The 71,202-nt window shown below is 45.0% G+C and overlaps 2 protein-coding genes across 2 annotated transcripts; one reads left to right on the plus strand and one right to left on the minus strand.

Moving 5' to 3' along the window:
• Positions 1-19,968: 19,968 nt before the first annotated feature.
• Positions 19,969-28,705, minus strand: C4H10orf143 (chromosome 4 C10orf143 homolog). Its single transcript, XM_031045305.2, has 4 exons — positions 28,604-28,705; positions 23,544-23,684; positions 23,359-23,424; positions 19,969-22,119 (listed from the first exon to the last, which is right to left on the minus strand). Exons 1-4 carry the CDS (start codon positions 28,688-28,690, stop codon positions 22,090-22,092), a joined length of 324 nt encoding a protein of 107 aa, XP_030901165.2. The 5' UTR covers positions 28,691-28,705; the 3' UTR covers positions 19,969-22,089.
• Positions 28,706-36,793: 8,088 nt separating this feature from the next.
• GLRX3 (glutaredoxin 3) lies at positions 36,794-58,188 on the plus strand. Its single transcript, XM_034062577.1, has 11 exons — positions 36,794-36,909; positions 42,033-42,141; positions 44,002-44,076; positions 45,078-45,279; positions 49,525-49,697; positions 49,783-49,844; positions 52,962-53,019; positions 54,709-54,761; positions 56,075-56,114; positions 56,199-56,291; positions 57,913-58,188. Exons 1-11 carry the CDS (start codon positions 36,839-36,841, stop codon positions 57,961-57,963), a joined length of 987 nt encoding a protein of 328 aa, XP_033918468.1. The 5' UTR covers positions 36,794-36,838; the 3' UTR covers positions 57,964-58,188.
• The last annotated feature ends 13,014 nt before the right edge of the window (positions 58,189-71,202 follow it).

A 71,202-nucleotide genomic window follows, 5' to 3' on the forward strand; every position in this document is an offset into this window, starting at 1 on the left:
GGCTGTAATTTCCTGGGCCTTATGGGTGAGGATGCTTAGTCTTGGGAAGGGAGATGGTGCCACTGGAGCTTGGCCTCACATTTGATGTGCAGCATTGCCTGCAAGCTGCTCTAAATCAGAGTATCCCAGGTTGAAGGGACCTCAAGGACCATCTGATCCAGGCAAAGCATGACCTAGGGTAGGTTTCCCAGCACCCTGTCCAGTCAAATCTTAAGTGTCCAGCTTCTGGTCTTTAGTGTTTAAGTCATGAAGCATCAACCCAATAGCATCTTGCACCCTACAAAGGGTTTTTGGCATCAGCTTGAGCTGTACCCTGCCCTGCTGCAGGGGCAGGAGCTGGGTAGGGACTTTACCAGAGGGCTTCCTTCATCATTCCTCTTGCTCTCTTGGGTATCAGCTGCAGGTAGATCTGGTGTGGCCTTTACTGGCAGACATTCTGTGACCTGAGAAAGATGTATCTACCCCAATCTGCTCATTCTGTGCTCCATACCAAACTGGGGCTTCCAGGACAGCGAAGGGCACCATCAGCTGGTTAGTGATGGGTGCTTTCAGAGTAAGCAAAAAGCCCACATCAAAATAATCATCAATTCATAAAGTTCAGTAGATTTCAACTTCAAAAGTGGAGATTTTTGGGCTTAAACAAGTTTTCTATGTGGAAATTCTGCAGCTTGAAGTGGTGGGAGCCAGGGTGTGTGGATGGGGGGGTGCTCTAGGGTGTGATGCAGCATCCCTCCTGCTGTGGTAGGGCATCTGTGGTTGTGTTCACTGGCTTGTGGCAGACTGATGATGGCACCTGTATGCTGTGTTGCTTCTAGGGAATGCCAGAGCCCTCCTTGCTTGGTGATGGGTATGGCCAGCTCTGAGATTGCTATGGGCATGGGGCAGGCAGTGCCTGTGGGATCTGCCACCCCTCTGGAGCACCTGGCTGCCCATGGTGCTCCTGTAAACATCCATCAATGTTACTCACATACTGCAGGTTTTTAACTGATCATGCTACCTCCTTGTACATGATGCTTTTTTCCAGGGTTTTACAATAATAATGACTTCTAATGAAGCTGATTATGTCTCCCATAAGGAATATTAATAGATGAATGCATTGTTCTTAAGGTACATCTCTTCGAGTGAGCTGTAATGAGCACAGTGCAGTGCTCCAAAGAGCATGGGGTGTGTGGTGCTGTATGCACACCATATGCCTCAGGTTCAGGCTGGCTTCATGCAACAAGATTCATGCCCCATCCCTGGCAGTGCTCAAGGCCAGGTTGGACACAGGGGCTTGGAGCAGCTGCTCCAGTGGAAGGGGTCCCTGCCCGTGGCAGGGGTTGGAGCTGGAGGAGCTTTAAGGTCCCTTCCAACACAAACCAGGCTGGGATCCTATAGGATGGAGAAGGAGCAAAGAATCTGAGGCAGCAGAGCCAGCTGCAGGTTTAGGTCACAGAACAAACCTTTGCTGTGCTTGTGCTCAGTACTGAAGTTCTTTCACAAGCAGTGTTGATGTGCTTTAGTATTGCAAGGTGCAAACTAAGGCATCAAATAAGGTGACAGGAAACAAACAGTGGTTATTTCTACTTACTCTATAGGTCAAGGAAAGCATATGGATTACATTCCTCCTCAGTTTTCTCTCCCCAGGTGTATCCCCAAACACTCTTCTTTCAGCTTGGAAAGCATATAATCTGTGCAATGGCCTGTGCATGTTCAGACTCTAAATCCTTGCGAAGTTAGACTAATTTTCCTGCTCCAATGTAGTGAGTGTTAAAGTATTCTATCTAAGCAGGCCTGTGAAATGCAAATCACTACTTCCGTAGTAGTTTGCTTATTACAGACTCATTAAAATGTGTAACCCAAAAACTCTCTACTCTCATTATGGAGCTCTGTGCTGTATCACTCTGTACTAGAAAGCAGCTGCGTGTTGGCTCTTTGATATCGGAAACCCTATTGTCATTAACCTCATTATGACAATACTTCTTTATGGTATTTGCAATGCATCCCTTTCAAGAAGGATGCTAGGAGGATGATAATATTTTTGTTTTGCATAATACAAAGTGAAGGGGAAAATGGGCAGCAGGAGATGAGGAGACTTGGATTATTTATTAGCATCCTCAGGAACAGCGGTGGTTCTGTAGGTTTAGGCACTGGTGAATGCTTGTGTGTTTGACAGAGATCTCTTGGCACATGGAAATAGTGGCTCACATAGGTTTTACCCTTAAAATCTTCTGTTATTGTGGATAAGTAATCTGCTATGTGTAGGAGATACAAGGTGCTTGCAGCGTTAGGTTTGAAGCTTATGGATTATTCTTCCCTGCACTGGTCCTTGCTTGTCATACTCTCCATAGAACCATAGAATAGTTAGGGTTGGAAAGAACCTTAAGATCATCCAGTTCCAACCCCCTTGCCATGGGCAGGGACACCTCACACTAAACCATGGGAAGGTTCTTTCCTGAATAGTCCATTTGTTACCAAGCTGAGTTCTTTGTAGAATGACAATGATTGGTAAATGGTAATAGCTCAGAAATTATGGTTAAAATGTAAAATTAGGACTGTCATTGTCCCCCTTCATGCACAACTTAACAGTTGCTACCTTTTCTATCAGCCAGTCCCTCTGATGTGCAATAACCAGCTATAGCTTCATGACCTGGTAGGTTGGCATAGGCAGGCTTGCCTGGGACTCCATTGGCACCTGCCATCCATCTCCCTCCATGGCTCTTCTGACCAAGAGTAGGAATTGCCCTTCCCACTGGCTGAGCTCAGCTCCTGTCCTGCTCCCGGTGTGGGACCTTCCTGGATGTGTTTGACATGAGCGGACTCTGTCAGTTGAATCATCCCTGTCTGTACCAGCTGTTCCTTCAGAAAGCTTGGGAGAGCATAAAAACCATGCAATGGTTTGGGTTGGAAGGGACATTGAAGACCATCCAATTCCAACCCCTTCTACAGGCATGGGCACCTTCCACTAGATCAGGTTGCTCTGAGCCCTGTCTAACCTGGAAGCTGGTTATTGAGCCAAGCTGTCATTAGGAGGGTGCTGTGTGGTTGGAACTGGATGATCTTAAGGTCCTTTCCAACCCAAACTATTCTATGGTTCTATGATCACCTTTAAAGTAGCCTCAACTCATGAATGAGAACTAAATAAATGGCTTTTCCCTGCTCTGGGCAGCAGCTCATTGGGCACAATAACACTCCTGCTGGGTTCAGAACATGAACTCCTCCCCTAAGCCACCCCCCAACCCTGTTTTCCCTTGTAAAAATGATATCATTACATGCTACTTCAGGAAATTGCTTTAAAGTTGCCTCTATTATGATTGTCCCCATGGCTTCTTGTAAAGCCTACAAAGTTCCAGCTGGTCACAGAGGGTTTAGTTTCTAGAAGCAGTGCATGCTATTAGATTGCCTGATAAACTGTGTTCTTTTGTGATTGAGAGCCCTGCTTGTCCTGCAGACAATGAGTGTCCTCTTTGGTATTTGCCCCAGAGATCCACCAGCCAAATGGGAGCACATTCAGATAAGGGGGAAGAAGAATGGGTTGGATTGGAAAGGAACTTAAAGATCATTTAGTTCCAAACCCTTGGATTTGTTGCCCTTCCTATTGCCCAGGGCTGAGCACTGCAGCCACCCACTGGTGTGATCCCAAGGAAGGTCCTGGCTCCAGATCCTGCTCCAGTCATTTTGTTACTTGTCATATTTAACTTCTGATATGCACTGATTGGAAGCAGAACAGAGGAGGCAACTCTATGAATACTACTGCTACCACTGCCCTTCTGCCCACCTCTATATGCCCCACTGCCATCCCTGGCAGTGTTCAAGGCCAGGTTGGATGGGGCTTGGAGCAACCTGCCCATGGCAGGGACCTGGAACTGGATGAGCTTTAAGGTCCCTCCCAACCCAAACCATTCCTTATTTTGCTGGATTCCTCAATACCTGCTGAGCTCTGATATGTCCAGCTTTTACGTAGCTGTGGATTATTGATACCTATTTCATAAATGAGCCTCACCAGATACCCAAAAGCATCCCTCTGCTAAGCATTCTCATGCAAGAACCACTTATTTGCCTAAGCAATGGTGTTTGTCTCCATGCCCTGGCTTCCACAAATGCAGCTCCTGCTCACGGGGAAGGGAGGGATGGCTCCTGCCTGGGATAGCACTGGATGTGTCTTTTCATTTCCAACATGAAGGTTAAATCCTCCCATTTCAAGTCTCTTTCTTCTTCCTTTCCTTTCCTTTTTAGCAAAATCTGCTTAAATTTTGAAATAGGTTCTTGAACAACTCCAAAGTCCGTCCCTGGTGAATTCCTCCACCATTAAGGCTGCTCTTTACTGATGTTTCCTGTTCATTTTGGTGGAATGAAATGGCAGTCTGTCTCTTACATGATGGGTAAAAGCAGCAGTAAACTGAAACTGAAACAGAAGTACAATCCACAAGGGAAGCACTACTACAGGTTTAATGTATTCCCATCAGAAATCACAAAAGTCTTTCAGGGTCTTATGTGTTTATCATTAAACCTCTACAGCACTTGGCTGGCTGAGGGCACCTGTGTATTCCACATTTTGCTGTTGCATTTGTGATGTTTTATAAGCAGGTGCTGAAGCTGCAAGAACCTCTTTGCTTTTACAGGCTCAGAGCTTGGAAGTGATGTGATGCTGGAGTGATGCTGGGATGCTCTTACATACTTGCAGAGGTTTAGGTACCAGTCTCTCACTGCAGGTCATGATGCTGGTGGTGGGTGTCTGTGCTGTCTGAGGATGGAAGCAACACTCAATCAGTGCACAGTACAAGCAGTTATTTCCTCATGCACACTTCATTACACAAACCAGTTATTTATTTCAATTCATGTATTGCACAGAATCTCCTTTGCAGTGAATGAGCTCTTAGCATGGAAGTAGTGATTCAGGCCAGCTCTGGGTGTAGCGTGTGTAAGCGCATCAGCAGTACATGCTCCCTGAGAATGCTTTCTGCCTCCCCTTTGAAATGCAATTAGAAGTGGTTATGTTTGTGCATCCGCTGGGAGCCCAAGTTTCCAAATTGCTGAGGAGTTTTCCCTGATTTGATTTTTCTCTATTTCAGCCCTAGAGAATGTTTAAAATAGCCAAACGCTTCACTTTGAACTAGAAGGCAGGAGAAAAGTGGACTGTGTGGAAGTAATGAGTTGGTAATTTAGGCTCAGTATTAAAAGGGGATTAAGAAACATGAAAATAAGAGGAAATGGGGATTGTATGATGGGCACGGACACTTGATCGGATGAGCTTTGGGGATGGAGAGTTGGTTCTTCCAGTAGGTAACAGGCAGGAGTTGGTGTAAGGGTTTCAAGTCAAGTCCCCTCATCCTGGGTACCTTTACTCCAGTTTATCTGTTGTCTCACACTAGAAATGTGTCACGGAGTCTGCAATGGAAATACTTCTGTAATTGCCCGTATTATATGGATCATTGCCCTTCAACAGTGGAACTGCTGAAGCAACTGTCCATTTATCTGGAAAATTACCACATGGCAAGAGCACATTAGGCTGCTTTACTCTGTCTCCTCCAGCAAGTGCCTGGGTGTTATTAGCTGCTAGACACCAAGTCTTTGCATTTGGTTCCTGGCTGTGCCTTTGGTGATTAGATACAGAAGGAAAAGGAGGTAAGATCACCCATTTCCCATCATGGTATCTTGGTCTGGATACCCATCATCAGGGAGAGACAGCAAATACTGAGTTTATCATCAAAGTGAAACATCAACTTGAAGATGTACATATCAGAGTTGTGTAGCTCAATGAAATAGAAGAGATGAGCAGCACAGGAGCCAGCACTCCTGGAGTGTGGTGCCTAAAATACAGCATTCATCTGGGTACTGGGACATGCTTGTCTATGTGCTGCAGCCTGGGGTACTCCCAGTGTCTTGGCACATCAAATTCAGCTATGGTCTGGATTGACTGGTGCCTTTGAGGTGATTAAGACCCCAAATCCTCTCTAGTTCTGTCACAAGAGGTTTGATCCCATCCCGGGCTCCATGGGTGAAATTCTTGTGCTGGAAATGAACGCAGCTCTGTGCTTTTGGTGGCATTAAAGTCCATGTTTCAGCATAGCTTTGCTCTGAATGTGTGTGGACAGCCCTGCTCCCCATGGTGTGGTGGATGCTCTTGTGTCTCCTGCAGCAGAAGGAGGACAAGGTCCATTTTTGGGGACAGATATGCAGAGCCTGCACTAGGGAATGCTGGTGAGACATCAAGGTACATACACTCATAGCACAGATAGCACAAAGTCATCCGAATGGGGTGTTTTCTTGCAGGTACCTCCCAGGCAGGATGGGTACAAGGCTACAGGTGGGATGGGAACAGGGCCCACCCTGCTTTGGCTTATGGGGCACATGCAGGAAGGTCCCCATGACCCAGTGGGATGCCCAAGCACAAGGACAGGACAAGCAGCTCCATGTGAACATGTTCCGGTGATGGGATGAGCACATCTGCAACCTAATTTAAAACATTGAGCCTGGGTGGTTTGCATTATGTGCTTCATTTCTATAGTAAATGTCACCATCATGGCTGTTTATCTTTGATTATGAAGTTGTCATGAGACCTCTCATAGGAAACAGATGACCACAGCATCATTACTGCATGGATTTGGGGCTATTTATTGAGTTGGGAGGTGGAAGCAAACCCCCTTATTGCTTGTTCAGAGAAATGTAATTATTGGAATGTATTTAAACAGCTTCAGGTAAAGAGGGGGAATGAAACCAAACTTCAGTGGCAGCTTCCTAAAACCACTGTAAAACTACTAAGAGTATGCTCTGTAGTAAGGGATTCCATTTCCTTCCCACGTGTATCTGTAGTTCTGAGCGATCACTATGTAAGTTAATGTTTTCTAGGCAAAAATAGAACGAAATTAGATGCTTTTAAACTTCAGTTATCTTGTAAATCTATATGAAGGCTTAAAGAGAGACAAGTGAATAACTAGCTGCAAGGTGACCAATGCCACGTGCTGTGGGTGCTGTGGTTCCTAGGACAGCATCCTTCTGCTTTCTCTGCTTCTGTCACTAATGTTGCTTAAAAGTAAAAGGTTTCCTAATATCAACTATCTTAAAAATGCAGTTGTATTGAGCCTCCCTCTGGCACTGACAATGGCGTGAGCTTTACACCACTGTATATTAATAATCCACTTAAAGATGCATTCCTCTCCTATTATGAGACCCTTGCACAGTCCTGAAGCAGTTATTGTCGGGGCTATCAGCTACATTATCCCTTTCCCTTAGCCCATAACTTGGAGCCCAGCAGCACAGCACCCTGTAATAAACCCCCCTAATCTCCTGGGCTGTCCTTCTCCTATCAATATGTGTATCTTTCCCCATATCACTTGCTGGTGGGGGAGGAACACAGAGGTGCTGGATCAGGTGCTTTCATTTCTTCCTTCTAGAGACTTTGTCTATTAACTTTTTCCTCCCCAAGTGAAATGTTACCTGAATACATACATGTATATTTTATTTCTTAATCCCATATTTAAGCTTTGTGCTGTTTCCAGCAGAAATTCACCTTTAAAAAGAAATCAATGTCTATATTTTTAACTCTGAATGGCTTTTAAATATAGTATATAGTTTTCAATGGGCTCTTTCAGAGCTTGTATAGGAAGTTTGGAGACTTCTTGGAGACTTAATTGTTGTAATTAGCTATAATTCAATGTACCTTCTAAGCACATCCCTTATTCCCCTCATATCCCACAATTAAACTTATCCTGGTGATGTCCCAGCACCAGGTAGGGAGTCACTTCCAAGCAGAGCCATTACCTGCATCCCCCTTTGCATCGCACAGCTCTTTGCATCACACTTGACTGTGACTTTCTGATGCTCCTACAAATCATTATATCCCTTATTTCCTTAATATTAATATAATCCTTGGTACTCTCTGAAGTCTTTCTCTCTGCACTGTGTTGTCCCATTTCTCTCCATTGAATCCCACCTTGGAGGCAGAACACGGAGAGGTGCAATAGCAGCAGAGGATGACCCCAGGGCTGCTCCAAGTCTCCACAGGGGGGAGTTGGTCTTCGCACAGTCAGAGCTCAGGTGCTGAGTTAGTGGAAGAAAGAGGGTTGTGATAAAGGATTTGTGTGGAATTTTGTGCAGAATTTGGAAGGAAAACACCTACTCACAGGGATAAACCTATAGGTGGATGTATATGGAGGTGTGTAAGGTGGGCGCAATGAAGCATTTGGCTTCATTCAGTTCCCATTTGGCTGAAAACAGGGGCACAGTTTGCTCCAGAGCTGGACCAAATAAATGGGGATGGGTTTTCTTTGGGTGCATCAGTAATGGCAACAGCATAGAGGAAAAACTGGTGGTTTCAGATTTGCATCAGAATGGGTGAGCCTGTGACACTGAAGGTGTCCTGGCCATGACCTGCAGCATCAGAAGGATCATCATCTGGCCAAGGACCACAGAAGCCAGCAGGGACACTTAAACCTGTCCTGCCTCACTCTGTCTTGATGCTTGATGGCTGCTTACACCAAGAGTGGTACTGCTGAGGGAGCTGTGAAAACAGAGCGCTTTTAAACACACCCGTACTACAGAGTCCCTGGAAAACTGGGATTTATACATAACATGCAATGTCTAAATATTTGCATTTTATTCTGTAGCCCTATGGAAAATGGTGGGAACGGGATCAAGCCACAGCCAGTCTTTGTTTTGTAAGCGAGAGGAGTTTCTAACAGGCTTCATTTTCACTACATAAGCCATGCTGTGATCTTCCTTGTGCATCTCTTTCCCCTTCATCTGCCTGCGTGAGTGACAGCTACTTTACACCAGCATTATCTGTCAATATTATTTAACTGGAATACCTTCCAGAACAAGTTTTTGTTGGTATTAGAAATAAAAATGCAGTGATAATTGAATCCCTTTATATTCCCCATGTAATGCAAGGAGTAAGACATATTCACACCTAAGGGGAAAACACATCTGGATTTCCTCTTTGCCCCAAGACCGTGTGCTCTCCCTTGCACTGTAACGGCTTTGATTCACTATACCTCAGAGGGAGATGAAATTTGCAGTGCATGCATATCATCTAAGGAAAACAATAGCATACATACATTCTTTTGCTATAGGAATCGCATTAAATAAATATATAGCAAGCTGCAGTGTCACAACAAGTAGATGTACAATTACGAAGACAAAATCCCCCAAGGAAATCAACACAAGGCTTATTAATAACCAGGCCTGCAGAAGACAACTGTCAGACAATTGGTCAACAAGGTACATGGTATCTGTTAGATACTGACTAACCCATTATGATCTTTATGAAGTGTCCTTTTGGGGGTCTAGATCTTCAAATATGAGTTGGAAGACCCTTTTCTTTTATTAGTTGCTAAGCTCTTTATACTTTTACCATATTGCGGCAGGTTAGAAGTCTGAGCTTTATTGTCTTATGTTATTGAAAATCCAGATTCCCGCAGCCTTCTCCCTCAGGTCAAGATTTGTCTGAGAATACATTCTCATTTCTCCATGTACAAAGGCTGTCTGGAGAGAGGCAGAAAAAGATTATGACTGTAATATACTTAAATCCAATTTATTTGCCTGACTAGAAACTTCCACACTTCACAATTGCTTCCTACAGAAGATTTTGTATTTAATTCCTTCATCGCAGCGAGAAGCAGGAATCATCTTAGTCCTCCAACAGGTATAGGCTCGACTCGCACCTGAGCCAGATGAAGCATGGTGGGAGAGACAAATGGCCATGTTCCTTTTGCATGTTATTTCTGCTTAAAAATGATGAAATTGGGAGCAGTCTTTGAGTATCCTTCATAGAGCTGGTGTTACAGGTCACTGCAGGTACATGGATGGCTATGGGCCTCACCTATAAGCACTGCATGATGTAGGCATTGTTTTGCATGGTCACTTCATGCTCCTATCAGCCCTTCGTTAGGGAGGACTGGTTAAGCTGCTGCTGAGCACTAACCATGCAATCATTGTGTCACTGCTGCTATATTTAAGCCTTCATTTGAGAAGGCTTGAAAACAATGTGAGGATCTCGTGTCAGGTTTCCTGCACTCTTTCCCTAAGCAGTGGTGGCACTGAATGCTTTCTGCCCTGCTTGCAGGATGGGACAAGGGGAACGTGGGCAATCAGTAGTGATTTCAGTAATCCGGGTCCACAGCAATGGGGTGGGGGGGCAGGAATAATAGAGGATGGGAAGTCTCTTTGCAAAATGCATTGCTCACCTTTGCATTGCAGTTGGAGGACTGCAGCAGAGAGCCTCAGCTTTCCATAGCAGTGCCTGGGATGCTTGTGGTAGATGGATAAACTGTCACAAAGAGATAAGTGAAGCTGTAGTGGGGAAAGCTGAAGTATTAATTGTAGCATTGATTCCTGCTTGCCTGGGGTTGTGCAGTAGTGGCTGCAGCTCATTGCTTGGGCAGGGTGATGCTGGGGTCCCTGCTGAGGGGGATGCCAGAAAGGAGGTTTTATTCACAGTTGCCATAACCATATTTTGGAGCAGTGCATGAAAATGGGGCACAACACACTTTGGTGTGAGGGTCGGATTCACTCTGGGGTTGACACTGCTGACTGGGGCTAGGCTGGAGGGATGAAGAAGCTCCCCATTATAAGGAGCATTTGGTTCCTTATTCCTGCGCTCCTAAACTCATGCTGCTTGCACACTTCTAGCACATGGATGTGATTTGTGCTTTCCAGGAGCTTGGAACCTTCAGCCCACAAGCTGGAACGGTTTCATTCTCTAGCACTGCCTTTATATAGGTACCATGCACAGCCCCAGTGCTGGGTTTTCATTTTCCTTCCAACCTTCAGAACAAATCCCCCTTTTCAAACCTTCACCCTGTGGAGCTCCAAAATTGGAACAATTAATGCTGGAAAAGCCTCCTGAAGCCACCTAAAGCATCCGTCCTGCTGGGGCAGGATTGCTGGAGCAGGCAGGGATAGTGATGGGGAGGGAAGGGGCTGAATCCTATCCTGAAGCTGGGTTAGAAGCTGAAGCTACTTGACACTGCTGTTTGAGGGGAGGTTGCATTGCTGCTCTGCTGCCTTTGTGTTTGGTGGCACCTCTGGAAGCACCTGTAATCACAAGCGTGTCCTGACTTCAATTCCTGTTTCAACACCTTTTCTTCCTTAGTTTTGCCTTTTCAGGAAGGCTGATTCTGTAGCAACGAGGGGTAATGTAAAAGACTTCCATACTGTAAGGCTTACAATAGTGTTTATCACCTACTTCAGAGGCATTAAGCGGCTGTAAAAGCATATGAAGTATCTTTGGTGGATTCCTTGCCTGTTAAGCAATGTGTTCTTCCTACGCTTCTAATCACTATCAGGGTAAATAGGAGGGATTTTACTGGCTTCCTGCACAGCATTCAGACATCTGGTGCTGCGAGGTCTGGATGGTGTCCTAGGGAGAGAAGATACATCAGGGACAATTAGGGTTTGAAGGGAATGTGCCCAACCGGCCCTGTGACTGCAGCTCCAGCCCTTGTCCCACACATCCAACTGCCCTCACTTGGCTTTTCTTCTTGTCCTTCTCTCCCTGATGCATCTTTTAAGCGCCGAGTCCATTTATCATATCCTTAATGCAAACCATTGGTGCCCAGGTGCCTGGCTTAGCTGGGGACCGTGGCTGGTGGAGCAGCATGTTTGAGTGGGAAGAGGGGATTTTCCTGCCCATTTTTACCATCCTCAGGAGCTTTTCCCCTTATTTATGTGCAAACATTTCCAAAACAGGGGCTTTTTATCCTCAAAAATTAACTTTTGTGAATCCTAACTTCATGCTGTGTCACTTCAGGATGCTTCAGACTCTCCTGAAGGAGCATAAACTCTCTTCTGTGCATATGGGCTGGGTGAGTCCTTGCTGCTCCATCCTCCTTCAATGTGCTTCCAGGTACAAATTGCTGCAGTTTTGGGGCTTCTTCAGAGCCTCTCCACTCCTGGAAAACCTGGGGACCACCCCATGAAAAAAGGGGAAAACCATTCCCATTGGGATGCATTCTCATTGCTGACCCAGGTGGGTCATTGATGATATTCTCTTATTTAACTGCTTGAGATATCAGAAATGTGTGGATTGATTTAACTCACTGAGCCAAGTAACAGCTTTGAAACATGCCTTAAATCATACAGTGAGAAACCTTGATTTAAGTCATTGACTTCTTGACTTTGCTTTGCATTTGTACTCTTTCAGCTTCCTAAGTAAAGGTCTGTCCCCTTTTGGGGATGTTCTGGACCTAAAACCCTCTTTGTACCAAATTGGGTGATAATGGTTTGCCACTTTTGACTACCTAGTACCTGCTGATGTACTTGTGAACATACTGCTATTCCTATCTTATATAAAGGTGTTACTATAGTCCTGTTTTTGTGGCCTGTTACATAGTTCATTGCACTGTCTTGAGCAGCAGAGGTAACTGGAAGGCAACAAGGGGACAGAGTAGTGGTTTTTGTTGTAGGTAATGGGTTTTGTTAGACATGTGCCTGAGAAAAGACACTGAAATACATTTGGCAGCAGGACACGAGGCTGAACTCGTCCCAGTTAGTTCTGGGGAGCCTTTGGGAAGGCTCACCCATACCCAGCAATGGATGCTCACATAAGGGATGGGGTATTGGCAACTGCTTCTCACTCTTTGCTTAGCAGGATTCTCTCACATCCATCCATTCTTGAGCAGAGAAAAGGGCTGTTATTTAAAACTCTGATTTTCCTCAATTTCAGGGAACTATCAAAGCTAAAGAGGAGCTTTTCACACTCCCCAGCAGCTGAAATCAGGAGTAATTAATGCTGAAGCTTTCCAGCAGAGGGGAGATGAGCGTGTGTATTGAACACATGTAACCACTGGTGTTTGCTCTGCTGAGTGCCTGTGATGAGCAGTGAGCTGCTGAGACTGTCAAGATGAGCAGGGATGCGGATGCCAGCCCTGGGCATGGTCGCCCCTGGATCTGCACAGTGTTACCCTTTGGCTTTGAGCACTGGGGTTTCCTTGGCCTGTCACTATGCTTTTGTTTCTTGGTTTGAGAGGTTAATGATGGAGTCACAGCCTGGTTTGTGTTGGAAGGGACCTTAAAGCTCCTCCAGCTCCAACCCCTGCCATGGGCAGGGACCCCTTCCACTGGAGCAGCTGCTCCAAGCCCCTGTGTCCAACCTGGCCTTGAACACTGCCAGGGATGGGGCAGCCACAGCTTCTCTGGACACCCTGTGCCTCAGCACCCTCATAAAAGAAAGGGTCCCCAGGGTGGCTGCAGGGATGTGACCTGGAGCAGTCATTCCTCTGGGATGCTTCTCTTGGTGGCTTGGGTCCTTATGGTCAAAGCTGTTAAATTAAGGGGTCCAGAGGACCTTGGCCTCCTGCATGGGATGAGGGGAGCCCTTTGACTGGTGCCCACTCCCATAACAGCACCCTGCTCCTCTGTGCAGTGTTTAGGTCCCCAAAAGAGGGCAGAACAGGAAACTGAGTAATGGTGAGGGGGGAAGCATAGGGGTCCCTTTGTAGCCCCCAGAGGTTGTTCATTTATCCACCAACGTGCTTTACTGCTGTGGTTTTCCACTGAGACACCTGCACTGCTGAGAAGGTTCCTCTGCTATGTTGGGATGGGTTTGGGTGGGCATCATAGTTTTGGGGGGCAATGATGAAAAGGCTGAATCAGCTCACCTGGTACCCAGCTTTGGCTCTGCCCTGCTGGGGTGGGGGGATCCTGGGTGGGCCAGGGGGCCCTTGCATGGAGCTGTGTGATGGGGATGTGGACATTGCATATTCACACTGGTCAGAGGGCAGCTGAGTTATTGGCATGGCTGATGATGATGATCAATAACTCACTGGTGTTAGAGCTCACCCAGATCTAACTGGTGCTGCTGGGCCTCCTCCATGGGGTCCTGTGCTCCTGGTCCCACAGCAGAAGTGTGGCTCCAACCCAAGGTTCCTGCCCAGCCCTTCCTTAGATGTTAAAGGAAGTTTTAAAGGGAGCACTCGCTGGTTTTATGAAGGGCTGATCAATACTTTGAGCCTATCTCGGTTGCAGCTGACAGCACTGGCAAAGGTTGCACTTTACACTTTCTCTCTATATAAAACAGAACATAATGTCTTCTTTGAACCCCTCAGAATTGCAAATCACCCTCTCCTGGCAGTGAGATGCAGGGAGATACTCATAGGCAGCTTTGCCAGCATCAGGCAGGGCTGAGGTCCAGCAATGAGACTTGGACCAAGGTTCCTTCGCTGAGCCTCCAGCTTCCCCTTATTGAAGTGAATGGGGGACCGTCCTCCTCCTGCACCCTGAGCCATGGGCAGTGCTCGTTAAACCAGGAGAGCCCAGGGAGCAGGAGAGCAGTGCGCCAGGAGCGGTGCTTGAGCTCCTTCCTGTGGTGGCAATGATGCGTTACTGTTGTGTTCCACCATTCCCAGCCTGTATCCGCCTGGCGATCCGCTCCCCATCTCCTGCAGCCAGGCCATGGCAAGGGCAACAGCCTGGGAATGCTCTGTGGCTTGTCAGTAGGTGGGCAGAGGGGTGGTGTGGTTTGCTGGTACCCAGCAGTGAGGATATGGGGGTTAATGGGAGTTGAGTTGCGTGGTTGTGCCGACCATGTGGTGAAGCTCTTGGCCGGATGTATGGCTACTCATAGTATATTCTTTATTTAATGCTCCTTTTTCACTCCATTTACCCATGTTATCCTAAGCAGGGATGCTCAGACACTTTGTATTGTGTGTGAAAGTGGAGCAAGGGAAGGCAAAGTGGCACAGGTTCATGTGTCTGGTGCTTGGCACCAGCAATGATGAGGATGCCTGGGGACACCCCTACCCATCCCATTGTCCCCATCCCCACCAAAGCAGGCAATGGGCAGACCCGCAGGTCTCACTACATGGGAAGCAGCAGTAATCTGCAGGTTGCACATGGAGGTCTTCAAACAAACGGGATCCAGCCCCTGATGTTCTTTTGATGTCTTTTTTGTATGCAAATAAGGTTTAATTTCTGAACTTTGAACAGTTTGCAGCTCAGTTTATTAGAGTGTTGTATTATTAAGTTGTATACTCCTGGGGTGGGAGCGAGGCATTTGGAGACCTCAGTGAGCATTACTGGGATTGTTAAGCAAAGTCAAGGAATGCAGACAGCTGGTATTCCCCACCAAAGCAGACAGGGAAAACAAAGGCATATTTGTAATCATACTCAGTAGTCTTTTTATGTGAAGTAATTACCAAAATAATCTAAAGACATGGATTGGATTATTAATGGAAATGATAGCCTGCACGCTACCGTAATGTACATCTCTACCTTTCATAAAGCAGACGGGAAAGTGTGCAATGTAATGAATAGCCCTGGGGTTGTGCAGTGCCAGGATTCATACTTTGAAATCTGTTGTCTCAGCTGATGAGCTCTAAGGGGAGTATTAGCAGACCTACTGCTGCTTGGGCTGGGGATGGCAATTCTGAACTCTGCTCCTTCTAGTCAATGCATTGATTTGGCTCTTTTTGCACTGAGGAGACCAAGTATGAGTTATTAATGAATTCCTCTTGATATGAGCATTTATATGCATATAGCTGGGGTAAGATTCAAAATAAGGTAGGAAACATCCAGGGCTAATTTGCCTGTATTAACATAGGAATGGGAAGCTGAGTAGAGCGAGTGGGAAATGCTGTAGCTTTCCCCAGTGGTCACTGGGACATCTGTGCTCTGGGCTGTGGGTTGTGTTCTCTGTTATGCTGCTGTTACCCCAGTCTTACAAAGACCAAACAGCCTGAATGAACTGAATATGAACTCACATATAGGCATACACCAGGTATGAATTGGCCTCTGAACCCTGCAGGGCTGTGCATGGCACTGAGCAGGCTCCAGCGCTTTGGGAATGGGAGCACCACAGCCAGACAGTGGGAATAAACCACCACCTATCCATTGCATTAATGAATGTCTTGGAGTGCAGCACCAGTTCTATGCCCATGTGAGGGCTGGAGTTTCAGCTGCTGTGGAAGTTCTGCTTCTCCAAGTGATGGTGAGGCTCAATCCTGTCATCGACTTCCTCATACAACCACCACCGACTTCAAAGGAAATCCTGCTGGCAACACAGCTACGGAATGGTGTCAGTGGTTTATCTGTTCCCAAGATTAGATCATTAGTGAAGATAGAATATTAATATTGCATTTACATAAAGCTAAGGGTAACCTGAGAGTGTTCTGTTATTTTGTAAATGACCCGGAGTTTGTAACTGATTCATAATCATGAAGGAGGAGATGAGTCCCTTCAAATAAGGAAACACAATTTATAGGCCCAGTTGCCTTATCATAGACTAGTTAGGGTTGGGAAGGACCTTAAGATCATCCAGTTCCAACCCCCCTGCCATGGGCAGGGACACCTCACACTAAACCATGGCACCCAAGGCTCTGTCCAACCTGGCCTTGAACACTGCCAGGGATGGAGCATCCACAACCTCCCTGGGCAACCCATTCCAGTGCCTCAGCACCCTCACAGTAAAGAATTTCTTCCTTATATCCAATCTAAACCTCTGCTGTTTAAGTTTGAACCCATTACCCCTTGTCCTATCACTACAGTCCCTAATGAATAGTCCCTCCCCAGCATCCCTATAGCCCCCTTCAGACACTGGAAGCTGCTCTGAGGTCTCCACGCAGCCTTCTCTTCTCCAGGCTGAACAGCCCCAACTTCCTCAGCCTGTCTTCATTGGTTATTCATGCTGCTGTTGAATCCTCTGCTCTTCAAACCCAGGGAAGCCTCAGAGCTTGCTTCACCTGCCCGTGCTGCTGTGTGATACAGCCTGAGCTCTGGGCCTGTGTTAGTCCAAATCACATCAAGACGTGCTGAGCTCCATGCAGATCGTCTTGCTTGGGCCTGGGTATTCCCAAATCCAATGGGACTTCTGCTGTTGGGCTTTCCCTTCAGGCTTAGACACCTGAATTACTGAAGAGTTAGTGATGGTACAAATGGACATTTGCAGTTTTCAGTATAAAACTACAGGAAATAGTGATTCTTTTCCATTCTAGCACATGTGTAACTGTTACCATAGAATCATGGAATGGTTTGGGTTGGAAAGGACCTTAAGATCACCCAGGTCCAACCCCCTGCCATGGGGAGGGATGTCTCACACTAAACCATTCTGCCCAAGGCTCTGTTACCTGCTTTTAACATTATCACCAGCAGATCTGTCAGATGGATGGAACACTGGCAATTAAAAGCAGATGGAGAATCAGGAATGTGATTTACTGACTAAATCACCCAACCTTTAACAAAACAGCACCTCTTTACTGCATAACTCAATCCAGTTATTGCCCTTTCCTTACACCCCCTTTTGAAAATAGCTCTTCTGAATTCTCCTTCCAGCCTTGTGCTCCAAGAGAACACATTAAAAGCTTTAAAGGCTTTGTAGACTCTTTCCTTTGCAAGTTACTGGATCATAGACTCGGAAGTCTTCCACTTCTCATGTGTTTTCCCGAGGTTTTGAGGTCAGACAACTTTCTTTTAGTTAAAGCCTTCTTATTACATTGATAGAAAATAGCTTTGCTAAAGACCTGAATCCAGCATCCTTGAGGAACCAGGGATAGGTTCCTGACTCTTCTTCCTCTAGGTGTGAAGATGAGGGTGGTGGGTGCAAAGGCTGATGCTCAGGTGGTGTCCACAAGCTGAGGAAACCTTTTGGATGAGGTGGGAAGCACATGGAAGGTTTTAGCTGGGCTCTGTCAGCCCAAATGTGGTGTAACAGCCATGTTACACTAAACTGTGTCCTCTTTCTCCCAGGATGCTGCCCTGGGACACTAGTGAGAAAGGGAGGGATGGTGGTGACACTTCATCATTAATTCAGGCCTAACTCAGAACTGTGTGTGTTTAACCAAGCATTTGGGTGCTGGGTGAGAAGATCCCCATGTTCTGGCTTCAGTAGCTTGAGCCCAGAACCCCCCCATGTGCTGGATGCACCCCCAGAGAGTGAGCAGCAGCTCAGGGAGGGATCCTGCCCCTCTGCTGTGCTCTGGGGAGACCTGAGAGCAGCTCCGGTGCCTAAAGGGGCTGCAGGGAACCTGGAGAGGGGCTTGGGACAAGGGGTTGGAGCTGGATGAGCTTTAAGGTCCCTTCCAACACAAACCACTCTGGGGTTCTATGATTATCCACAGTGTAAAGCTTTAGTTCAGTCTGTGCGTGGATGTTTCATGTAATTAAAGAGGTGTTAGAGTTGCTCAAGGAGCTGAGGAGGCTCCACAATGCAGACCTCAACAAGTGGAAAGGGGAGAGAAGCCCCAAGTGAACTACCTGCAACCGTTTTAATGTCCTGAGACAGACCATGTCACTGTAATTGCTCTCAGTATTTAACCATCCTGTCTCCTTGGAACCGTTTCTGGCCATCACTAGGTGGCAACATAGCCGGTGGAGAGAGATCCCATGCAGAGCACAGCGCAGGGAAACCTCAGGCTGCTTTCACTGTGCTGGCTCCATAGATTAGCCAAGACCTTTTTGTCTCTGTAAGTCCAGATCCCATCTGCAGCCGTCCTGCAGCTTCACAGGCCTCTCACTGTGCAATTACAGGAGGACTTTAGGCTGATCATGCATTAAAACCTCCCCTCTAGATAGAAATTCAGTGATCAGAGGCATTTTAAGTGTTAGGTTGAAGTTTGAACAGTCCTGCTGCTCATTACAAAATGTTGCTACACGTGCTGCTGGACTTCACCTTTTCATTGTTAGGATGTCTTTCATCATTTAAACATTAAATCCAAGCATTTCACTTCCATCTTCTCTTTCTTGACTGACATATGTTACGGAAGTCTTAATTACAGCCTGAGGAGAATGAATATCACAAGTCATTGCAGTGGAGAGTGTCAATGGGATGTGGAGAATCCAAACCAACAAATAAATGGCACTTTTGTCCTCCAGATATGTCAAAACGTGAATGCAAATCCTGCAGTCTTGTATTTTCCTGATCCCCACTATGCTCTAATCTTATCAAATCTATATTCCCATATTCAGACTGGATCTGCTAAAGCAGCTTGTTCTAAACCAGTTGCATTGGATTTTTGGAGTGCATTTCCCTACTAAATCCAATTTCACAATCTTTTCTTGGTGACAATATTAGCCCTTCCTTAGGATAGAAAGTATCCTTTGAGTATTTTAAGTACTGTGTTTTACATCCCCATGTCTGTCAACGCTGTTGTGCTGTACAGCATCCCTCTTTACACACTATTCTTTATAGGAAGCATGGTCTTGTTTTGCAGTGTGCTCCTTCTTCACCCTTCCAAGGCAGAGGAACCACTTCCCAGTACCCATCTCCATTCCCAGTCCCTGCCTGTGTATCCACACAGTTGGCTTTTGATATTGCTGTTTGTCTGCGAATGGAGGTGCCTCAAGGTTCATAAATCTGTATGCAGTAGTATGGGTTCTCTAACAGCAATTCATTTTAATTATGTGAGACATAAAAAGACCACCTACAGATGAGACAATACAGCTGTAAGATTCTCAAGGTTACTATGGGGAATACTTCATAACTGAAGTATGTTTTCCCAAAGGAATTGCACTACCATTTGATTTAATTTTTAATTTTTACATTTTAATCAAAAATAGATCAAATGGTGGTGTTATCTCCTGGGAAACATACTTCAGATATGAAGCAGTCCATGTTCCTTTTAAATATGTAAAGCTGCCATTTATGTATAACTCATGAATGACACCCTGTGTTGCAAGCAAATATCACGCCGTGATTTCTATATTGTTTCTGTAACAACACTGTAATCATACACAAATATCAGCACACCTCATTCTACAGAGCAAATGGCATTAAAGAGTGAGGACATCAGAAGCCAATGCAATAAATGTCTAGTGCTAACTAAGCCACCATGTATTGGACATGTGCATGGGGGTGTTGGTGTCCCAGGGGCTGCTCAGCGCTATAGCCTAAGAGCTCAGCTCAGTCTCCCCTTGGCCTGTCCCTGTTGGCAGGGGGCTGCAACTGGATGAGCTTTAAGGCCTTTTTCAACCCAAATCATTCTATGATTCCATGATTTACGTACCTCAGTGTCTGTAATCCAGTCCTGAATGGAGTAACAAAACCAGCCAGTTCCACACTGTAGCCAAAGTGGTGTTTAATGCTTCTGCTTTTATAAGTAACAATTTACAAAATACAAAGTTAAAAATAGAAGAATATATCCTATTAACCTGAATTAAAGGCAGACCATATGGCTATTTTACTATATACACATAAATAAAATCACTCAGGTAATTTTGTGTACAAATCACAGTATTAGGAAATATAAAGTGTCTTATCAATAAAACAATAGATATCCAAGGCAAAGAAAAGTCATACAAAAATAACTTTGTGGTTCTAGTGCAGACTTGACACAAATCTGCTTTAAAGAAACTCTTCCCCTGTCCCCATGGCATTCACCTGTGTATATTGCTTATGATTCTGACTGACACATCCTGAAGCTAATTACACAGTATGTCTATTGTAAAACATACACTACCATAAGCCTACAATGTATTTAACTATTAAGCTACAATTTGTTTTTGTCCTGGCTGATTTATGGCTGCATTCCTCACCCCACTGGAAAGTACGGAGTGAGGAATCCCATCTCAGCTGAAAGATTCACTTCAAAGTTCATCCAGATGCGTATGAATTCTCATTTGGAAAGAAAATCAGGATAAACACAGTATTTCTAAATAGCCAAATGTGTTCCCAGTTCACTGGAGAGGCCAGTTCATACTTTGGGAGCAAGAGCAGCTAATTCACCTGTGGCTACTTCACACAGACTCTACCTGAAATGTTCACCTACCTGGAATACTTCATTTACCAGCAACAGCATTCCCAGAAATCTAACTACACACCTGTTGCAGTTTTTGTTAGGGCTTCCCAGTTTTCCTTAGGACTTAACACTCCTCCTGCAACAGGGAGGAATGTAGAACACTAATAAAAACGTACTTCTCAGTTGTAGCTCCCAAAGGGTCTTCTGGGTTTTTTGATAGCATCAGCCAACTCAAGAGAAACAGAAAGGAGGGAGCTGCTGTTTTTGACTGTATAGGAAGAGCATCCTTACACTGTGTAAATGAAGCATGAATATAGCCACACACTTGAATTCTAGTCATAAAGGAACTGCTGCTTAACTATTGAAGGTGGTCCTGCTAAGCATTGGTAAGTTTAATGTTCTCTTGATAACAAACATCCATCATAGCAACAGATCGTAGCAAAGAACAAGAATGCTGTTGGCAAATACTGATGTTTTCATCATTCCTGAGATATTTGATGTTTGAGAGTTGGCTGTGAGGCAAGAAAGGATGCCCATAATACTACTTGATAGAAAATACTGGCTTTGTACCAAGTCTTTCCTTCAATGGTTGCTCTGCTTCTTGGACACTTCCCTGGGCTTGAAATTATCTGTGAGAAGCCAACACAAGGATGTTGAATGACAAGTTCAAGGCCTTCTGAACAGATCTGTTCTAATATCACAGTAACTGGAATGACAAGGTTGGCCAGTGTCAGTTGTATATTAACAGCTTTGTGAGGACTTCACAGAGCTCATCTACTACTCATCCTATAGAAGGTAGTCCAAATAATACTCCTTTTCCTATTAGATACTTAACTGCCACATTCACAAACTCTGCTTGTTATAAACAAGCTACAAGTGCAGTGTATAAGATACCTGAAGTGAGTGTGCAATTTGGATCTAAACTGAAGTTTCAGTAGGACTTTTACTGGCTTTCACAGCTGCAAAGCAGAACAGCCATCTAAAGATGAAGGCATTTCTACCTGCAGTACAGGGCTGAGCTATGTAATGTATACGTGCCTGTATGCATGTAAATGCAAGGACTGTTTTCCAAGTGTATCAGGAAAAGTGTGCATAGGAGACAGGAAAATCTTGGATCATGACCCCTGACCCAGGAGAGAACTGCTCCAAAGGCCAGATCAACCCAACTGATCTAAAACTTTAAATCAATCTTATTTTCTTATTTGAAAAAGATAGTGACTACCTTAAAAGCAGAAGCATTGCTCAAGTGTAAAAACAATGATACCCATAACTGTGCACTGAAAGAGTAACACACAGTGAAGTGCTGTATGCTGAATGCCATACATGTGTCCACACAAGTCCATGCTTCCAGTGAGGGTACAGACATCCAGCTGCACAGGTTCCCAGGTCTAGCTTCAGAACTCCAACTGAAAAGCAGCACTGCTGATCTTCTGTCTTGCCACTTCTAGAAGCTCAGGATATGATTGAAGTGCCCCTGAAATGACAAAGTTTCATGTCACTAAAAGTTATCAAAACCTCCTCAGTGTATGAAGGAACTGACACTTCCACTAACAACATCACAAATGTTCTCCTTTTGTCCCTGGAGGACCAGTGGACAACTGGAAAGCCTGGATAATAAAGGGACTGTGTAGTGTAATCTGTGTCAGGAGCCACACGACTGGTGTTACTTGGAATGAAGATATTTATACTCAGTCAGGTTCTTTTTCCCAATAAAGTGGTCACTGATACAGAAGAATTTTACAAACTCTGTAATGCTGTCACTGCAGTTCTGGAATACAACAAAACTGATGTCCTAATGGTTCTAGTGCTGCTGCTGCACCATTACATCAGAGTGCACAGTGCCAAGGGGTGATGAGTTCGAACTAGAACAGGGGCAGTTCAGGTTAGATATAAGGAAGAAGTTCTTTGCTGTGAGGGTAGTGAGGCTCTGGCACAGGGTGCCCAAAGAAGTGGTAAATGCTCCATCCCTGGCAGTGTTCAAGGCTAGGTCTGGTGTGAGGCATCCCTGCCCACGGCAAGGGGTTAGATGAGCTTAAGGTTCTTTCCAACCCAAACTATTCTATAGTTCTATAACTGCAACTACAGCCTAGAGAAATCAAATAACCAATACAGGCTTTGAAGAGTTTTCTCTGGATGCCAGGAGGAGCCTGTGTGCAGGAGCTCAGGAGCCAGCACTGTGCAGCTGCCCAAATCCATGGGCTGTTCCTCAGAAAGACAGGTTGTACCAAGCTCTGACTGCAACTGGTTCTTTTGCTCCCTCATTTAGAACTAGCTCTGGTATGTCTACAGGGTATTATTTTTAGGCTGTGTCTATTTGTTGGAAAGGAAGTATCCAATTAGAGTTAAAAAACAGGAGATAGAATGGGATTGCTGACTACTTTATTGTGATCTAGTAACTCAAGGAAGATATAAAAAGGGGGGAGAGGAAGTTGGATGTTAGTGTTTGCTTCAGTTACTTCCTAAACTCTGCTTTTTGAAGTGAATCTGAAATATGTCTTCATACTCTCCATATTTTCCAACTGCTGCTGGAAACATATTAGTCTGTGCTCTGCTGGTGTAGCTCTGAAGTGCTAAATCAATCTGCCTTCTTTTATTTACATGCTTTATTCCTGAGCAGTGTAATTGTGGGTTTTATTAACTTTGTGTTTTATGGCTCTAATACTTAAGAACAAGTCTATCTTTTATGTCACAGAAAGAAGGTTAATATACTTACAGACTCTCCAGCAATACATCTTGGGCAAGGCTGAGCAGTACCTCTGCTTCCATGGTTTTCAAAAACCTCATGAACAAAGACACATGCATAACAAGAAGAGGGCAATTACTTACAGTTGTAGTATAGAATGTATTTTAAACATGTTCTTCTATGAAAATAAGATGTTGTGGATGGTGTAAACATACCATTGAATTCTGCTTTGCCTTTGTAGCCCAAGGACCACAGTCAGAGGAGATTTTCTGTTTGGAATCCATCTCCATGGCATAACCAAGCAGACGAGCCTCAACCTCATTGGGGATGGTTTCTAGCCACTTGCATGCTCGCTTCTGAAAGAGTCACAAGCAATATGGACATGTCTTTGCAAGGAATAAGCCACTGAACCCAGGTTTTTGGGATTGTTATTATTATTACTACTATTTATTGTTCATTACTAATAAGGCTCTTGCATCTACTTGGTAGAACCCTAAGTTAGTAACAGACAACCAGACACTAGGTCAGAACTCCACATCTTACATTTAACACCACATCTCATGCTGGTTGAGCAGGTCTCCCTAAACATCTCTGTGCCTCACATCTAGAAACTGGAGAGAAAATGCCACTGGGAAAAGAACATCATGTAGCATTAGTGCGTAATGTGGGAATGTGTTTATCAAAGGAGAGGAGCAGGGGAAGTTGTGTGAAGTGACTAATTAAATCAAGGAAACGGAAGGAAAACCCTGGAGCCAAGTCAGACAGTTAGGAAGACATATGCTCTAATGATTTTTGTATCTTTCTCTGACTGTCACATTTTTACAGCTTTCCATTGCTATGTAATCCATTAATTATCACAGAATCCCAGACTGGTTTAACTGGTACCTTAAAGCTCATCCAGTTCCAACCCCTGCCAAGGGCAGGGACACCTTCCACTGGAGCACCTTGCTCCAAGCCCCATCCAACAGGGCCTTGAACACTGCCAGACATGAGGCATCCCTTCATGCTCTAGGTCTAAGATGAGCTGTTATCTAGTACTGAATGACATCTGGATGTCCCAAAAACCAAAAGCATCCTTCTCTGGAGGAAGAGCTGCCCTAAGCTGTCCTTCCCCATGTGCACAGCAACCCAGCACCAGCTTGGAGGTCCCAAGAAATGCTGCTTTACTGCTCTGTGAGAACCAGGATGGGGACTGGTAAGGTTAAGATGCAATGGGAATGGCTTTAACCTGCCCGAGGGGAGACTGAGCTGAGCTCTGAGGCAGAAGCTGTTCCCTGTGAGGGTGCTGAGGCGCTGGCACAGGGTGCCCAGAGAAGCTGTGGCTGCCCCATCCCTGGCAGTGCTCAAGGCCAGGTTGGACACAGGGGCTTGGAGCAGCTGCTCCAGTGGAAGGGGTCCCTGCCCGTGGCAGGGGTTGGAGCTGGAGGAGCTTTAAGGTCCCTGAAGTCTGAGGAAGACACCAACTGGAAACCCTGTGAAGGATATCCTTGGCCTGTGACTGCTATCCCATGCAAGGGGGGGAACCATGTAAATCCCAGGGGCTCCTTGAAGCTTTAACAGCAAATTAAGAGGAAATTTCAACACTGACACAGACACTGCAGAGTCCAACTCTGAATTCCAGAGATACACTCGCCTTTGAAATACTTTTCTGATGCCTTTCTGAACAAACTTTGTTTAAGGAATAACAATATTCCATCTCTTTCACAAGCATCTGATTTCACAGGCACAAGATGTGTTGTCACAGAACTAACAGACTATTGAAGCATGGCAACTACATTTCACATTTGAATATGTTATGCAAAACTAAAGTGGATCAATACAACAGGAACCTCAGCGGAAAACAGTTGAAACGAGAACACTGCCAAGTGTTTGGATGGGAAATAAATCAAAAAGTGAAATATGTATTGTAGTAAGAAAGTGAATAATACAACAACAGAAAGTCTGAGAAGGTCCTCTAAAGACAGAGCAGCTTCCACTGGGAAAACATTCCTTTCTTGCTGAAGAACTCGTCCTTTATTAAAAGACATGGCAGAGAAGTACAGCAGCATAACTAGGAAGATGTGTGAGATGAAGGGGAAAAGGGAAAGAAGTGACTTACTGCCATCCATTAGAAGAAATTTGGCTTATTAAAACTGAATTCAAGGTATTGTCTTTTGGGGGGGTTAAGATGCTTGGCATCGGTGACAGGAATTCAGATTCACAGGGACACATTCCACCATACCAGGTTGCTGATGCCACTGATTATCACTGATGCCAAAAGGACAAAGGCCTCACAGATGCTGCTTTTCAGGAAGAGGGAAATTAAACTGCTACAAAAACTAGCTGCATTGAAGTAACTAACCTAAATGCAATGGGAAGTACTGTTAAGAAAGACTATCACTTGCTTTCTTTGATTTAGCTGTAAGATTTGAAAGGTCTGTAAATTTAACACGTTCATCACATGTAATTTCTGCTTTGTTTAGCATATTCTTAGAAGCCAGGCTTGCTGCTGGTTTGTGCTCCATAAGCAGCTGCCGTGTAGGTATAAACCAGGTCTCGTGCAGCACGGCTTTACTTGGTTTAGCTCTATTGGATACCTTTATGGAAAGGCCAACAATGGCCATGTGTGGATGCTCCCTGTTGTAAGGTCCAGCTCCCTGTGAAAGAGCTGCAGATGGAATGTGAGTCTGGGGGAGCAGAAGGAAAGTGAGGTCAGTGCAGGTCCCTGTTCTGGGAAGCTTTGCTTCCATTCAAATCCAAACCAGAACATGCCACACAGATAGCACTAGCCTTGAAAGTTACTATTTGTTATTTACCAGCCACTAAATCCAAATGCCTTAAAAGCAGTAGGACATCAATGAGCTCTATCCTAAGGCAAGATTCAGAAATTCGCGTAAATAACTACATCAAGGTACAAAAGGCAAAAGGAAATCACATGTACAGATCTACAATGTGCAGCAGGAGCTGAGGGAGAGCAGAAAAACCCACGGGGAATCCTCCCCAGTTACAACAGCTACTAGCACAAACATTGCATGACAATGGCATCCAATAAAAGGAGGATTAGGATGTGGTTGTCTCCCCAAATCCAGGGCTCAGCCTGGCCCTGCTTGCTTCCTTCAGCAGAGCTCTCTCTGCAGAGACCAGCTACAGCATTGGTAAGGACTGCAGGCCCAGCACCTTCAAACCAAACAGGGCAGGTGCCCAAGGAGGAAAGCAGCAGATCTTCTAGCATTAGACCTAAAACGTGCAGGACTACATGAGAGCTGTATGAGATACAAAGTGCAGCACTTTGCCTGTGCTGTGCTCGGGCTCATGCTGTTAGCTAAAATCAGACACAGCTACCAGGTATTTAGCTATGAAATCCCCACACCACAGCGAGGAGATACTCCAAGGTGGAGACAGTGAGAAGGGATAAGTGTAGATGTTTCATCTTGTGTCTGTGATAGAGCCAGGACTGCAGCAGCTCAAGCAAATGCATTAAGATGTGATGATTCAGTTGTAATCCAGACTGTAACAACTGCCCTATAGGATAAAACAACCTCTAACGTCTTGTCCAGGCTACTCTACAGTGAATGTACTCTAATTAATGTTCTCTTTTAAAACCACCTTACAGAGCTTGACATATGCATTCCGCTACCTACAGAGGTGGAGATGCTGATTCAGAGTCTCTGTCATAGACATCCCAGAGGAATTTCATCTGGTCTCCAGACAACTGGCTTGTTAGTGCCTTTTTTAGGGGTAAAACTGCAATCATGAACTGGAAGAAAGTGATTATTTGCCTCTCCGACCTCAAAAAGCAGGAAAAGAGGGATTCCCTCTTTCCTATGTTACCTTATCAGGCACAGTCCAAGTTCACTGCTCCTCCTCTCCTCTCCAAATGGTGTTTCTGTGGGGAGATGTTAGCCCCAAACTGCACAAGAATGTGCTCGTGTCACACACAAACAGGGATGCTCAAGTAACCGAAGGGGAGAGTGTGAACACCAGGATAAGGTTTTCTGGGAACTCAACACCTTTCCAAAGTCAGCAGCTTGGCACTTACTAGGATGGAAGATGCTTACAAGGTGATGGAGGAGAAACACCTTGCTGGAATGAATCCCATTGGAGAAGCACACATGAGCACAGCTGAAATGGAAAGATTATTTCAGAGGCCCAAAGTAGGAATGCTCCACACAGCACTGCTGGGAAGGACCTCCTGGAGCCAGGACAGCAGGAGAATGCATGTCTGCAAACCAGAACCCCCCCATGTGCTGGATGCACCCCCAGAGTGTGAGCAGCAGCTCAGGGAAGGGATCCTGCCCCTCTGCTGTGCTCTGTGACCCCCCTGCAGCCCTGATCCAGCTCTGGGGCAGCAGCACAAGAGGGACCTGGAGCTGATGGAGAGAGGCCAGAGGAGGCCATGGAGCTGCTGTGAGGGCTGGAGCAGCTCTGCTCTGGAGCCAGGCTGAGAGAGCTGGGCTGGGGCAGCCTGGACAAGAGAAGGCTCCTGAAGGGGAGACCTGAGAGCAGCTCCAGTGCCTGAAGGGGCTGCAGGAAACCTGGAGAGGGGCTTGGGACAAGGGATGTAGGGACAGGCCAAGGGGAATGGCTTGAACCTGCCAGAACAGGGGAGACTGAGCTGAGCTCTGAGGCAGAAGCTGTTCCCTGTGAGGGTGCTGAGGCGCTGGCACAGGGTGCCCAGAGAAGCTGTGGCTGCCCCATCCCTGGCAGTGCTCAAGGCCAGGTTGGACACAGGGGCTTGGAGCAGCTGCTCCAGTGGAAGGGGTCCCTGCCTGTGGCAGGGGTTGGAGCTGGATGAGCTTTAAGGCAACCCAAACCAGGCTGGGATTCTATGCAATAGCATTAATGATGCCCCCACGTGCGAAAGTGCATCAGCAACAGTACCAGCAGCAACAATCAATGACCGTCCAGTGAAATTCCTCTCAGTACTCCCAGAGCACACGCGCACATTCCCGGTCTCCCTGCGGATCCCAACCGGATGCACTCCCAGCGCTCCAGCTCCCACAGCGGCACCAGTCCCGCAAGGGACGCGTTCACAGCGGCTGTGGGGGACAAGGGTCGCTCCCACCGCAGCCTCCAGCCCCGCTCCGGTCCCCAGCACCGGCCCGGGGCCCTCAGAGGGCTCAGGCCGCCGGGCAGCCCCGCTCCGGGCCTGCGGCCTCCCCGCTTCCGAGCGCCGGTGCCCGGAGGGAGGCCCCGGAGGGAGGCCCCGGAGGGAGGCCCCGGACGGAGGCCCCGGAGGAAGGCCCCGGACGGAGGCCCCGTCGCCCCCTCCGGTGTCCACACGGACGGAACTCACCCGCTCCGGCTCCGCCGGGTCCGGGTCGTGTGTGCGCAGTGCCCCGGTCCTGCGGTCCCCCCGGGCGGGCAGCGGCAGCGCGGCCATGGCGGCAGGGACGGGGCAGCGGCATCCAGCGGGGCGGAGCGAGGCCTGGGCCGGCCGCAGACGGTGGCATGGGGCTGGACGGTGGCTGCTCCGCCTTCATTGGAGAGAGGAACCGGAGCGGAGCCCCAGAGGGACCGAGGATGAGCTGAGGTCAGTGGGAGCGGGTGAGGGTTCAGCACGATCAGTTCTGTCAGTTCGTGGTTTATTGTAACTGAGAGGTCCTTAACTCGGCAATGAGAGATGAGAGGGGAGATTGAGGTGAGACCACTGGAGCGGCTGCTCCAAGCCCCTGTGTCCAACCTGGCCTTGAGCACTGCCAGGGATGGGGCAGCCACAGCTTCTCTGGGCACCCTGTGCCAGCGCCTCAGCACCCTCACAGGGAACAGCTTCTGCCTCAGAGCTCAGCTCAGTCTCCCCTGTTCTGGCAGGTTCAAGCCATTCCCCTTGGCCTGTCCCTACATCCTTTGTCCCAAGCCCCTCTCCAGGTTTCCTGCAGCCCCTTTGGGCACTGGAGCTGCTCTCAGGTCTCCCCTTCTCTTGTCCAGGCTGCCCCAGCCCAGCTCTCTCAGCCTGGCTCCAGAGCAGAGCTGCTCCAGCCCTCGCAGCATCTCTATGGCCTCCTCCTGACTCCCTCCTTGTCCCTCTTGTGTTTGAGGACCCAGAGATAAAATCAGAGTCCTTTGCTATACTTTCGCTGGGTCTTGAGGGCAGCACAGGACGATATCCTCCTGCAGGAGGGTGTCATGCACTGCTTGTCTTTTTTGCTCTGCTAAATCAAGCCGTTTTGCAGGCGAGAACACATTATCAGGCTATCCCTGACATTCACTCTGTGTGGAGCTTATCCTTCACTAGGGAGCCAGTTGTACTTACTGTATATGCTCTGTCACAGGCTCAAAAGCCTGAGGCCGTATGACAATAAAATAATCCACAGATTCTTCTTTTAATTTAGCATTTGACATGCCTGATAGAACCCAACCCCAAATGTGGGTAATCCAGTTTGTAGAACACGCCGAGCATGAGTCGTTCCAGAGGTTGAACAAAACCCAAATCCATTCACACCAAATCAGATTTATTTCATTATTTCAAAGCCACCTTTCAGTTCCACCCCCAGAGCCCAGTTACGTGCCTTGCCAGTACAGTGAGTGCTGTGGACTGCCTTACGCTCCATATTCACATGCTTAGAACAACAGGATGCACTATAAAAAGCAAGGGTTTTGTGACCCATCCATCTCAATGTGTCAGCAGATGGCAGGGCATCCTCTTCTGCAGGTGCCAGCTTTGCAAGTGGCAGAAGTCTCATCTGCTGTGTGAACCACAGAGGTAAATGGTACCTGTGCGAACAGAGCATCACTTCACTCCAGCCATGGATCTCCTTGGAATGAGAAAAAGCTTCACTTTGCAAAGAGGAGGATGAAGAGTATGGGAGATCACTTCAGAACTGCAAAGAACGGTCATGCAGATCCAACAGGGTGATTTGGGGATGTGTTTAATTCCTTCCGCTGTGAAGGCCTGAAGGAAAACCACAGCACAGTCACCAGATTTGAAGAGTTCAGTAGCAAAGGCAGGGGATGTACAATTTACAAACCTCTTCAAGACATCTTGTGAACTAAGAACGTGAAGTTTTCAGTTAGGGATGCACTTTGGCTTCTGCAGGTGAGAGCTAACCGAAGAGCCTGCCAGCAAAAGCATGGAGATTTACTCTGGTTGTCAGTGGTAGCTTGTTGCCATCCACACTTATCCACATTTGCACTTGCTAAATTCATAGTCCTTCGCCTCTTGGGACTTTAATGACTTTTATCTGGAATAGTTTGACTTTTTTTCTGCAGAGAAATTAGTTTTTACCACCCCAAAATTCCATTCTTGGATTTGCTGTTCTTGTCTCCTGAGAAACTCACCACTCTTCTCCTTCTTTTTCTCCATTTGCTCAGTTATTTCCCTTTATTCCATTAAGCTAATTTGCTTGAGGCTCTTTCCTCTTGTCCCATCCCTTGTTCCTTGGGAGCAGAGCCCAGCTCCTCCTGGCTCCATCCTCCTGCAGGCACTTGTAGGGAATGATAAGGTCCCCCCTGAGCCTTCTCTTCTTCAGAAGAGGATTTGGATTGGAAGGGTCCCCTTGAGAGGATCATGTTTGCCCTCAGTAAATAGAGTTGGTGGTCACAAACCTGTCACACCTTCCAGCCTGTTTCCTCACACACCTCTGCAGAGTGCTGCTGGAGAAAGACTCTGGAACTCTGTGGTCACAGAAGTGTTAGTTCTTTTTTATCTCCTTGGTCCAAAGCTTCCTGATACCTTCAGGTCTTCAACTGGGACCTTAATTTGACCATGTTTCTAGAGGAAAATGTCAGTATTTCCATGTTTTCTGTATTTGATTTCCTGTTAAACTGCCTCTCATTTTGTTTTATTCTGCGTATACAACTCTCACTGACATTTAATCAGGAAATCTAGTGACCTCTCATAGCCTTTTCCCACTGCTACTCCACTAAGACCTGACATGTCTTGAAGTGAATTCCTGTCTTCTTGTGGAATATTTGCTCTTTGTTTGGCCATGTTCTTACCACACCATCTCTTCACCTCCCAAACCTGTACCCTCTTCCAGGTCAAAGTGGGTTTTGTTTCATCTCATGTCTTGCATTCAAAAGGATGCACATCCACAGTATAATGTTGGAACACAGTTTTGCTTATTGCACAAGGTGTTTCCAGAACTCTCCTATATGTTCTTACCCGTGTCAGTGCCCTCTTATTGTCTCCTGCTCTCATTACTGTGAGTTTTTTGTTCTCATATTCTGAATCTGTCATTTTAACTCTTTCTAAACTTGTGACACATTCTTGTCATGAAGAAGCTGTTCCCTGGGAGGGTGCTGAGGCGCTGGCACAGGGTACCCAGAGAAGCTGTGGCTGCCCCATCCCTGGCAGTGCTCAAGGCCAGGTTGGACACAGGGGCTTGGAGCAGCTGCTCCAGTGGAAGGGGTCCCTGCCCGTGGCAGGGGTTGGAGCTGGAGGAGCTTTAAGGTCCCTTCCAACACAAACCAGGCTGGGATTCTGTGTTTAGGGCTTTCCAAACCCTCTAGAAGAAAAGAGGACATTAACGAATCCTATGAACCAACAAGGATGATGTGAATAGGACACATGTATGGAATCTCATCTTGGCTTCAGTGAAAGGAGGCTGTCACCTTTGGATACTTCTTGCTACATGGCAAACAGTTCTGCCTTGATTTACCATGATTTGTTAAGGAGGGAGAGACCTTCTATGTTAATTATGCCACCAGTGGTAACAGTGAAGGCCCCTAGGGAAAAATATCCTCAAAAATAATTTTATGAATCAAATAAATCTGTTTTAATATAAATTTTAATTTGACTTTGAATGCAGCCAATTCCTTCAAGCAGAGGAATCAATCTTCATTGGCAGTCTAGTAAATCTCTCTGAGTCAGCTTCAAGCTGGTTTTGCAAGAATCATCAAACCCCTGCAATTCTTCATCACTTTGTAGAAATGAGACATCAAATTAACACCAAATAAAAGTCTTTTGTAGCAAAGGATGGACTCAGTTCCCCAAAGTGTAGCTTACGGTGTGCCAGAATAAAGAAATGCTGTAATCGGATAAAACAAGAAAAAGTGTTACTTAGGTGTATTCATAGAATCATAGAATAGTTAGGGTTGGAAAGGACCTTAAGATCATCCAGTTCCAACCCCCTGCCATGCCCAGGGACACCTCACACTAAACCATGGCACCCAAGGCTCTGTCCAACCTGGCCTTGAACACTGCCAGGGATGGAGCATTCACAACCTCCCTGGGCAACCCATTCCAGTGCCTCAGCACCCTCACAGTAAAGAATTTCTTCCTTAGATCCAATCTAAACTTCCCCTGTTTCAGTTTGAACCCGTTACCCCTTGTCCTATCACTATAGTCCCTAATGAAGAGTCCCTCCCCTGCATCCCTGTAGGCCCCCTTCAGATACTGGAAGGCTGCTATGAGGTCTCCACGCAGCCTTCTCCTCTCCAGGCTGAACAGCCCCAACTTTCTCAGCCTGTCTTCATATGGGAGATATTCCAAAGATATTAGGGTTTATTTTATGCTGTAATAAATATTTCTGTATCAAGTAAATATATTTCTATGTATATATATCCTGATCACTCAGCAACTTCCAGCTACTTTAACTTCTTCAAACTGGAATGACATAGTCTCTTTCCTTTTCCATCACTGTCTAATGCTCAGGAAAATAGTATTAAGTCCTGTTAACTGTTCTGCCACACATAAAGCTGTGAGTTCAGGGACTGGTGGATGACAATGACGTTAAAACACATCAATATTTTACAGGGAATTCCCAGGTTGAATACAACAGAGTAAAACCCGTGTCTGTGAGGAGCATGTGAGTGCAACATGGTAATGAGCAAATGTAAGGCCATGACACAGTTCTTTTGTGAACCAACTCGCCCTGGCAGGGCTGGAAACCCCTCATGGTGCTCAGGAGTGACCACCCATGCTGCTGCCTTGTGCTCTGCCTTCAGCTCTGCTCTCATCCAGCTCAGGTATCGCCTCCACTGTCGACTTCTTTGCAACTCGAGGTGAGCAGTAGATCAACTGGGCACTATGGGAGCCTTGCCAGATTAATTTGGCCTGCTGCCTGTTGTTCAATCTGGAGTCATTGAGCCCCGGGTTTCCCTGGGACTGTGCTGCCAAATACTCCATATGGGATGCCCAGAAATATTGCCTAACGTTCGGGAGATTTAGTTCTCCTGCGTCTCAATAGGCCTATACATTTTTAACAGCAATCCTTGTTTTTCCCTTCCAAACGAACCTTGAAAAGGTCTCGTGAACCTTATTAAAGAATGGGGTTTTAAATTATGTGACATAGCTGTAGTTGACATAGGCTACAGAGACATGCATTTATCTCCAGAAGTTACAGCTGTCCTAGAGCTGATGCAGGGCAAGTCATTCCCAATGTGTGATGGTGTCATTGAGCTCTGGCCACCGGAGCAGAGCGCACTTTAACCCTCCATCCCAACCTGGCATCAACAGAGTAGCATATGGAATAAGGTATCTAGTGCTGAATTCCTTCACAGTGAAAAAGTAGCTCCAGTGGTTGAAAATGGGTCAGGCAACAGCACAAACAATATGGGCAAGAAATAAGAAACCAAGAGTGAATGTGGATGGAACAGAGCATTTTACTACTGCAAAAACCTGTCTTCTGCAGAACATCTTCAATAGAGCAGAACTGTGGAGATCAAACAGGATGAACATTGTGTGTGGTACTAGGGAACCTGGAAGGCAAAAGAATTTACCATTAGAAAACAATTTGTCTGTGAAATTATGTATTTTAGTCTTATTAATGGCTCAGTGCTATGTCCTGTGTCACTCTGCACAGTCTAATGCTTCCCATTAGGCATGAAGGAGCAGCAGGAGGTTACATGCTATTTGCTCAATGTTCTAGATTACTTAATATGGAGGTTTTTAATGATCCGAAATCTAAAATAAAATAGGGCAATTGTAGGACTTATTTAACAAAAAATGAGAATTTAAGCAACATTATTTTCTTCGGAACAAATATTTTATGGAGTGAAAATAACTGTTTTATCCTTCTTTGGTGACTGGAACAGTAACTTTTAGAGGCTCTGGCATTGAGCACAATATGCTATAAAATCCCAAAGACACTTTCCCTAAAGCTTTTCTATTCTTACAAATTTCTGATGGTGCCACTGGTTTTCTTTCATGTTAAAATGTCAGAGAAAATACATAGAATGGGGCTTTCTCCCCTCAACTCATCCCAAATCACCTGAGAGATGTAGCAACCAGGAAGCAGAGCTGAGGTGCTCATACTTCCTACCACTGCTTTTACCACAACTCCCGTTAAGATGAGCCTGTAACTGTTAAGATGAGCAAACTGTGGTCAACTTGTGTCACAATCCATACACTTCTTTTAGAATTTTCTTAAAATACTTGTAATTTAGTCCAAAAGTCTGTTTCTAACCTATTTTTTTCTGTCAGGTAATGTAGTCAATTTGTAAGTGTTGAACAGATGAATGGTGAAGAAGATCAACATTTGCAGACACATCCTCCACTTGCTGCTCTTCAAAAGGAATCAAACCCCAACAGTATTATTGACCAGTGAAGATTTAGGATGTTCTGGGAACAATCTTAATGCTGGAGCTGTTTTCAGCTGGCCTGTTGCTGTGGTGTCACACACTGACTTCAGACCATACCCTCCAGTGGCTGTTTGTTCAATGCACTTTATGTCAATGAGGCTTTGTCTGTAGCAAGCACCTAGTTGTACATCTTGTTTTTCATTGTCTTCTTAAAGAATATTCATATGCTTTTGTTTCCTTAGAATGATTGAGAAATAGAGGACCTCAATGGAGATAGGAGTATTTTATTTCGGTTTAATTCCTATTTTGCTTTTTGAAATTTCAGATAACATTGTCAATGATTAATGTGCCAACATCTTACATTACATTTATAAGGCCAGTAAACATTCTTCAGGGTGCTTTATGACGGGTTTTTAACAGCACAGACATGAGACACTATTTTGGATTCCATTTTTCTGTTCTCTTTCCGCTTCAAAAGGAATCTGTATTATTAGACAAAGCTAAATAAAATATTCACTCTTCTTATCCTGTTCCATTTGCGCACAGTGCGATTCCCATCACCAGTGGTAATCCTGGTTCCAGTGACAGCTTGGGCACGGAGCTTGAGGAGTGAAAATCTCATTTCAGGCTGGCATTATATCCGTTTCTTTATTCAACAGATATCTTGGCAAAGAAGGGAAACAGTAATACATCAGCCCTCAACAACCTGATATGACTGGTAAGAACAGCAGCCAAACTGCCCCATGGTACCTCTTGTTTCTTTTTAAGAGGACAGTGTCAGTGGCTATTCCATTATAGTGTGAGCATTGTGGCATCAAGCATGTTGGGAAAATTCCTGTCTTGATGCTGCTTGGAAGCAAAAGATTCTATGTCAGGAAGAGCATGTCCTGCCTGCCTTCCCTTGTCACCATATTCCACGATCTAAAGGGTGGCTACAAAGATGAGACTCCCTTTTGACAAGGAGCCTCATGGAACAGACAAGGGGTTATGGGCACAAGTTACTCCTGAGGAGATCCCCACTGGACACGAGAGGAAAACCCCAGTGAGAACAATCAGCCACTGGAATCATCTCCCCATGGAAGAGGTGACTCCCCAACACCGGACACCGCTAAGCTCCGGCTGGATGGGGTACTGGGACATCCACTCTGGGTCCTGCTCTGCTTAGAAAGGTTGGAGCAGATGATCCCTGAGGCCCTTTCAACCTCGGAGTCTGTGATTCCCAGTCTGTACACCCAGCCCACTCCAGAGCTGAATGCGGATGAAAGCCCTTGAGTCTCCCTATGTCCAGTTGAGCCTATTTTCTAGCTTTATGTGCTAAAACATAAAGTATCACCAATTCTGTGTGTCCTTATTCTGTAAATTACCTTGGATTGTCATCTCGAAGGCTTTTCTTCATCAGAAACAAAATATATGTGATTTTGGTAGCAAAAAGTGTCAACTAATAACAATTTTTCAGTGGTGAACGCAAACCTGAGGTGTTGAATCAGTAGATTCTAGAAAACTAAAGAAATTATTCAAGACGTGTATTTTCTGTATGACATCAAAACCCTTTGTGGTCATTTTCATCAGAATTAAAGTGGGTTTGTGGTAATCATATCATGAACATGGGCTTTTTTAGAGTATCAGTTTTCTCTGTGTTTAGAGAGCACGGAGATGCTTTCTTTTACTCAAAACCACACCTCAGAGACGGAAACCACCGCAGCCTTTCCCTTGTTCTTCAGGAATGGTGAAGCAATTTGAGGATTTGCTTTCTGCAGGGGATACCCGGAGATGATGGCCATGTAGGGCCAGCTCTGGGACAACACAAGAGGGACGTGAAGCTGCTGCCGCAAGTCCAAAGAACTGGATGGGCTTTGAGGTCCCTTCCAACACAAACCAGTCCATGAATCCATTAATCCATGATGATGAAGCCCCAGGTGAGAAGGAGCAGCAGCCATAACCAACACACCTCACGCTCAACGACGCATGCGCGGAAGCTCGACGCATGCGCGGGGAGCGCTGCGGCTCGGCGCAGGCGCGGTAGCGCCCTACGTGACGTGCGGCGTCTCCTCCTTCATGCGGCGCGGCCATGGCGGCTGGGGAGGTCTGTGAGGTGGGCTCCGCCGATCAGCTCCAGCAGCTGCTGCAGCAGAATGAGCGGTGAGGCCCCGGTGGTCGGGCTGGGAGGGACGGGGTGGGATGGGATGGGCCGAGCAGGGTTCTGCTACCCGTGAGCGGCTCTTCGCGTCGCTTCTGGCCTGGATATAGGTGGGGTGTGAGTGTTGTCCGGCTCGGCCCCAGTCGGTTGTACCGTGTGTTACCGGTGAGGGGCTGCGGCGTCGGGGGAGTGTGCCGGTGTGCCCCGAAACACCGGGTTAATTCCGGCCTCTGGGTAGAGGTTTGCGAGGGGCTGGTGTGTGCTGAGGGGAGCGGGCCCTGTGCTGCTGCAGAGCCCTGCGCCGGGAGAGGGAGCAACGCGAAACAGAGCTCTGGTTGAAGAGGGCGTCGGGAGTGGGGCTGGGGAGGTTGTTCTTCAAGGAGCTGGTAAGGGACAGGGTGGGAGGGCTCAAGCTAGGGAGAGAGGAGGAAGCTGTAACTTGCACCAGTGTCTGGTGCAGGGGATGTGAGGCCTGAATGGGCAGAGAGGCAGGAAAACGACGAAAACGGGGCTTTCTGTAACCTAAGTTGTTGTTCTTCTTAAGCCCTGAGGTGTCAGCAAGCCAAAGTTATTATACAGCGTTTCCGATAAAACCAGCAACATTTGAATGAATATAACTATAGAATCTCAGAGTGGTTTATGTTGGAAGAGGCCTTAAAGCTCATTCAGTTCCAGCCTGTACCATGGGCAGGGACACCTTCTGCTAGAGCAGATTGCTCCAAGCCTGGTCCAGCCTGGCCTTGAGGCTGGACAGGGATAGGACACCAAGTGCCAGTGTTTATTAGGTTGCATATTGAGAAAAACCCATGAAGCAAAACCGTTCATCTCATGTCACAGGGCTGGTTTCTCATTACGATGGTTTTATGGTCTAGTAATGAGTAGCAGGGCTCTTCATCCACTGGTTTCTCATGGATTCTCTGTAGCCTTTGAGCAGCAGCTCCTGGCTTGGTGTTGGGAATCTTGAGCGCTGGTCTTTTGGGGGAAATTCTGTGCCCAAGTTTTACTTTCCTGGGAAAGTGTCACAGTAACTACTATTGTAATTAAGGATTAATGGGTGCTCAGGTGTTCTGCTGCTGAAAGACAGGTTTGGCTATGAGCTGTGCTTGTTTCCCTTGTGAAAGCAAAGGGATAGTAACTGTATTATTACAGTTTTTAATCCCTTAGCTGAGTGTGTATTTAACTAGGCCTTGGAAGGCACAGTAAAGTGCTGTGTTAAAAGCATTTCCATGTCATTTAACTGCTGCATTAGCAAGTGGACTTTGAGCATATAAGGAGAGGAAACTGATTGATTAAATGGTTTGGAAAGAATGATGGAACTATCAGCATCTCAGTCTAAAAGACAGCAGAAGGAAGCATTTGTAAGTGCTGATTATGGGAAGAAGAAACTAGATCCTTCAAGACTTGTGCATCACTTCAAGTTTTCCTTTCCTGGAATTAGCTTCAACTGAATTGTTGTGTCAGGACATTCCAGAGGAAACCCCCCTCTCTCACATGGATAAACATGCATCAAAATGAAAGTGGCTTCAGCAGCCTGTTATTTTCAACAAACCCCTCAGTAATTCTCATTCCCTTTACCCACAGGACATGATTCAGTTTTCTCTTTTATGGACTTGATTCTTTTATGCATGTTTCTGTTACTCAGACAGGTTGATAGAATTGATAACTCTCTTCCTTTGCTTCACCTGAAAACATTTGGCTTTGGCTTTTGGTACTGTTAAGAAACCAAGGAAGAAAACAAACCTGCACTTACAGAACATAACACATTCCCCAAGTCATAGTGGGGGTTTTGTTACTTTTTAATGTTCTTGGGTTTGGATGGTAGTAGAACTGTAAAAATATAAACTGGCCAACTTAGGGTACCTCTTATGTTAAATTACCAAGAGAATTTGAAACGTAAAGGTTTAAAAAGTACTTCTAAATGTTCACTTTATTGAATGTGGATAAGGAGTAAGGAAGGGAACTTATTCCTTACCCAGGAGGGAAGGAGTTAAAGGAAGTATTTCTTTCTTGAAAGATAAAGCTGAAGACAAGGAGTGTGCTGCATTTTTAAGGATAAGCCTGAGGCTCTTTTACTACTAAAACTGTTCTTTTCAATAGACTTCCTGATTTTTCCAGACTAATGGAATTGCCACAAACCACCTGCTGTTACCAGCATTTTATATTGACACTTAATTCCATCAGATTTCTTGCTTCAGAAAATGAATGTTTCATGTACCAGGCTATTAGTAAAATTTGTGTCAGAGAATAAGTGTGAATTTTAAGGTTTAATTGTTTTCAAAATGCATCTAAATTTTACAGTTGCAAAAGGAGAATTAAGCCAATGGCTTCAAAATCATGGGATCGTTTATCATTCTGTAACTGTTGTTTTACTTGGGCTGTGTTTTGGAGAAATCAGCTTATAAAACAAAAGTCTTGTGCTGTCTGTCAGGGAGAGATTACACAGTTACAAGGGTGGGTCATCAATGGAGTAATTATTTAGTAGTTATTTTCTGGATATCTTTATTGGAGAATGTCTTACTATTTTGGCAAATAAAGGTCTGCCTCAAGCAAATCGGCTCTCATGAGACCTCACCTGAAGCACTGTGTGTAGTACTGGTGTCCTCAACATAAAAAGGGCATGGAACTGTTGAACAGGTCCAGAGGAGGCCACGAGGATGCTCAGGGGCTGGAGCACCTCCTGTATGAAGACAGGCTGAGAAAGTTGGGGCTGTTCAGCCTGGAGAAGAGAAGGTTGCATGGAGATCTCAGAACAGCCTTCCGGTATCTGAAGGGGGCTACAGGGATGCTGGGGAGGGACTGTTCATTAGGGACTGTAGTGATAGGACAAGGGGTAACGGGTTGAAACTTAAACAGCAGAGGTTTAGATTGGATTTAAGGAAGAAATTCTTTACTGTGAGGGTGCTGAGGCACTGGAATGGGTTGCCCAGGGAGGTTGTGAATGCTCCATCCCTAGTGGTGGTCAAGGCCAGGTTGGATGAAGCCTTGAGTGCCATGGTTTAGTGTTAGGTGTCCCTGCCCATGTCAGGAGTGTTGGAACTGGATGATCTTAAGGTGCTTTCCAGCCCTAACTATTTTATGATTCTATGTATTTTCAGGTTAGATTTTAGGCAGAAGCTGTTCCCTGTGAGGGTGCTGAGGCGCTGGCACAGGTTGCCCAGAGAAGCTGTGGCTGCCCCATCCCTGGCAGTGCTCAAGGCCAGGTTGGACACAGGGGCTTGGAGAGAGCTGCTCCAGTGGAAGGTGTCCCTGCTTGTGGCAGGGGTTGGAGCTGGAGGAGCTTTAAGGTCCCTTCCAACACAAAGCAGGCTGGGATTCCATGATTCTGTATTAATACACTATAGAAAGAAGACTTTGGGCTTTTCATTTCTGCAGAGAAAGTGTCCTTCTGTTTTTTCTTCCACTAGTCAGATTTAAAAAAGAAAAGTTGTGTTAAACAGAATGAATTTTAGTTGTGGGCTCATAGATTTTTCTCCAAAAATGTGAAATATGGATTGATACAGGAAGAGAAATTTTGGGAGCTATCATAACCTTTTTGTTATTATCTTCTTTTCTAGGTATTAGTTGGGTTTTTACAAGTGTCTTGGTTGAATGTAGGAAATAATTTGCTTAGAATCACTTCAGGGAATCACTGGGTTTCAGCCTTCTATTTTCCACTATTAGCCAGTGGAAGCATCTTCTTGCTCCACTTGTAATTGAACAGATGCAAAAATCAGTGTTTTAAACTTAGAGGCATTGTGCCGTTAAAGGACAGCTCAAAAACTTCATTCCCTTTGATTCCAAAAGCTGTGATAGATCAAAGTAGAGCAGCCTGCTTTTTGAAGACCGTGGAAACATCATCAAACTTGATTAAAACAAACAAAAAGAACTTGTTACTAATGGATCAAGGATGGAACAACTTTCCTAAGCTCTTCACAGCATCAGTGGGCAATGAATAGGTTAGGAGCAGTATTGGAGGAGGTCTCAAATGAAGCTTGTGGGGAGCAAGCTCTAGAAAACCAGTCCTGGAGCAAACCTCTTGATGATTCTCTGCATCAGAGCCTGCTGTTTTCTGAGCTACTGAACTGCTGCTGTGTCTTGAATTTGACACTGTTCTGTCTGTTTGGACTGGGTGTTCTCGTACACACAAATGCCTTCCCCATCCTACAACCTACCTAATTGCTTTCACCTCAATACACTGTGATAAAGTGGAGGTTGCACCGTGGTATAAGTGCTCAAACAGCTTTGCAGTGAAGGTTTTGCTCTGAGCTGTGTGATGTGGTCTCAGGCTTTACAAGGAGTCCATCCCAAATCCTGTTTGTAAACAGAGTAAATCACTAGTACGAGTCTTTACTAGGGTTTAAATACCAGCATCAGTTGTGAGCAGTGAGATCCGTGCAAAGAAGCCTCACAGCTATTGTTATGGTTAAAGAGAAGTGGTTTGCCTTTCGAATCACTGGTGATGGTGACTCGTGTGCAGGAGTGTTGGAAGAGTCTAGAGATGACAGCCATGGAGAAGACAGAATCATAGAATCACAAACTGGTTTGGGTTGGAAGACACCTTAAAGGCTGGGTTGGATGGGGCTTGGAGCTCCAGTGGAAGGTGTCCCTGCCTGTGGCAGGGGGTGGAGCAGGATCAGCTTTAAGGTCCCTTCCAACCCAAACCACTCTGATTCTATGATTATTTCCTGGATATGCAGTGAAGAGGCAGTGGCATGGCTGAGGGGAAGAGCAGTGGTGCAGCCTCAGGCATGGAGCTGCTGAGCTCTGGAGCTGAAGGCAGGTATCTTTGCTTGGGTTAAGATGCCCCAGAGCAATTCCAAGTGCTTGGCCTTAATGTCTGCTTCCCGTAGTGTGTGACTTGTTCTTCCTCCTGTTTGACACTCACATGGAATGATCTTTTACTGTTGAAATGCAGGATGGTATTTTTCTTCGTGTTACATTACCTTAACAGTGCTGGTTGGGCTTTGGAATGCTTTCTGCAAAAGTAATAGAAAATCCTCCTGGATTCACTCATTGGATTTTCCCAGGAGCATCCTCTGAGCAGTGGGGTTTGTGTTTGTGGGTTTTTTTTCACAAGGTGTATCGAGCTGTTGTATTTCATGAGTAAATGTAAATGCTGTTACTCTCTTCTTCTGTTTCCAAACAGGTCCCTTGTGGTTGTCCACTTCTGGGCACCATGGGCTCCTCAGTGTGCTCAGATGAACGATGTTATGGCAGTGCTGGCGAAGGAGCACACGCAGGTTGCATTTGCGAAGGTACGTCCGGCAGTGGAGCTTGTTCTAAACAGAGGAGAGCCATTAATACAAAGTGTGAGCAAACTTACAAAATAAGGGCAAAGCTGATTTTTGAAGTTCCTTTGTGGATTCACATTTCAAGATGAGACTTGAACATATGGATGAGATGGCACCAAAACTCTGTGGGATGAAAGTTGTAGGTTCATCTTTCCAAACTCAGTATTGCAGCTTAAATAACACCTTCATTTTATTATGCTGTATAAAGGGAAAAACCCCACACTGATTTGTCCACCAATTAAGGAGTTTTCTCACTAGCTACCTAATAGGCTTTTAAATTTCTCTGTGCTGCAGTGGCTCAGACCTTCAGTTCTATAGACAAGCATATTTTTAAAGCACTGATTCTGTCCCTGGATTTGACATTAATTTGGCAACAGTTCTTTCCAAATGTGCTGGGGATTTGATTTGTTCCTATGTGGAATGGATTGGCCCTGGCTGGATGCTGAGTGCCCACCAAAGCTGCTCTGTCACCCCCTTCTTCAGCTGGGCAGGTGAGAGAAAACATACTGAAAGGGTTGAGATAAGGACAGGGAGATGTCACTCACCAGTTGGAAACATGGGCAAAGCAGACTTCACTTGGTGAAATTAGTTTAATTTATTGGCAGTCAAATCAGAGTGGGAGAATGAGAAATAAACCCAAACCTTAAAAACATCTTTCCCCAACTCTCCCTTCTTCCTAGGCTCAAATTCAGTCCTAAACATCTCTGGCTTTACACAGGTAGTATATGAAGATGGTGAAGTACCTGCAGGTGCTTGTTTCATAGAATCCCAGCCTGGTTTGTGTTGGAAGAGACATTAAAGTTCCAACCCCTGCCATGGGCAGGGACCCCTTCCACTGGAGCAGCTTACTCCAAGCCCCTGTGTCCAACCTGGCCTTGAGCACTGCCAGGGATGGGGCAGCCGCAGTTTCTCTGGGCACCCTGTGCCAGCGCCTCAGCACCCTCACAGGGGAGAATAGATATAAAAATACAGGCTTAATACATGTAACTAACTATGAAATGTTTGGGAAACATAGGCCAAATTTAAGGCATTCTCCTGTATTTTGAAGCAAGTCCTAATTTATTGAAAGGTGTCCCTGCTGTGGCAAGGAGTTGGAACTGGATGAGCTTTAAGGTCTCTTCCAACCCAACCCAATCTGGGATTTGATAATTCAAATAAGCTTTTAGCCCATCCCAGAAAATCACAAATTTGAGTTAAGTAAAGCATGTGCTTTCTTGACAGGTTGCTCCATGCCATGATTTCAAGTTTGCATTCAAATGCTGACTTGAATTAGAACTAATGTCAACAAACTGGCCTCCCAGTAGCCTTGCAGGAGTTAAACATACAGTTCAGCAGACATCAATAGCTTCTTGAAGAAACACTCCTTTTTCCTTCCTCATTTGCAGAAGGCTGCAAATGTCACTCATGATGTACTGCCCCTCGAAATTAGTCAATAGAGCAACCAGCAAGAATTGCTGTGGGCACAAAATAAGCACTGTAATCATGACATAACTGGGGTCAATGATTTATGGATTTCAATATAGTAGTAGCTGCATATGATTGAAAATTTACTAGGTCAGTAGTGCACCAAAAATTTTATTTGCAGCCTCTGGGCATCTTTGGAAATGTGCAACAAAATAAAACCCTCTGAACCTGTTTTGCCACTGTGGAGGCTCAGTGGGTGACACGCCAGCCCACAGAGTCTCTTTTCAATGCAAATGTGGCACCAACTTGTGCATCAAAGCCTCTTTTAATGTATAAAATGCTGAGAATGACACCAACATCTGCAGTCAAACTTTAAAGGAGATTATGAAAATCATCTTTTTCTCTGTTTGTGTTTTGTAGCTGGAAGCTGAAGCTGTGCCTGAAGTATCTGAAAAATATGAAATTAGTTCTGTTCCAACGTTCCTGTTCTTTAAGGTAAGAGAAAATGGATTTAGAGGCGATGGATTCCGTGTGGACTCTTAATACTAACACAAGCACAACCTTAACATTCTCAGTGAAGAAACACTTCTGTATCTGATTTAAGTTTATTCAGTGGAACCTAAAAAAGTAGATGGAAATGGTTCTTATACTTTATATGCAATATTTCAGAGCTTCCTTGATTTCTTTGGGATTCTTGCATAGGCCTTTAGTTATACCTTATATTGGGTCAGAGAAGTTTCAGTGCTGGTTCCTTGTCTGGCTGCAGTTCTACAACATGGCAAAAACCTGGGTAATCTTAGGGAGAAATAACAAGGTCTGTTTAGGTCACATTTGCCTGTGATGGTAAAATTCAGAGTATTTTCTTCAAGTAGCAAATCTGATGGAATCTGAATCACAGAATGAACCAGGTTGGAAAAGCCCTTCAAGCTCATCCAGTCCAACCATTCCCAGCACTGCCAAGGCCACCTCTAATCCATGGCACTGAGGCCTCGTCTCCATGCTGTGTGAACCCTTGCAGGGATGGTGCCTGCAGCCCTGCCCTGGGCAGCCCGTTCCAATGCCTGAGCACCCTGTGGGGCAGGAATTGTTCCTCAGCTCCATCTAAACCTGCCCTGGTGCAGCTTGAGGCCGGTTCCTCTTGTCCCATCCCTTGTTCCTTGGGAGCAGAGCCCAGCCCCTCCTGGCTCCATCCTCCTGCAGGCACTTGTAGGGAGCCCCTACTTGCAGGTCCCCCCTGAGCCTTCTCTTCTCCACACTGAATCCCCCCTGGTCTCTCAGCCATTCCTCATCAGACTTGTGCTCCAGACCCTGGTGTTAACAGTAGCCAGCCAGCAGAATGATCTGAGCCTTGGATGTAAAGACTGGCTAAAAGCTCAATACACGAGCCCACCCTGCATCTCAGACTCTGTATTTATATGGTGGTTTGGCTATTTTTTATTACAGTACAGAGTCTGAATTTAGTCCTCTAACAGGAGCCTGTGTTTTGCTCCCCTCAGAACTCCCAGAAAGTGGACAGGTTGGATGGTGCACATGCCCCAGAGCTGACCAAAAGAGTGCAGCGCCACGCGTCCAGCAGCTCCCTCTCTGCTGGTCCCAATGACAGTGTGAAAGAAGATCTGAACATGCGCCTCAAGAAACTTGTCAACGCTGCCCCGTGCATGCTCTTCATGAAGGGGACTCCAAAAGAACCCCGTTGTGGTAAGGATTGAGTCAAGTTCATGTTCAACATGACAACTCTTGCTTTGGGCTAGTTGTCACGCTTAGTTTTGGGGAGATACATCTCAGCAGTGTCTTAGGAGTAGTAATGAAAGTGTCTTCATGTTGGTTAAGTGTAGTTAGAGAGTTAGTCTCTTAGTTAAGTTCTGGCAATGGAATCACAGAGATTAGGGGCTTTCTGAAGAGGACATGATGTGTAGTGTTGTTCTTGAGCTGGAACGCTTAACACTGTGAGCTACCTCAGGAATATTCAGGATGTGTTTTCTGTATCAAGTTGCACATATTGAAAAAGTAAAAGAGTTTGAAGATTGTTTCTGTTCAAGGAATAACAGGAATTCACTGGGATCACAGTAAATTGTCTGGTGACATCTTGGAGCATCTCCGTGGCCTCCTGGCCTCGCTCCACATCCCTCTTGTGTTGTTGCCTCAGAGCTGGATCAGGGCTGCAGAGGGGGTCTCCCCATAGTGCAGCAGAGGGGGAGAATCCACTCCCTGGACCTACTGCTCACACTCTGGGGGTGCAGCCCAGCACATGGGGGGTTCTAGGCTCAAGCGATCACTGAAGCCAGGCCATGGGAAGCTTCTCCTCACCCAGCACCCCACGTCCTTCGCAGGCTGCTCCATTCAGTCTCCCCCCAATCTGTGTTTGTGCTGGGATTGCCCCAATTGAGGGGCAGGACCTTGCACTTGGCCTGGTTGAACTTCCTGAGGTTCTCACTTGCTCCTGATACTTCTGAGCACATTTGGGGTGTCTGCAGTTCTGACTGTTCAGACACACATGTTGTGAGTTTAACTGTGTTGGATGTTAATGTGGCACTGCTGTTGGTGACACCACTGTGCTTGTGGTGCAAGTGGTTGGGCAGGCACGTGGCAAGCTGCAATAGCACAGCATGGGTCTTGCTGTGGCCATGGCAAGCTCAGTGTCATGCAGGCAGTGGCAAGTCTCCTCAGAACTACTCATGCGCCAGGTTCTCTGTTATTCCTGGGTCAGTGGCATCATTGACACAGGAACACGGTTTACTTGGATTTCTGTGGATGCTGAGTCAAGAGCTGGTTCTAAAGGATGTTGAGCAAAACAATGGGAAGATTTTGAAGTAATATAGAGAAAAGACCCTTTACTGCTTCTCATGAGCTTGAAGTTTTGATGGGAGGCAATTTTGAAGCAATTTAAAATAAACACAAAAACCACAAATCTAAAAAGACATTGAGATTAAGGATGGTTTGGCACTTCATCACAAAACCAATATGGAAAGTGATTTAAGAGTGTGACACAGGTTCATTTGCATGATTTAATATGATGAAGTAGATCATAGGCTCATGAATCCAAGAGTGTTTGTGTTGGAAGGGACCTTAAAGCTCCTCCAGCTCCAACCCCTGCATGGACAGGGACACTTTCCACTAGAGCAGCTTGCTCCAAGCCCCGGTGTCCAACCTGGCCTTGAGCACTGCCAGGGATGGGGCAGCCACAGCTTCTCTGGGCACCCTGTGCTAGCACCTCACCACCCTTGCAGGTGTTTGTACAAGCTTTCAGTTCTTCCCTGGTACCCTATGAAAAGTGCACAGGGTGTGCTTACTTAAATATAAACATGTATTAAAATTGGAAGTATTAAAATGTAGTATGAAACATTAAGTTATGTAAGCTTCTTATTTTGCAGTTAAATATTGTGCCTGCCTTAAACTGCTGTGGTAGTTTCAAAGATGTTACAAGGTTGGGTCTATTAAACTTCCTGGAATAGCCTTTTTGGAGTGGAAGGTATTTTATCACTTTGACAAAGATGATACAGTTTAAACAGTAGTAGGAGTAATAACAATTGAATTAAACAAAAGGAGCCATGCTTATTTAAAGGTGATGATATTCTTCATTGTATCGATTTTGATACAAATAAGACTTGCACTGGTGTCTGTAGTGCAGTGGGCAAGTGAAGGGCAGCCTCTCCAGCCGTGTATGTGGGGGTCTGTGTGTATTCTGTCATTTCTTCAGTGGAGAAGCCAGCTAAGAGAGGTTTTCCCCTTGGCTATGTGTTTACTAGTGGTTGTATTTGCTCCATACCTTGTATTATTTCAGTGAATTTATTTGGACTGTGGCGGTATTTGTTAATTTGCTTCAATACCATTAATTATTCAGGGTGTTTTTACTGGTGTAGGCCCTGGAGTAGCACTTGTGATGGTCTGCATAACCAGTTCAACCAGTTTGTTAGCAGTTTAATTCTTCTTTGTAAGGCATATATGGCATTTCATCAGGAATTCAGCCTAAGCCTTTTGTTACGGAAGTAAAGCTGTTCCAGCACTTTATCCCTAAGCAGAACACTTCCAGCCTGCTACCATAACCCTTCAAAATAAAGCACAAGCAATCAATCTTTCTAGTTTGCATGTAATGGCCTCCAGCAAAAATAAAGCTGTTTTTTATTCTCCCCAGTTCCTTACAGTAGAAATGAGTTAATGTATTGGTGCTGGAATCACCATCAGCGATCAGCCTTTAGCTGTTTACTAATGAACTCCCAGATGTATGAAGGATTTCAGAACCTGTGTTTTACTTCAGGCTGTACATGAACTTCACACTTCAGTTGTAGAAAGAAAAGCAACTTAGATGCCATCCATAGAACTAGTGCTCCTTCATATCCCAGTAAATTGTGGAGCATGAAAACTGCAGAAAGCTGCTGTAAAAAAATCCATATTTCAAAAACTAATAGGTGGTCTTGCAAGCTGAAATCAAAGGTTATTCTTCTATGGCACTGGGATTCTGTTTCCCATTTAAGGCTGCTTTATTTTTTTATTCCTTTATTAAAGCCTGTAAGCGTTGTCCTTTTTTTTTTACCTTCTTAAATTTATATAGAGATTTTCATTTGCACAGCATTTGGTGGAATTCTTTGAGGGAACTGGTAGGATTGCAAGGGTGTTTGAATGCAAACCACAATGAGTTGGCAAGCACATAAACTACACATTGTTGTTACTTCTTATCACATAATTGTTACTTCTTATCACATTATTGTCATTTCCTATCACATTATTATTCACTATGAGGGTGCTGAGGCGCTGGCACAGGGTGCCCAGAGAAGCTGTGGCTGCCCCATCCCTGGCAGTGCTCAAGGCCAGGTTGGACACAGGGGCTTGGAGCAGCTGCTCCAGTGGAAGGGGTCCCTGCCTGTGGCAGGGGTTGGAGCTGGAGGAGCTTTAAGGTCCCTTCCAACACAAATCAGAATATCCTCTATGAAAATAGAATAGAGGAGAATTGTTTGAAAGTGAAATTTTGAGTGTTTCCCTCTAATGTAAGAAGATTTAGGTGATTCTAGACTGTAAATACTACAACATTACAATTTTCATACACGCATCTCTCTACAAATGATGTGAGGATTTTCTTAGGAACAAGATCTTTAATTACAGAAGGGAGAAACTTCCCAGGTTGGGACAGAGTAAACTTACCAAATCTGGATGTTCACATCATCCTATTCAGTGCTTAATATCCAGCTCAGAGGGTGTGTTTGGAGTAGGACATAGTGAAGATCTGTGTTAAAGGAAAACATGGTGTGGTAGTGTCACAAGGTAGTGAAATGGTTGCTGTTGTGGACATAGAGAGCTTAGAAAATGAAAAGGAATCTACCCTTTACCATGAAGTAGGAAAGGAAAAGCTAAAGCAGAAGGAGTGGAAAACCATGTAAAGCCAAGTTTCTAAGTTAAACTGGTGACAGAGTAGTGGAGTGTGATCCTGATTTCAACTTCTGTGTCAACTTCAGACACATTTGGTGGAAGTGAAGTTCAGTGGTAGCTGGAGGAAGAAATGAAAGGGTAGAGAAGTGCTGCATGCTAGAGAAATGAAAAGGCTACTGAAGGTGGTGGTGTGGTCATTGGTTAATGTTAAAGTGATTTTATTCCTTGTGAATGCTCAAGTGAAGAAGAGCTGGAAAAGACAATAAGGGAATGGGTTTAACTTGCTTTAGTTGCATCTTAGAACAACAGAGGTGCTTAAATGAAGGTTGCAGACTGTATAATACACGAAGTAGAGAAGCACCACACTTACCAACCATGTACTTTGGTTTTGTTATCCCAATAATAAATATTTCTTTTGCTCCTTTATAATATTTGGGGATATTGCTAGAGCAAAGAAAACCACACTAGAGCTGTTTTGAACTTACTGTCCTAAAGAATTGCATTTGTAAATGACTGATGTGTAGTACAGACATGGGAAAGCTTTGGTTAAACTATGTGTCATTCCTCTTTCTGTGTCTGCAGGTTTCAGCAAGCAGATAGTGGAGATTCTGAACAAGCATGACATTTCATTTAGCAGTTTTGATATTTTCTCTGATGAAGAAGTTCGTCAGGGGCTGAAAACATACTCTAACTGGCCAACTTACCCGCAGTTGTATGTATCTGGGGAGCTCATAGGTGGACTTGATATTGTCAAGGTTAGAAACTCAGCAGTTCTTCCTCTTTATAGTTGTCAGAAGCACATTTTTCTTGCTTTTTACATCTGACTTTTCTTCTCCTCAGGAGCTTGAAGCCTCTGGAGAACTGGACACGGTCTGTCCGAAGACACAGAAGTTGGAGAGCAGGTATGATGTGTTATGTCAGTATTTTAAAGGTGTCTTTTTGGGGGTTTCGTAGAATCCCAGACTGGTTTGGGTAGGAAGGGAACTCAAAGCTCCTCCAGCTCCAACCCCTTCCACGGGCAGGGACCCCTTCCACTGGAGCAGCTGCTCCAAGCCCCTGTGTCCAACCTGGCCTTGAGCACTGCCAGGGATGGGGCAGCCACAGCTTCTCTGGGCACCCTGTGCCAGCGCCTCAGCACCCTCACAGGGAACAGCTTCTGCCTCAGAGCTCAGCTCAGTCTCCCCTGTTCTGGCAGGTTCAAGCCATTCCCCTTGGCCTGTCCCTACAGGCCCTTGTCCCAAGCCCCTCTCCATGTTTTGTGTGGGCCGTTTCCTGTATGTTTGCTTATGTGTGCAAACCCCTATATAAATTTTGTCCTTTGACTTCATCATAAGTGCATCAAGATTTTCTTTGATTACAGAATTCCTGCAGTTGTTTAGTATTTTCAGTTTTCTATCCAGTAAGCATCATTTCACATAAAGCTGTAGTATTAAGCTAGACTGCTCCGAGAGGCTTTACTTACTATATTTGTAGTTTGTTATATTTTAATTACAGCAGGAATATATAGATTCTTTCATTTGTCTCTTAAGAATTTATTGCATAAAGATAGCTTGGAAAATCATCTTTAAATATTAGTAGCTTTTGTGAGCTTCATTTGGCACATACTTCATAACTGTGGTGTCACTGGAGAAAACACATAGGCTTGTCTCCTCATTTTTCTTGGTTACTCATGTCCTTCAGGCCCTGTTTTCTTTCACCTTGGCAACAGGAATATGTGCTGCAACAGCAGGAAGTGTGCTGCTTCCTGAATCAGCTGTAATAGCTAGAAACCAATTTGTCCTACTTTAACCTTCCCATTTGAAGATTTGCTCTCATTTGCAATCCTGGTGTGCCCCAGGCAGTCAGGCTCCAGATATCTGACAAGTCCTTCTCTCTGAGAGGTTCCTCCTGGATGTGGCTTTGTTTTTCCCTAGTTCTTATGCGAATTGTGCCATTAGGACATGCAAAGGGGGTTCCTTTACTAGGAGGTGGCCTGTACCTTGCAGGCAGATACATTAGCAGAGATTCTCTCTTGCTGTCTGGATGGTGAGAGCAAGTCTGACAGTGCTCTGGATGTGTCTGCTTCTGGTTCTTTTGCCCTCTCAGCACAGTGGAGAAGGTATTTGATGCAAACCATTTCTATATGGTGATGAAGTATACTTACCTTTACAGCAGTGTAGTTATTACTTCCCTTTCTAATGTGTTCTATGGCCAAGGTTTACCTTTTGTTACTCTAGCACAGTAACTAAATTGTCTCAGCAAGGCCACAAAACCCAGTCACTACTTTTTGTATTCTGAGCTTAAATTATAGGTAAAGATGACATTCTGTGTATGGCCTTTTAAAAGCTTACTGTATAAAATGTCCTTTCTCCTTTTCTGCAGTCTTGCCTAAGCTGCAACTTGATTGCTTTACTTAATGTTTTTGGGGTGAGAGAGAAACGGGAAATGTCTTGTGCTTATCTAATGTGTTTAAATAGATGAAAAGGATTGGTATAGCTCAATGTCTTCCTAAAGGAACGGCTGCAGCATCTGTGGAAAAGGTGGGTGAAGCTTCTACCAGTGAAGGAAGAGTGGCTGACAGTTCCCCAGACAGGTCACAGGCAGCTTCTTGCTTCATTTGTTCTTCATCCTTTAGTGGGTGTTTGTTTCTTGGGTTAAACCAGGACATTTGGCTGAGGTCTGTCTTCTGTTCTCTGCTGACAACTGGGAAGTTCTTTTTCCATGACTCGGGTTAGTTTTCCTTTGTGACTAATCTCATACTTGTGACCAACTGACATCTCTTCCCAACTGTACTCATTCTTACCAGTCAGTCATAAAGAAAACCTATGGAGTAGTTCTTCAAACATCCTAAGACTTAATAAAGTGAAGGAATATCAGTATAGAAACTTCTTAATGCTACATTATGTTCCTTTGCTCAGTGTTTGATCTCTTTCCATCAATTTACTGCATCTTCTTTACTTGAAAATGGACTCTGGAAATCAGCTGTGTTTCAGGAAACAGATCTGGCAGCTCACCCTTGCTGGTACTGTTTTACTATTGCTTTCTAACCTCGAGGTAGCTTGGTTGGAAGCATTGTTTTGAGGTTTACATGTGTGAAGGCTGTAGGTGACCCAGCAAAACATGGACTCCCAGCCTATTTTGTGTTGGAAGCTCATCCAGTTCCAACCCCTGCCACAGGCAGGGACCCCTTCCACTGGAGCAGCTGCTCCAAGCCCCTGTGTCCAACCTGGCCTTGAGCACTGCCAGGGATGGGGCAGCCACAGCTTCTCTGGGCACCCTGTGCCAGCGCCTCAGCACCCTCACAGGGAACAGCTTCTGCCTTAGAGCTCAGCTCAGTCTCTCCTCTGTCAGGTTAAAGCCATTTCCAAAAACTTCATTTAGTTTTATTTTGCAGAGGCCCTGCATTCTCCAGTCTGGCATCTTTGTGTTACGAGTCACAAAGTGATTGGTTTGCCTTTATCAAGAAGCCATTTAACAGTTTGATAACTTCTTCCATCACTTGTCATGAAAACGCCTTCCCTAAAGGAAAGGGAGAGAGGGGGAGTTGTGCTGGTAGACCAGTAGTGGGCAGGGCACAGTGGTGGAAACCAGACCTCTTCCTTTGGGTAGTAGTTAGTCCTTAGCCTGTAAGTCAATAGGTCTTACAACTGGTGGACAATAGGTACAGCTCTTACACTGCAAAAAATATTCTCATATGGGGAATGAGAAATGCAAAGTATGATATTCAGTGTGGGGAAAAAAGTAGGTCCTTGTATATAGACCCAGTGATGTTCCTCCTTGTGCTTACTGCTGCTTAATAGTTAGAGGTTGATGTAGAAAAGTGAATTGTTGCTCTGAAAGTAACAGGTTGGTTCAACTTCATTCACTAGAGTCACTCTAAGCAATTTAAATGAATAAAGTTCCTTTTTAGAATGCTTTAAGTGCATTTGGTAAAGCTCTAAGTTGGTATCATCCACTTTTGTGTTTTATCCTTGTATGGAAACAAAGCTTGGGATAATAACAGAGGTGTTTTATGGTTTTCTTTTGTGTGCTTTCTGTAGGCTGAAAGCCCTGATAAACAAAGCTCCTGTGATGCTTTTCATGAAGGGAAGCAAACAGGTAAGATTGTGTTACATGCTATATTTAAAGTGTCTTTAAATAGTGACAATTACATTATTCCTTGCTATTGAAAATTAATAGTGCTGGGAAGTCAGTTATTTGTCTTTTTGTTTGGTGCTTCTGTAAGAGTAATGCCCATTTAACCCGATGGGTAATGTATATTGCTAAAGTGCTGCTAGCTGTGCCCCAGTAAAATCAGGGAATTTGAAGCCCTACAGTGATGCCTGTCAAGTGATGTACTGTTCAGGAATGATGGAGGAACTCTGCGTGTCCTTTGGTCTGTTACCAGTTGGCTTTGCACATCCTCACTCGGCTGCCCACCTGAGGCAAACAGGCCCAGAACTTCATCTCTGTATCCATGCTTCTTGAAATGCCACTCTGTTGGCCTGCTTGCACTGGGTGCCCTGTCCTGTCCTTTTTAGTTTTGCTCCCTTCATCATACTTTTCACAACTGCTTTTAAAACAAGCTGCTGATCTTTTGAAGGCTAAAGAATAATGCCACATGCCAGAAATGATCCACTCTATCTCACGTGCATGGGATGATCTGTTCCTGGTGTATTTAAGCTGCACTTGATTATCTTGCTCACTGAAATAGTCACTGAAGACAGACAACTGCTAACAGACAGGATTAAAATAAAAGCAAGTGACTGTAATCCAAAAGGTCAATCTATTGCTTTGTGTTGTATACCCAAACCAAGTAACCAGGGGACAAAATACTCCCCTTTGAACAGCAGGCACTGCAGTTCTTCCTGTCAAAGTTACTTGAGTGACACCTGACTTAGGTTTTTCACCGGAGTGGTGAACCCTGAATAATACCTGTAGTTAGTGGTGAGTTGTTACATGGTGTTTTTTAAAGGGATACATAGGTAGGGGACTGAGCCCTTCCATGTGATTTGTGTTTTGATTTTATTTTCTTATTTATTCCATGAACCTTCTCTGTATTAACAACAGTTTATAGGCTGTTTTCCAAAGCCATTTCATAGGCACTGGAACCCCATGGGTTATGCCAAGTCACTGAAACCATGGTAATGAGCTGGTTGGGATTGGGTCTTCTGAACAGATGCACTTGTAGAATCATGGAGCGGTTTGTGTCTGAAGGGACCTTAAAGCTCCTCCAGCTCCAACCGCTGCCACGGGCAGGGACCCCTTCCACTAGAGCAGCTGCTCCAAGCCCCTGTGTCCAACCTGGCCTTGAGCACTGCCAGGGATGGAGCATTCACCTCTATAGGTTGTCACTCTCTCCAGAACAGCAAGTAAAAGCCAGTGTATGTCTTGGACTAAACCACATGTATTTTACAATGCATGTGAGGCATTTATACACATCCTGCTTACAGCTTTGGCTTCTTGAATCATCAGATAATAAGCAAACCTGACTAGTTCTCAAGGCAGTGTTGCCAGAGCTGGAAATCCGCTTCATTTCATATCATTTCAAACCACAACTGAGGAAGGTGCTTAATATCCTAAATGCTTTCATTTATATCAGCAGAGTATGTAAGGAAAGAGAAACTCGGTGCTGTTTAAAGCTCAAAGAGTACAAAGAAGGAAAAAGGGATTAGTAGTGTTGCTGATCCAATAAGGTCATCACTAGCAGTAAATCAGTAATAGCTGTAGTATAGCTTGAGGACTTGGTAGTTTGTGGATTAAATATAGCAGATCCATGTTTTAACCTATGTGTGCTTTGCATTTTAGGTGGCAAAATGTGGGTTCAGCAAGCAAATTGTAGAAATCATGAACAATACTGGGTACGTAAGTGGGTTTTTCATTGAATTTGGGAAGCCAGTTGTGTGCTAAAAACCACAGCTTATAAATTAAGAGTGTGGAAAATGTTTGTGTAAGGGTTTCCCCAGTGTAATTTTCTTTGTTTAAGGGTATTTTCAAGTATATTTATGTGAAAGCCCATAGTGCAAATTACTACTGCACTCTCTAAGTGGTGTATTAGGTATTACACAGCTTTAGCACTACTACATTGTGATTGTCTTGCTTAGATTGAGGAGTTCATTGTGATTTTTTTCTTCTTGCTGTGATTGTTAACATGAAAGCAATCCTTCCACTCTGATAAGCAGCTCGTCTCAGAGAGGTCCCTCTTGATCTCTCTCCTTAATCTTGGAGCCTCTCATGTTACCTAGCCTCAGTTTTCCTCTTTAAAGCAGCTCTTTCTGTAGTGAGAGAGATTGGTATCATCTCCCTTTGAGCAAACTCCCATTTCATTTGCACTGCGTGGTAGAGGTTAAGCAGTTGTCTTGATTACTGCATGTTAGAATGGGCTTTTTGAGATCATAGATAACAATATATCAATGTACAACTTGGAAATAAGCAGCACTGAAATCGTTGTTCCCCATCATGGTCCTAGTCCAGTTGAGGAATCTATGCATGTGCTGGTTATTGGAGATACTAGGAATGGCTTACCCAAACTTGTACATGAACCAACCAGAGAGCAGATTTACACAGGAACTTCAGTTTTGTGTTTTTACACAAGTAGTATATGAAGATGATGAAATAGCAGCTGTTTGTTTCCAACACACTGGTTTGTGTTGGAAAGGGCATTAAAGGGTCCTAACCTCCTGCCATAGGCACGGACCCCTTCCACTAGAGCAGGTTGCTCCAAGCCCCTGTGTCCAACCTGGCCTTGAACACTGCCAGGGATGGGGCAGCCACAGCTTCTCTGGGCACCCTGTGCCAGCGCCTCAGCACCCTCACAGGGAGCAACCTCCTCCTTAATAAACCCCTCCAAAGTGTGGATGTGTCTTTGGGTATTTTTTTAAGCTAATAGTGAATGGAATTACTTTGACCACATTTTGCCCAATTAGAGCCTAAGCCACACAACTTAATTTCCAAGGGGTTATCTGTGTTTTATAAGGACTTTCCTATGAAACTGGAAGCTACTTACATTACAGTTCTTTGTGCCTAAGGTGTTGGCTGTTTTCTTTCTCTTACCTGTCAATTCTGAGTGATTTGGAAGCTGCCTTATAAACATGCCCATTCTGATTTAAAGATAAAGGTCTTGCACTGCAGAACTCCACAGTAGATGATTTTATGTGTTCTTTTCTTTTTCTAGTGTTGACTATGAGACATTTGACATCCTGGAAGATGAAGAGGTAATGAACCTTCTCCAGCATTGATGATTTCATTGCTGTTTCTCCAGAGACTGAAGTTTATACTTAAGGTTTCTGTTGTCTTAGGTGCGGCAAGGATTGAAAACCTATTCCAACTGGCCAACGTATCCACAGTTATATGTGAAAGGTGAACTGGTTGGAGGGCTGGATATCATTAAGGTAGGAATGTGGGAGAATCCTGTTGGAGATGTAAATTGAGTGCTTAAGAGTATAGGAATGTTTCCTGCCCATCACATATATATACTCCAGTGTAATGGTCTTCTATCATGAAACCACCCACCTTGGTGGCTTTACTGTGACTTAGCTCAACACACAACTGAAAGCAGCTCTAAATCTCCACTGTTCTCCTATGCCAAGATTTAGCAGTGAAATGTGTTTTCTTGACAGCAGTCAGTTACTGTTACTGTAAAGAGCAGTTTCACCCCATGGGTGCATTTTTACAGGTTTCTTTTCCTCGTTTTACTTCTGACATTGCTTTTCTCAGAGAAAGTGGGCAAGACATTCTTTTCCTAGCAAAACAGGCTCATTCCTGGAAGAAAGGAAGGTTTATTGGAGTTGTTTGAACAGGCCCCGAAGCAACAAAAATAGATCTGCATCTCTTACTCTGGTTTTTGATTTCTGTAACAGAGCAGGCACAGTGTTCTAAAGCCCAAATACTCTGGAGCCCATTCTTGTCTGAATGTTTTATAGCCAATTCCTCAGACATTGTAACTCCTGGGAAGATACAATCAATAAATCTCATTTAGTTCTAAAAATACTGGTTTTACTTAAATTATATGGACTAATTTTATTTATTTAACATGTGTGGGGGTTATTTCAGTGATTGGAAAGTAGAGTCCTGGGCATTGTGGGGATGCTGTGGAATACTTCCCTCACTAGTATTTAAATGTGATTTGTCTGTTTGCATTGCTGGAGTGTGTTCAGTTCACACTGACTTGTAGTAATGTTTAGTGTCTTAAAATCCATTCTGTAATACAGCTTAATATGTGATTGTTTCTCTTGATGTGGAGGAAGAATATGTAGAATCCCAGTGGCTTGGGTTGGAAAGGATCTTAAAGATCATTTAGTTCCAGCCCCTCGTATACTTCACAACATGTTATCTTATAACTCTTTCCTGATGTTATTGAGTTCTTTAGGGAGTTAACAGCATTATCATTTGAATTTAAACCATCAACCTTTTGTAAAATCCCAGCCAGGTTTGTGTTGGAAGGGGCCTTAAAGCTCATCCAGTTCCATCTCCCTGCCATGGACAGGGACCCCTTCCACTGGAGCAGCTGCTCCAAGCCCCTGTGTCCAACCTGGCCTTAAGCACTGCCGGGGATGGGGCAAGTACCTCTTAGTCAGGAGTCTTACAAGTCTCTTCCTGTCTTGTGTGTTTTAATGCGTGGCTGTAACAAAATCTATAAGTGAATGATGATTTTTTTATGTATTTGGGAAGCATTTTTATGTCAAAATTTTGTATGTGCCTAAAATAGACCTTGAATTACACCTAGAAGGAGGCAGAGCAGGGGCTTTACTCAGGAAAGCTGATAACAACCCGTTCTTTTGAGGGTGTATCTTTCCATTGGGTAAGTTTCCTCTGCTACTGAACAGACGCAGGATTTAAATCCAACGTGAAGAACTCCAATGTGTTGGCCAAGGGGGACCTCTAGTGGGTTGAGTGACACATTCCCTTGTAGCTGCTGAATCGATTTCCTTACCCACAAACCACCCCTATTGGAACCTTGTTGTAATCACAAAGTGTGCATAGACAATAATGGCTTTATCTGTTTCTTTACAGGAACTAAAGGAAACTGGTGAATTGCTGCCTGTTCTGAAGGGAGAAAATTAATGGCAAAAGGCCATCACTGGGAACAGGAACACTTCGAACAATTGTTCACTTCTAGATATCAAAGCAATAGGCAACTTAGCCCTGTGGAACTGATCAGGAGCAAATAAACACAGCTTATGTCCTGTGGCTGTTTCACAAGACAATGCTACATATGAAAATGTGTTTCCACTGAAGCTGCAAACATGTCTAGATCTTCAAATCCAATTAAAATATGATTCTGAAGAACTTTGGGGTGGTTATTGCACTCTTTCAGTGTGTTCATTGCATGTAGATATTTATGCATTGACTAATGATACCACTGCCCTTTGTAGCACCATGTAGGATTACATTGCATCTTTACTTTTCTGGGCTCAGCTCTCATTAGGAGAATATTAATGGCTGTAGCTTTGTGGTGTGGAGCATAATTTTCTGTCCCTGTTCATAACTGTTTTCCTGTCTAGTAAGCAAGAAAAATCCTATTGAAACCTTAATCCAATGCCCCATTAGGAAGTGGATATGAATGAGTTTCAGCTCTACTTTGTGCATCTTCATTAGCAAAGCTGGTCCATAATTGTTCATCTCAGATGTTCAGCCTATTTTAACATAGCTTTTGGGGCATATTGAAATTACAGTTGAAATGAGCTAATGAACATGGTGGTTAGGCCAGTCCCTTGGTGTATCATAAATTATAGAATCCCAGCCTGGTTTGTGTTGGAAGGGACCTCAAAGCTCCTCCAGCCCCAACCCCTGCCACGGGCAGGGACCCCTTCCACTGGAGCAGCTGCTCCAAGCCCCTGTGTCCAACCTGGCCTTGAGCACTGCCAGGGATGGGGCAGCCACAGCTTCTCTGGGCACCCTGTGCCAGCGCCTCAGCACCCTCACAGGGAACAGCTTCTGCCTCAGAGCTCAGCTCAGTCTCTCCTGTTCTGGCAGGTTCAAGCCATTCCCCTTGGCCTGTCCCTACAGGCTCTTGTCCCAAGCCCCTCTGGGCACTGGAGCTGCTCTTAAGTTCTCCCTGGAGTCTTCTCTACTCCAGTATTATCAGTGCTCCTTCAGTTAAATGGAAAGGGTTACTTACTGGGGTATGACTGACAATTTAAATAATTGCCTTGATATATGAATCCTTAATTTCTGTATTCAGAGGATTTAATTTGGTTTTAATCCTTCTTTTAATGCCTTTAATGCTCTGAAGTACAATTGGTTCTAAGAGCAGGCTGACCATGAAACCACTTGCAGCACCTTTGTACTTGCAGGTACGTGCAGGAGGGGGTTTTTCTTCAAGAGGAGGAACACTTTTTGCTTTCAGGTCTCTTGAGTTCTTGACATTTGTGCTGAGACTGAAGTTAAACCTGAGGGATTTCTTCTGAAAGGTGGTTTTGTGCTTGTGAAGTACTGGAATGTTTCAGGTTAACTACATGTAGATTGTTGTGTGTGACAGCAGTGTCAGCTGCTGAGTTGGTAGTAGTATCAACTGCAATGGATTAAACTGCTCTGGTCACTTTGGTTATGCATAGTAAGGAGGACAGTGACATCATGTTCTTGGAGAAGTCTAAAACTGAAGAGGAGTATGCTGCCTTCATGAAACCCAGAAAATGAAGCACTGGTGAGCAGCAAAATGCCTGAGCCTCACCAGTAACACATCCTGAGCAGGGAAGTGTTGCTGAGAGCCTTTTCCTTGCTGAAGGTTGATCTTGCAGAGAAACACTGATGTCTACTTGAGATTCCTGGCCAGAATCCCACTTGAGGAGGTTTTTCCTTCAGGCAGCAGCTGAGCAGGTTTTGGAAGCAAGTTTAGGGGTTTGATATTTCAATTCTCAGTGTAATCCAAGTATACTGGAAGCTGAAGCAGGACTGTTATAGGAGGTAGTCCCCAACTGGGAAAGGTTGACTGCAGAGAAGAATGGACTTGGACATGTTACAGAGTTCTTAGTGATTAATGTTTAATTTGGTCTGTCAGTTTTCTAGGAATAACTTTACTAATCACTACAAAATAGTACAGGTTATGCCTTTAAAACCAAGCTTAACTACTATGGAAAGATCCTGTCCTCATGAAAACCTTAATCTCTCAAAGTGAATTGCAAATGCATCCGCGCGGTTGTTGGTGCGAATCATAACCTGCTTCATTTGAAACAGTAAAATTACATCAAAGAGTAACATCCCTGTGGTCAGATTAGGAGTTAGAAGCTTGAATTAAACCAAGAGTAAATACAAGATGCTACTTCTTCTGCATTAGTTTTCCTTAAAAGTCACTGTAATGGAATTTAACCACTCAAGGTTTATAGAAGTGCAACAGACCAGTGAATAAAGGTTGTTACTGTCTCTGACAACTTATGTTCCATATACTTGTATAGATACATTCTATATACTCTTGTATACTCTGCTACACCACTTAGACCAGTATGGAAATGGCTCTTATAGCAGGACAGAATTTGTGAAGCAAAGCTCCAGTTCTGCTCTTGGTGTTTGGTGAATGTTCTCTCCCCTTATGGTGCTCAACTGAGGGTCTCCAGCTTATGTTATTGGCAACATACATTAGTATCTGTATGATCTTTATTTTTGCCTTTCCCATTGCCTGTTTTTTGTTACTGTTATTGATTAGAGTGTATATAAATTCCTGTATTTAGTATATTCAGAACTCAGGAAATGTAACCCATTCTTGGAAAAGGCTTCAACCATATGGACAAAACCTCCACTCAAGGCACTGCTGAGGAGCATGACTGGTACGTATGGTGCTACTGCTGCTGTGCAAGATGATTCTTCCCTGTCTTTAGGTGTTATCCCTCTGCCTCTGGAATAGACTGCTGCTGTGGGGAAAAGGTTTGGCTTTGTGTGGTTGTGTGGAATGGAAGAGACTATTTAGTTCATCAGCATCTGCAACAAGGTAAAGATCATAGAATCATAGAATCCTAGAATGGTTTGGGTTGGCTTAAAGCTCACCCATCTCCAACCCCTGCCACAGGCAGGGACCCCTTCCACTGGAGCAGCTGCTCCAAGCCCCTGTGTCCAGCCTGGCCTTGAGCACTGCCAGGGATGGGGCAGCCACAGCTTCTCTGGGCACCCTGTGCCAGTACCTCCAGAGCAGAGCTGCTCCAGCCCTCGCAGCATCTCTGTGGCCTCCTGTGTTCTTGCCCAGAGCTGATGGTGCTCTAGGAGCAATGTCAGGATGAGGTAAGTGCTGCTGGAATTAAGTGGTTGATGCCTATATAACCAGGGCTTGCTGGCTCTTGTTTCAGCTTTCCACGTGCACTCGTGTTGCCTTCTACAAACACATTTCTGGGTACCCACCTTCCAACAGACGTGTGGGCTGAGCTCCTCAACTGGTTTTCTGCAGATCCCAGTGACTGGAGCATTACAATTTGATGATGTTCCTGGAGCTCCAAAGTGGAGCATGGGCAGGACTGGGGGGTTCTGCTGGGAGGCACACGAGGAAAAACATGTTTTGCACAGATGGGAGAAGGGGCAAGAAGTGTTGGAGCTGCAGTGCTGCGGGTGAAGAGGTAAGTGAGGTTTTGAACCTTAATGGCTGCTAAGGTTGACATTGGGATTTGGGCACAATTAAGGTAACATGTTCTGCTTATTTCTATTTCTTTTCCATCCTTCTCCCAAGATTTCAGTTTGATGATTTTTTTTTTCATGCATTTTATATGAGGTTATAATGAAACATTAGGGTATCTATAGGCAGAAGCTGTTCCCTGTGAGGGTGCTGAGGCGCTGGCACAGGGTGCCCAGAGAAGCTGTGGCTGCCCCATCCCTGTCAGTGCTCAAGGCCAGGTTGGACACAAGGGCTTGGAGCAGCTGCTCCGGTGGGGTTGGAGCTGGATGAGCTTTAAGGCCCCTTCCATCCAAACCATCCTGTGATTCCTTCAGTATGGAATATTGGGTTGGAATTAAGAATCCCAGCACTAGGCAGGCTCAAGCTGTCCTGAAGACTGAAGCTCAAGCCCAGAAGTGTTGAGGTTTGCAGCAGAATTCCTTTGGCATTTCTGCTGACTCAGCACCCGGGGTACCCATCAGCTGAGCTGGCTCAGACCCACCGTGGTCCTGGTGACACTGCTCTGCCTGCCCAGCACTGTGTTCCAAGAACTTGTTTTGTACATAAACCTGTTGTATTCAAAGCCATTGCTGGTTGCAGGGGAACCTTCATTGCAGTGAAGTGATGGCCACAGAATCAATGGTGTTATGTGAGAGTCAGGATGGGAGAGCTGGTCCTCGGCTGCTTTGGTTTGGGCTGGAGATGCTGCTGCATTCTATCCATTATGTGACTTTAAGGTACATTTGCTGTTGGCTATTTCTGGATGGAGACCTGTGATCCCAAACACCCACTAAGTCAAGGGGAACTCCTGATGTATGATGAGAGTGAGGAGCCACAGCGTGTCCACGCTGCCAAAACCGAGTAGAAATCCAATTCCCAGCATCATTCCTGTTTGGTGTAAATTGCATAGAATCAGAATAGTTAGGGTTGGAAAGCACCTTAAGATCATCCAGTTCCAACCCCCTGCCATGGGCAGGGACACCTCACACTAAACCATGGCACCCAAGGCTTCATCCTTTCCCATTATTGTGCTGACGACTGTGATGTGTGAGGGGTTTGGCAGGGGCCTGAAGAGCTCTGTGTAGTAAAATCTACTCCCTATCCTCTCAAGCAATGTACAGCACGGGCAGGAAAGTGCAGTTATTCTGCCTTAAAAACCTATGGCAATTTTCATCCATTGGCCTTTTCCCTCTCGCCTGTTTTTCCCTGGAATTCTGCTGTACGGCACTAGATGGAGCCCGCTGTGCGCTGGAGGAGCCGTTGGAAGCGCTCAGCGCTGCGCTCCCACTTCCAGCCGCAGTTTATAGAACGGGTTAATGCAAGAGCTGGGAAAACGGGATGGGGAATTCTTCCTCACGCCTACAGAGGGCAAAATCCATCGGAGCTCGGAACCGGAGCATTAAAGGTTAGGTACACATCGTTTTCAGAGCGCGTTTTGGAGAGGAAGGGTTGTGTTTGGGGCCGTTGGTAATGTTTTGGCTTTGGGAACACATCTAGATATAGGTAGGATTGTTTGTCCTTCATATATCTGCCTTTCCGCAACCATTTGTGGTGTTTTTCCTTGGGAAATTGTCCAAAATACGATGAGTTTTGACACTTTAAGCTGGTTAGTATTGCATGTTATGGCTTTGGTGGCCGGACGCTGGCTGCTGCTCTGAGCGACGCAGCAGTGGTGGTGGCTGCATTAAGGGGTTCTTCCCAGCGCTATTCCCAGGGAAGCCGAGCGGCGTCAGCATTCCATGCACATTCCCAGCCTCTGAAAGCAACCAGGGGAGCACATTATGGAATGCTGGTTTCTAAGAAGCCAAAATTGCAACATCATTATGAACTGAACCGTGTCATCTTAATTATTCCGTGCAGCTTTAGCCTGTGTATAAACAGCTTGTGCATCTCACTGGCATCCGGAATGATCATAGGATGCTGGGAAAATGCAAATATAAAGCAAATTTTGGGCAAATGACTGGTGTTTGTGCTGAGAATGATGACTGAAAGGGAAGCTGCTGTAGGGAACTGATGGAGACACATGGGGTGCCACACAGGGGGTGGCTCCTCTGAACCATAAGCTTCCCATCAGTGTCCAAACCTTGTAGAAACGGATCCTTGATGGGTTGGTGGCCTCGTCCTGCAAGTATTTTTGCTTTAAGTTTGTGCTCAGCTGAATAGTTCCTAAGGAATTTACTGGAATGGCTTCATTGGAGCCTCTTTGGTGGAAAACCAGGAGGATAATGGCATCTTTCGTACTCCTACATGTATGGATGCAGTTATAAAACACTAATGTTTAAGGAAATGGGTACATGCTGCTTAATTGTTTAGGAAAAGATGAAAATGGATGTATTTAGGGTTAAAGTTCTTTCCTACCTTCACATGCTTTGCTCATGCACCGCAGCACACTATTGACTTGCATTGCTGCAGTAAGGGATGGGGCAGGGGAGGATGCTGTTGGCTCTCCAGTCTATGGAACAGGTTCATAGTCTCTCTTCAGTGAGAAGCCATCACTGTCTCCAGCCCTCCTTGCTCTGTAACCCACCTCAACAGGCTTCAGAAGGGTTTGGCTGATGGAGTCAGTATAGCAAAGTAACACGAATGGGATGGAAACAACATCAGCAGCATCCATGGTAAGATACTTTGCCTTGTAAATTAAATGGGGTGCCAAGGGGATGTTGAGTTTTCAGTGGGTTTCTGCAAGTCACACAGAGTGATGCCATATCTCCTAAAGCACGTGAGTTAACCCTTGCCTTGTGAAGTTTGCCTTGCGTTTTGTAGCCCATCAGATGCACAGGCTCCTGGCACTGGGTGGCTTTCACCTCATTTGCAGGTGGATGTGGCTTTCATACGCTGCTCAGTGGCCTTTTGCATGATTCCAACCACCAGTGGTGAAGGTGATCTGTCAAAGCTCACATTCATCCTTGCTCATGTAAATCACTACTGCTTTCTGCTCTGGCCGCTCAGTGGTACCCAGTGGATCAAAGTGAAGAGGGGCTGGTTGGGCCAGCTCCTCAAACTGACTTGATCTTTGTATTAAAAGCACCATTCCCATGACTCAGGTGGTGATATGGGGTGTGTGGTTGGTCATGGAGATATTGCTGTCTCCATCTTGATGCTGATAACTCGATGCACCACACAGGGGGAGGCAGGGAATGGTCATAGAGCTGATGTTTGCCTGTTTGCTGTGGTGAGGGCAGTTTGATGCCATCTGCAGATGGAGAGCTCCTGCAGACATCTTCATTTGTCACTTTGGTGACACTTTGGTCAGTGGTTTGCTGTAACCTTAGGGCACAGGGAGGTTTAGGTTGGATACAAGGAAAGAAGCTGTTCCCTGTGATGAGGGTGCTGAGGCGCTGGCACAGGGTGCCCAGAGAAGCTGTGGCTGCCCCATCCCTGGCAGTGCTCAAGGCCAGGTTGGACACAGGGGCTTGGAGCAGCTGCTCCAGTGGAAGGGGTTGGAGCTGGATGGGCTTTAAGATCCCTTCCAACCCAAACCAGTCTGGGATTCCATGACCCATACTGGGAGCTGTGGTGCCTCTGTGCCCACTGCTGCATTCAGGGCTGCTCAGTGTGTGTGTGCACTGATGGCTGCTCCTTCCCAGCCTCCCCTCCTTGTGCCTGACCTAAACCACTTCTGTCAGGCGCTCGCTCTTCACCACCTCTTGCTGCCTGTTAATGAATATATTGCAACACAGCAGCCCAGGACTGATCCCTGGGGCACTCCACTATTAACCTTTCCCCATGCTCAGAATTGGCCATTTGTTTCTGTTCTCTTTCCTATCTCTTAACTTGTTTTAATCCATGACAAGACTTTATCGCTCACCCGGTGCTAACTGTGCTTCCTCTACAGCTTTTAGCTAGGCAGGAGCTTTATCAAATGCCTTTGGAGCACATGGAGAGGTCATATCTCCCATCCTCCTTTAGATTACCTCTCTCTTGCCCTGTGAACAGCTCCCGACAAGCAAAGGGGATGCAGATCCCTGTTGCTGCTGGTTTTGGGGCATCATTTGAGAAACCTGCATTTTAGGAGTGAGACACTTGAGTACTGTAGACCCTAAAGGGCAATAAGGATTTCTGTATTACCTTGGATTTTTCAGTGCTTTTAGTTGGAAACCTGGTATTTTAGTACCTTGGTATCTCAAACCACAAAGATATTGGTCTGCATTGCTTGTTTTTCCACTAAGGAATAGAGATCTGGGTCTCACTGGCTGAAATTTGACTGTGTCATAGAATCATGGAATAGTTGGGGTTGGAAAGGAACTTAAGATCATCCAGTTCCAACCCGCTTTACATGGGCAGAGGCACCTCACACTAAACCATATCACCCAAGGCTTCATCCAACCTGGACATCTACACTTGCAGATCCATAGGGCACTGCAGCCATATCTGGGACTTTCAGATGAAGCACAGGAATTAACTCAGGTTTAGATTACTTGGAATACTAAAATAGAAGTAATTTGGTGCACATGCAACAAACCATTTGTGACCTAATCCTGATGCCTCCTGGCAGCTGGTGCCTTGTGCATGGGGAAGGGTTGACACGTTGGTACCAGGAGTCTCTGCATCTGGATTGGAGATGTCAGTTCTTTGGTCAACCACAAGCCAAAGGAGCAGACACCAGAACCCCTTCTGTGCTCTGTGTTCAGAAAGCTCAGGGAATTAGTGGCTTAAGGCAATGGGGTTTCAGCCTTCACAGCTCCCTCTGGCCACATGTACTTTCCCAGCTCATTCCTGGCCCCAATAACAACAACAAAAAAGGAGATGCTTTTCCTCAGTGTTTAACAGGAAACCCAATACAAGAAGTCAGAGATTGGACTGTGCCTCTTGCCTCTGCTTGATGGGGCCCTACAGCTTCTGCTTCATTTCTGCATAGGAACACTGTAGGCAATTGGGCTCTTCCTTTTAGTCCATTAGGAGGGAAGAGCATCACAGTTTACTCCTTTCCAAGAGCCTGGGAGCTGCTTTACCCTCTTGTGCTGTTCATTGTGTCAAAACATGGAAGGCAAAGGCTGTTTTGATTGCATTTTTGAAACCTGGTGCCATAAAAGGTTCAATTTAAGGATATTAAGAAGATAGGAAGCATCCTGCCCAGTGGAGTTCAGCTCATGGGTGATGTGCTGTCTGCATCCTGTGTGAGGATAGCATCTGCTGGTCCATCTCCAATGCAGCCTTTATGGGTTCACTCTGTTCCCGAATTTCACAGCCAGACAGAATGTAATTGTGTGGTGAGAGCTTTTATCTTTTCATCTGAAAGCTAAATCTAGATTTTATGGAATTTCTGAGCCTATTTAATCCATTGAACAGGACAAAGCCTTCACTTACTGGCTATTTGCTGAACTTAGCCCGAAACACTAAAAAGAACTGAACCAGAGAATCTAATGAAAACCCTCTTTTAGATTGCACTCTATTCCCCCCAGTATATCTTAATAAAGCCAATAAACATAACAAGAATATCACTTAGGCAAAATCCCAGTTCTTGCATTTATTGTCATTATTACCCTCTATTTGTATATTTTTCTTGCAAGCTCCAAGCCTTTTACTACCCAATGTGATGTTCCTACAGACTCCTCCTCATCTGAAGCCAGTTCCCTGCTTTTTGCTACCCAAATTGCAGCTATGAAGCTTCTAATGCCACAAGGAGACTGAAACTCCTGTGTCACCAAGTGTTCTGTACTCTAACAAATAGCCCTGGTGATGGGAGCTGACAAGGACATGTACCAGAGCAGTTGTCCCCTTCTCATCGAATCAGAGACTGGTTTGGGTTGGAAGGGATTTTAAAGCCCATCCAGTTCTAACCCTTATGGGCATCCCACACTTCCAGCCCCTGGCAGGGAACCCCCTGATGGTTTGCTTCTGCAGGGGCAGACTCCTGCAGCCAAAGGAAGAGGGAAAACTCTGGGAAAATCTGGTTTTAGGTGACTGGTATCAGGGATGAGCATTGAGTACCATTGCTGGAAACGTGATCAACAGATTTCCCATCTCTGAGGTGCATTATCCCATTTCTTGTGGAAAACTCTCTTTTATACACATCTATTGTTTTTCAATAACTAGGTTTTTCCTCTTTTTCTCCCAAAGTGTTATCTTCCTGAGGAGATGCAGAAGTATGGGATGTGTGGATGTGTCCCACCCTGCTGGACCAGTCTCCTGGTCCCATCATCCTTCCCATAGCAGCCATTGCTGGATGTTTCAGAGGACACTGTAAGTAACTTCTGGACTTGTCCTTGCTCACTTCTTCTAAAGGTGATTGCATGTTCTGAGAACTGAAGTTCTTCATTGCATCCAGCATTTTATTTACTTGCTTTCCTCAAGATGGGGACCTGTTCTTAGGATGTAGCCTCACATCACTAAAGGTTGGTGGTTGTTTCCCCTCTTATAACGAGTATTTTATGTTACAGCATCTCCAACCTTCTTCTTCCCAAGAGCTTTCAAAATCCTGGTCCATTATCTCAGTAATAAGATTTCTGGCCCGAATGGGATGTGACCAAATCAAGTTGTCAGTCTGGACTGATCATAGTGGAGAGCAGAAAATACCATTTTTAGACCTTAGAGTTTCTGTGTGTCCCTTGTGCTCTACAGAGATAAAGACACTTGTATTTGCTACAAGGTTTTGCAGGGCCATATGAATAGATTGGTGCAGTAACCCCCTGTGTCCTGTGCTGTATCCTATCTTGTTCTTCCTTTCCTTTGGAGAATGGGATTGAGTTCAATGAGAGTATCTTATAATCCTCAGCAGGCCAGTATTACCTCATCTTCTGTATGTCTTGAGGTTCCTTGGTCCAAGAGGTCTCTTATGCTACTTAATGGCAGTGCTCTCAACTGCTTCTCATCTTCTAACTTTATACAGTTCTTAACTGATCAATTTATTCTAAATTATAAAATATTATGGGGCTCTTTATAGCAGAGTCATCTACTGGAAGTGTTTTATGTGCATCTCCTTCAGTGAATCAGTTTGAAATAGCCTGAGAGCAAATCCTAATGGTTCACTAATGCTTATCTATGAGATTATTATCTGTTCTTCTGCTTGAGCTCCTAATGCTGCCTCACTTCAGTTCTGTGCTCCCATTGGGCAGTGTCCTCATCAGGTGTTGATGCTGGCTTGATCTGACTTGGTTCTGCTCTGTGCTCCTGAGAAATAGCATCTGGGAGTTCTCCTCCTTCTCTGGATCTCATTTTACACTTGTTAGTTCTTATAACATGCTTGAAGTTGATGTTTTTGGAAGGCCTAGACCTCCTCAATTGAGATCCATGTTGCTTTTCAACTACAATGGATGCAGTGTATTCTTCCAATGTCACTGCCACACTGGTCATCCAAACCCAACTGCCACAGCCAGGTTTCTGAGCTGGTGTGTCCTTCTTCCTTAGGATTAAATGGACTTGTCTTCCCAAAGGAAGACCCCATTGTTCCTTCTGTTGTCTTTGGCTCATGTTTGTGTTTAGATTTTTCTTATCCCTCTACCTGAATGGGATGATTTAGGCAGCCTGTGCAGGTGGGCTGGGATTAGTGTGCCTCAGGGTAGGTAAAGGTCTACCTGGGGCATCCATTATATCATTATATCATCATTTCTTTCTGTTTTGTATTACCTGTGCTAAAGGACATCCTGACAAATGATGAGACCTAAAGGAAACCAAAACTGAGGTAGGAACCTGTGTTAAAATTGCATTAACCCTACAAGGGATGGGCACTACTCATTTTTCCCATTGGCACAGCTGGGTTTCCTCTCTGTACTGAACATGGAATGTTGCTTTATTCTTTAGCCAGAACAAGGAAAGAAAAGCAGATGTGTAATAGAGCAGATTGGTCAGAAGAGATTTTTAGGCTTGGATTTTAGACAAGTATCTTCACTGAGCATATCTCTGTGTGTATACACATACATAATGCACTATACAGTCCATGTCTGGACATGCAGTGGATATAGTGTGAAGTAGACAGTAACCTGGATAACATCAATTGCCATTGGTTAGAATCAACTTGAGCACATTATATTAATTAGATGTAATTCCAAATTTGATACCAAAACCCTGGGGCTTGTTTTTCCTGCTTGGTTTGACAGTAAATGCTATTAAACTGAAGCAGTTTGTCTTAACACTTTCTTCCTCCACTGCAAAAGACCACTAAATAGTGTGTATTCATTGTCATTTGTGAACCACATCTGTCTCCTGTACTCCTTTACATGTTCCCTCCATGCCTGCAGCAGAGCTGAGCAGTTTCAGACGATTGAAAATGCATAATTGTACACATTATCTCATTATTTGTACAATTATTGTAGCCATGTTAATAATTAAGCTCTATTGACAATGCACAATGTGCCTATGGTTAATGTACAGTGGCCATTGAAGTACGGTAATGATTCCAAGGAAGCTGGAGCACCTTCTATATGGAGACAGGCTGAGAACACTGGGGCTGTTCAGCCTGGAGAAGAGAAGGCTGCGTGGAGACCTCAGAGGAGCTTCCAGTGACTGAAGGGAGCCTATAGGGATGCTGGAGAGGGACTATTCATTAGGGACTGTAGTGACAGGACAAGGGGTAATGGGTTCAAACTGAAACAGGGGAAGTTCAGGTTAGATATAAGAAGTTCCTTACTGTGAGGATGCTGAGGTACTGGAATGGGTTTCCCAGAGAAGTGGTAAATGCTCCATCCCTGTTCAAGGCCAGGCTGGACAGAGCCTTGGGCAAAGCATCCCTGCTCATGGCAGGGGTTTGGAACTGTGTGGTCTTAAGGTCCTTTCCGACCCAAACTATTCTATGATTCTATGTGGATACTGCAAATCCCTCTCCAAGAGTCACATGTGTTTTGTGTATCCACAGCATCTTCATGCTTTACAGAAAAGCATCTTTCTGTCATCTCCATTTTTAATGTGTCTCTCACTGTGCACATTCCTAAAGCCATTTTGTAGCTGGTAGCTCAATTGTTTGTTATCAGCCTCTGCACTATGAAAGGTCTGATGAGACCTGCAGGTAGTCCAATAGAAAAGAAAGCATTTAGAGCACACGATAACTGAGCAGTCTTATTCCCTGAATGATCTTTGTGGGATGCCTACAGTAAAATAATGAATAAACCACCGGGATGACAGTTTAAATATGCCACAAGGATAGGGAAAATATGAGGCAGAAATCCCAAAGTGTATCAGTGTTATGACCGTATATGCCAAAATCCTGCTAAGAGCTGTGCATGTTTTAAGCTCTGCTCTTGTAAACCAGTGACCACGCTACAAATTGAATTTAGGCTCTTCACAAGTGTGTCTGAATAGCATGCAAAGAAGCATAGGAAGAGGTTTACTCGGTTCAACTGATTTATTTAAGAGCATGACCCTAGGAGCTCATATTCACATGAGTGATGTGCTGAGGAGCAGACATCCAAAGCACTAGAGGTGTTTATTTGACTGAAGTTACTTACACACGTGCTTCAAAACGTGCATCATCAGATCAAAATTCAGGTAAAAGGGGATGAATAACACATGTACAGCCTGACTGCAGTTAGGAAGCGGCACATCCTTGAGTATTTGAGTTAAATGGGAGGATTTGTGCTTATGGGTATTTGATGGCCAGATGCAGATGATGCTTTGCCCTGTGGCTGAACTGTTTTTGCTTCCTTTAGGATCTATTTGCGGTTTGTATCATTCTTCTTCTCATGTTTATTCATTTCCAGTGCATGGATGTGAATGCATCCTCCAGGATGCTGGAGGATGTTGCTTGCTGGTGAGCAACGTGGCTTATCTTCTGGGGTCACTGTGGGTCTGTTTTA

This window comes from Melopsittacus undulatus, chromosome 4, assembly GCF_012275295.1.
Source record: "Melopsittacus undulatus isolate bMelUnd1 chromosome 4, bMelUnd1.mat.Z, whole genome shotgun sequence".
Classification (NCBI taxonomy): domain Eukaryota; kingdom Metazoa; phylum Chordata; class Aves; order Psittaciformes; family Psittaculidae; genus Melopsittacus; species Melopsittacus undulatus.

Excerpts from the sequence above, each read along its gene's own strand:
- C4H10orf143 (XM_031045305.2), bottom strand. The coding sequence starts at position 28,690 with ATGGCCGCGCTGCCGCTGCCCGCCCGGGGGGACCGCAGGACCGGGGCA. Across the intron at positions 23,425-23,543 it reads AGGCAAAGCAGAATTCAATG|GTTTTTGAAAACCATGGAAG; the intron begins GTATGTTTACAC and ends TTTGTTCATGAG. Across the intron at positions 22,120-23,358 it reads GATGTATTGCTGGAGAGTCT|GGGCACTTCAATCATATCCT; the intron begins GTAAGTATATTA and ends TTGTCATTTCAG.
- GLRX3 (XM_034062577.1), top strand. The coding sequence starts at position 36,839 with ATGGCGGCTGGGGAGGTCTGTGAGGTGGGCTCCGCCGATCAGCTCCAG. Across the intron at positions 36,910-42,032 it reads CTGCTGCAGCAGAATGAGCG|GTCCCTTGTGGTTGTCCACT; the intron begins GTGAGGCCCCGG and ends GTTTCCAAACAG. Across the intron at positions 45,280-49,524 it reads TCCAAAAGAACCCCGTTGTG|GTTTCAGCAAGCAGATAGTG; the intron begins GTAAGGATTGAG and ends CTGTGTCTGCAG.